This window comes from Carcharodon carcharias, chromosome 10, assembly GCF_017639515.1.
Source record: "Carcharodon carcharias isolate sCarCar2 chromosome 10, sCarCar2.pri, whole genome shotgun sequence".
Taxonomy (NCBI): domain Eukaryota; kingdom Metazoa; phylum Chordata; class Chondrichthyes; order Lamniformes; family Lamnidae; genus Carcharodon; species Carcharodon carcharias.
Genome location: NC_054476.1, coordinates 96160183 through 96230644, shown reverse-complemented (window position 1 = coordinate 96230644; position 70462 = coordinate 96160183). Strand labels below are relative to the sequence as shown.

Sequence of the window (70462 nt, the reverse complement as noted above, 5' to 3'; positions counted from 1 at the left end):
GAGAGAGAGAGTGGAAATAGAGAGAGAGAGAGAGAGTGGAAATAGAGAGAGAGAGAGTGGAAATAGAGAGAGAGAGAGAGTGCAAATAGAGAGAGAGAGAGTGGAAATAGAGAGAGAGTGCGGAAATAGAGAGAGAGAGAGAGGAAATAGAGAGAGAGGAGCGCGAAATAGAGGAGAGAGTGGAAATAGAGAGAGATGAGAGAGGCAATCGAGAGAGAGGCAGAGCTGGCAAATAGAGATGGAGAGAGAGCGGCAATAGAGAGAGAGAGATCGGAATAGAGAGAGAGAGTGGAATAGAGAGAGAGAGTCGGAAATAAGAATGAGAGAGTGCGAAATAGAGAGAGCGAGAGCGAATAGCGAGCAGAGAGCTGGAAAAGAGAGAGAGAGAGTGGAAATAGAGAGAGAGAGCGGACAATAGAGAGATGAGAGAGAGTGGAAATAGAGAGAGAGAGAGAGAGTGGAGACATAGAGAGAAGAGAGAGTGGCAATAGAGAGAGAGAGTGGAAATAGAGAGAGAGAGAGAGTGGAAATAGAGAGAGAGAGAGAGAGTGGAAATAGAGAGAGAGAGAGAGTGGAAATAGTGAGAGAGAGAGTGGAAATAGTGAGAGAGAGAGAGAGTGGAAATAGTGAGAGAGAGAGAGAGGGAGAGTGGAAATAGTGAGAGAGAGAGAGAGAGTGGAAATAGTGAGAGAGAGAGAGTGGAAATATTGGGAGAGAGAGAGAGTGGAAATAGTGAGAGGGAGAGAGAGTGGAAATAGAGAGAGAGAGAGTGCAGAAATAGAGAGAGAGTGGAAATAGCGAGAGAGAGTGGAAATAGACAGAGTGTGGAAATAGAGAGAGAGAGAGTGGAAATAGAGAGAGAGAGAGTGTGGAAATAGAGAGAGATAGAGTGTGGAAATAGAGAGAGAGAGAGTGGAAATAGAGAGAGAGAGAGTGGAAATAGAGAGAGAGAGTGGAAATAGAGAGAGAGGGAGTGGAAATAGAGAGAGGGAGAGTGGAAATAGAGAGGGAGCGAGTGGAAATAGAGAGAGAGAGATTGGAAATAGAGAGAGAGAGTGGAAATAGAGAGAGAGAGAGTGGAAATAGAGAGAGAGAGAGTGGAAATAGAGTGAGAGAGAGAGTGGAAATAGAGAGAGAGAGAGGAAATAGAGAGAGAGAGAGTGAGTGGAAATAGAGAGAGAGAGAGTGGAAATAGAGAGAGAGGGAGAGTGGAAATAGAGAGAGAGAGTGGAAATAGAGAGAGAGAGAGTGGAAATAGAGAGAGAGAGTGGAAATGGAGAGAGAGTGAGTGGAAATAGAGAGAGAGAGTGGAAATAGAGAGAGAGACTGGAAATAGAGAGAGAGAGACTAGAAATAGAGAGAGAGAGAGAGAGTGGAAATAGAGAGAGAGAGAGAGTGGAAATAGAGAGAGAGAGAGTGGAAATAGAGAGAGAGAGAGAGAGTGGAAATAGAGAGAGAGAGAGAGAGAGATTGGAAATAGAGAGAGAGAGAGAGTGGAAATAGTGAGAGAGAGCGAGAGTGGAAATAGTGAGAGAGAGCGAGAGTGGAAATAGTGAGAGAGAGAGAGAGTGGAAATAGTGAGAGAGAGAGAGAGTGGAAATAGTGAGAGAGAGTGGAAATAGAGAGTGAGAGAGAGTGGAAATAGAGAGAGAGAGAGAGTGGAAATAGAGAGAGAGAGAGAGTGGAAATAGAGAGAGAGAGAGAGTGGAAATAGAGAGAGAGAGAGAATGGAAATAGAGAGAGAGAGAGTGGAAATAGAGAGAGAGAGAGAGTGGAAATAGAGAGACAGAGTAGAAATAGAGAGACAGAGTAGAAATAGAGAGAGAGAGTGGAAATATAGAGAGAGAGAGTGGAAATAGAGAGAGAGAGTGGAAATAGAGAGAGAGAGTATAAATAGAGAGAGAGAGTGGAAATAGAGAGAGAGAGAGTGGAAATAGAGAGAGAGAGAGAGTGGAATTAGAGAGAGAGAGTGGAATTAGAGAGAGAGTGGAATTAGAGAGAGAGAGTGGAAATAGAGAGAGAGAGTGGAAATAGAGAGAGAGAGTGGAAATAGAGAGAGAGAGTGGAAATAGAGAGAGAGAGTGGAAATAGTGAGAGAGAGAGAGTGGAAATAGTGAGAGAGAGAGAGAGTGGAAATAGAGAGAGAGAGAGAGTGGAAATAGAGAGAGAGAGAGAGTGGAAATAGAGAGAGAGAGAGAGTGGAAATAGAGAGAGAGTGAGTGGAAATAGAGAGAGAGAGAGTGGAAATAGGGAGAGAGAGTGGTAATAGAGAGAGATAGTGAGTGGAAATAGAGAGAGAGAGAGAGTGGAAATAGAGAGAGTGGAAATAGAGAGAGAGAGAGTGCGGAAATAGAGAGAGAGTGCGGAAATAGAGAGAGAGTGCGGAAATAGAGAGAGAGAGAGAGTAGAAATTGCGAGAGAGAGAGAGAGAGAGAGAGACAGAGCCTAAATAGAGAGAGAGACAGAGTGGAAATGGAGAGACAGAGACAGAGACAGAGTGGAAATGGAGAGAGAGAGACTGAGACAGAGTGGAAATGGAGAGAGAGAGAGAGCGCGGAAATAGAGAGAGAGAGTGCGGAAATAGAGAGAGAGTGCGGGAATAGAGAGAGAGAGTGCGGGAATAGAGAGAGAGAGTGCGGGAATAGAGAGAGAGTGCGGAAATAGAGAGAGAGAGTGCGGAAATAGAGAGAGAGAGTGCGGAAATAGAGAGAGAGAGTGCGGAAATAGAGAGAGAGAGTGCGGAAATAGAGAGAGAGAGTGCGGAAATAGAGAGAGAGAGTGCGGAAATAGAGAGAGAGAGTGCGTGGAAATCGTGAGAGAGAGCGAGAGTGGAAATAGTGAGAGAGAGAGAGAGGGAGAGTGGAAATAGTGAGAGAGAGAGAGAGAGAGTGGAAATAGTGAGAGAGAGAGAGTGGAAATATTGGGAGAGAGAGAGAGTGGAAATAGTGAGAGGGAGAGAGAGTGGAAATAGAGAGAGAGAGAGTGCAGAAATAGAGAGAGAGTGGAAATAGCGAGAGAGAGTGGAAATAGACAGAGTGTGGAAATAGAGAGAGAGAGAGTGGAAATAGAGAGAGAGAGAGTGTGGAAATAGAGAGAGATAGAGTGTGGAAATAGAGAGAGAGAGAGTGGAAATAGAGAGAGAGAGAGTGGAAATAGAGAGAGAGAGTGGAAATAGAGAGAGAGGGAGTGGAAATAGAGAGAGGGAGAGTGGAAATAGAGAGAGAGCGAGTGGAAATAGAGAGAGAGAGATTGGAAATAGAGAGAGAGAGTGGAAATAGAGAGAGAGAGAGTGGAAATAGAGAGAGAGAGAGAGTGGAAATAGAGTGAGAGAGAGAGTGGAAATAGAGAGAGAGAGAGGAAATAGAGAGAGAGAGAGTGAGTGGAAATAGAGAGAGAGAGAGTGGAAATAGAGAGAGAGGGAGAGTGGAAATAGAGAGAGAGAGTGGAAATAGAGAGAGAGAGTGGAAATAGAGAGAGAGAGTGGAAATGGAGAGAGAGAGAGAGTGGAAATAGAGAGAGAGAGTGGAAATAGAGAGAGAGACTGGAAATAGAGAGAGAGAGACTAGAAATAGAGAGAGAGAGAGAGAGTGGAAATAGAGAGAGAGAGAGAGTGGAAATAGAGAGAGAGAGAGTGGAAATAGAGAGAGAGAGAGAGAGTGGAAATAGAGAGAGAGAGAGAGAGAGATTGGAAATAGAGAGAGAGAGAGAGTGGAAATAGTGAGAGAGAGAGAGTGGAAATAGTGAGAGAGAGAGAGAGTGGAAATAGTGAGAGAGAGAGAGAGTGGAAATAGTGAGAGAGAGAGAGAGTGGAAATAGTGAGAGAAAGAGAGAGTGGAAATAGTGAGAAAGAGAGAGAGTGGAAATAGTGAGAGAGAGAGAGAATGGAAATAGTGAGAGAGAGAGAGAGTGGAAATAGTGAGGGAGAGAGAGAGTGGAAATAGTGAGAGAGAGAGAGTGGAAATAGTGAGAGAGAGAGAGAGTGGAAATAGTGAGAGAGAGAGAGAGTGGAAATAGTGAGAGAGAGAGAGAGTGGAAATAGTGAGAGAGAGAGAGAGTGGAAATAGTGAGAGAGAGAGAGAGAGTGGAAATAGGGAGAGAGAGAGTGGAAATAGAGAGAGAGAGAGAGAGTGGAAATAGAGAGAGAGAGAGAGTGGAAATAGAGAGAGAGAGAGAGTGAAAATAGTGAGAGAGAGAGTGGAAATAGTGAGAGAGAGAGTGGAAATAGTGAGAGAGAGAGAGAGTGGAAATAGTGAGAGAGAGAGAAAGTGGAAATAGTGAGAGAGAGAGAGTGGAAATAGTGAGAGAGAGAGAGTGGAAATAGTGAGAGAGAGAGTGGAAATAGTGAGAGAGAGAGAGATTGGAAATAGAGAGAGAGAGAGTGGAAATGGAGAGAGAGAGAGAGTGGAAATAGAGAGAGAGAGAGAGTGGAATTAGAGAGAGAGAGTGGAAATAGAGAGAGAGAGAGTGGAAAGAGAGAGAGAGAGTGGAAAGAGAGAGAGAGAGTGGAAAGAGAGAGAGAGAGTGGAAAGAGAGAGAGAGAGTGGAAATGGAGAGAGAGAGAGTGGAAATGGAGAGAGAGAGAGTGGAAATGGAGAGAGAGAGAGTGGAAATGGAGAGAGAGAGAGTGGAAATAGTGTGAGAGAGAGAGTGGAAATAATGTGAGAGAGAGAGTGGAAATAGAGAGAGAGAGTGGAAATAGAGAGAGAGAGAGAGTGGAAATAGAGAGAGAGAGAGAGTGGAAATAGAGAGGGAGAGAGAGTGGAAATAGAGAGAGAGAGAGAGTGGAAATAGAGAGAGAGAGAGTGGAAATAGAGAGAGAGAGGGTGGAAATAGAGAGAGAGAGAGAGAGTGGAAATAGAGAGAGAGAGAGTGGAAATAGATAGAGAGTGAGTGGAAATAGAGAGAGAGAGAGTGGAAATAGGGAGAGAGAGAGTGGAAATAGGGAGAGAGACAGTGGAAATAGGGAGAGAGAGAGTGGAAATAGAGAGAGAGAGAGTGTGGAAATAGAGAGAGAGAGTGGAAATAGAGAGAGAGAGTGGAAATAGAGAGAGAGAGGGTGGAAATAGAGAGAGAGAGAGAGTGGAAATAGAGAGAGAGTGGAAATAGAGAGAGAGAGAGAGAGTGGAAATAGAGAGAGAGAGAGAGTGGAAATAGAGAGAGAGAGAGTGGAAATAGAGAGAGAGAGTGGAAATAGAGAGAGAGAGAGAGTGGAAATAGAGAGAGAGAGTGAAAATAGTGAGAGAGAGAGTGGAAATAGTGAGAGAGAGAGAGAGTGGAAATAGTGAGAGAGAGAGAGTGGAAATAGTGAGAGAGAGAGAGAGAGAGTGGAAATAGTGAGAGAGAGAGAGAGAGATTGGAAATAGAGAGAGAGAGAGAGTGGAAATAGTGAGAGAGAGCGAGAGTGGAAATAGTGAGAGAGAGCGAGAGTGGAAATAGTGAGAGAGAGAGAGTGGAAATAGTGAGAGAGAGAGAGAGTGGAAATAGTGAGAAAGAGAGAGAGTGGAAATAGTGAGAGAGAGAGAGAATGGAAATAGTGAGAGAGAGAGAGAGTGGAAATAGTGAGAGAGAGAGAGAGTGGAAATAGTGAGAGAGAGAGAGAGAGAGTGGAAATAGTGAGAGAGAGAGAGAGTGGAAATAGTGAGAGAGAGAGAGAGTGGAAATAGTGAGAGAGAGAGAGAGAGTGGAAATAGTGAGAGAGAGAGAGAGTGGAAATAGTGAGAGAGAGAGAGAGTGGAAATAGAGAGAGAGAGAGAGTGGAAATAGAGAGAGAGAGAGTGGAAATAGAGAGAGAGAGAGTGGAAATAGAGAGAGAGAGAGAGTGGAAATAGTGAGAGAGAGAGAGAGTGGAAATAGTGAGAGAGAGAGAGAGTGGAAATAGTGAGAGAGAGAGAGTGGAAATAGTGAGAGAGAGAGAGTGGAAATAGTGAGAGAGAGAGAGTGGAAATAGTGAGAGAGAGAGAGAGTGGAAATAGTGAGAGAGAGAGAGAGTGGAAATAGAGAGAGAGAGAGAGTGGAAATAGAGAGAGAGAGTGTGGAAATAGAGAGAGAGAGAGTGGAAATAGAGAGAGAGAGAGGAAATAGTGAGAGAGAGAGAGAGTGGAAATAGAGAGAGAGAGAGAGTGGAAATAGAGAGAGAGAGAGGAAATAGAGAGAGAGAGAGAGAGGAAATAGAGAGAGAGAGAGTGAGTGGAAATAGAGAGAGAGAGAGTGGAAATAGAGAGCGAGGGAGAGTGGAAATAGAGAGAGAGAGTGGAAATAGAGAGAGAGAGTGGAAATAGAGAGAGAGAGAGAGAGTGGAATTAGAGAGAGAGAGTGGAATTAGAGAGAGAGAGTGGAAATAGAGAGAGAGAGTGGAAATAGAGAGAGAGAGTGGAAATAGAGAGAGAGAGTGGAAATAGAGAGAGAGAGTGGAAATAGAGAGAGAGAGTGGAAATAGTGAGAGAGGGAGAGAGTGGAAATACTGAGAGAGAGAGTGGAAATAGAGAGAGAGAGAGAGTGGAAATAGAGAGAGAGAGAGAGTGGAAATAGAGAGAGAGAGAGAGTGGAAATAGAGAGAGAGTGAGTGGAAATAGAGAGAGAGAGAGAGAGAGAGAGAGTGGAAATAGGGAGAGAGAGTGGTAATAGAGAGAGATAGAGAGTGGAAATAGAGAGAGAGAGAGAGTGGAAATAGAGAGAGTGGAAATAGAGAGAGAGAGAGTGCGGAAATAGAGAGAGAGTGCGGAAATAGAGAGAGAGAGAGAGTAGAAATTGCGAGAGAGAGAGAGAGAGACAGAGCCTAAATAGAGAGAGAGACAGAGTGGAAATGGAGAGACAGAGACAGAGACAGAGTGGAAATGGAGAGAGAGAGACTGAGACAGAGTGGAAATGGAGAGAGAGAGAGAGCGCGGAAATAGAGAGAGTGCGGAAATAGAGAGAGAGTGCGGAAATAGAGAGAGAGAGTGCGGAAATAGAGAGAGAGTGCGGGAATAGAGAGAGAGAGTGCGGAAATAGAGAGAGAGAGTGCGGGAATAGAGAGAGAGAGTGCGGGAATAGAGAGAGAGAGTGCGGGAATAGAGAGAGAGAGTGCGGAAATAGAGAGAGAGAGTGCGGAAATAGAGAGAGAGAGTGCGTGGAAATCGTGAGAGAGAGCGAGAGTGGAAATAGTGAGAGAGAGAGAGGGAGAGTGGAAATAGTGAGAGAGAGAGAGAGGGAGAGTGGAAATAGTGAGAGAGAGAGAGAGAGTGGAAATAGTGAGAGAGAGAGAGTGGAAATATTGGGAGAGAGAGAGAGTGGAAATAGTGAGAGGGAGAGAGAGTGGAAATAGAGAGAGAGAGAGTGCAGAAATAGAGAGAGAGTGGAAATAGCGAGAGAGAGTGGAAATAGACAGAGTGTGGAAATAGAGAGAGAGAGAGTGGAAATAGAGAGAGAGAGAGTGTGGAAATAGAGAGAGATAGAGTGTGGAAATAGAGAGAGAGAGAGTGGAAATAGAGAGAGAGAGAGTGGAAATAGAGAGAGAGAGTGGAAATAGAGAGAGAGGGAGTGGAAATAGAGAGAGGGAGAGTGGAAATAGAGAGAGAGCGAGTGGAAATAGAGAGAGAGAGATTGGAAATAGAGAGAGAGAGTGGAAATAGAGAGAGAGAGAGTGGAAATAGAGAGAGAGAGAGTGGAAATAGAGTGGGAGAGAGAGTGGAAATAGAGAGAGAGAGAGAAAATAGAGAGAGAGAGAGAGTGGAAATAGAGAGAGAGAGAGTGGAAATAGAGTGGGAGAGAGAGTGGAAATAGAGAGAGAGAGTGGAAATAGAGAGAGAGAGTGGAAATAGAGAGAGAGAGTGGAAATGGAGAGAGAGAGAGAGTGGAAATAGAGAGAGAGAGTGGAAATAGAGAGAGAGAGTGGAAATAGAGAGAGAGAGACTAGAAATAGAGAGAGAGAGAGTGGAAATAGAGAGAGAGAGAGAGTGGAAATAGAGAGAGAGAGAGTGGAAATAGAGAGAGAGAGAGAGTGGAAATAGAGAGAGAGAGAGTGCAAATAGAGAGAGAGAGAGAGTGGAAATAGAGAGAGAGAGAGAGTGGAAATAGAGAGTGAGAGAGAGTGGAAATAGAGAGAGAGAGAGAGAGTGGAAATAGAGAGAGAGAGAGTGGAAATAGAGAGAGAGAGAGAGTGGAAATAGAGAGAGAGATAGAGTGGAAATAGAGAGAGAGAGAGAGTGGATATAGAGAGACAGAGTAGAAATAGAGAGACAGAGTAGAAATAGAGAGAGAGAGTGGAAATAGAGAGAGAGAGAGTGGAAATAGAGAGAGAGAGTGGAAATAGAGAGAGAGAGTGGAAATAGAGAGAGAGAGAGAGAGTGGAATTAGAGAGAGAGAGTGGAATTAGAGAGAGAGAGTGGAATTAGAGAGAGAGAGTGGAAATAGAGAGAGAGAGTGGAAATAGAGAGAGAGAGTGGAAATAGAGAGAGAGAGTGGAAATAGAGAGAGAGAGTGGAAATAGAGAGAGAGAGTGGAAATAGAGAGAGAGAGTGGAAATAGAGAGAGAGAGTGGAAATAGTGAGAGAGAGAGAGAGTGGAAATAGTGAGAGAGAGAGAGAGGGAGAGTGGAAATAGTGAGAGAGAGAGAGAGAGTGGAAATAGTGAGAGAGAGAGAGAGTGGAAATATTGGGAGAGAGAGAGAGTGGAAATAGTGAGAGGGAGAGAGAGTGGAAATAGAGAGAGAGAGAGAGTGCGGAAATAGAGAGAGAGTGGAAATAGAGAGAGAGAGTGGAAATAGAGAGAGAGAGTGGAAATAGAGAGAGAGAGTGGAAATAGTGAGAGAGAGCGAGAGTGGAAATAGTGAGAGAGAGAGAGAGAGAGGGAGAGTGGAAATAGTGAGAGAGAGAGAGAGAGTGGAAATAGTGAGAGAGAGAGAGAGTGGAAATAGTGAGAGAGAGAGAGAGTGGAAATATTGGGAGAGAGAGAGAGTGGAAATAGTGAGAGGGAGAGAGAGTGGAAATAGAGAGAGAGAGAGTGCGGAAATAGAGAGAGAGTGGAAATAGCGAGAGAGAGTGGAAATAGACAGAGTGTGGAAATAGAGAGAGAGAGAGTGGAAATAGAGAGAGAGAGAGTGTGGAAATAGAGAGAGAGAGAGTGTGGAAATAGAGAGAGAGAGAGTGTGGAAATAGAGAGAGAGAGAGAGAGTGGAAATAGAGAGAGAGAGAGTGGAAATAGAAAGAGAGAGTGGAAATAGAGAGAGAGGGAGTGGAAATAGAGAGAGGGAGAGTGGAAATAGAGAGAGAGCGAGTGGAAATAGAGAGAGAGAGATTGGAAATAGAGAGAGAGAGAGGAAATAGAGAGAGAGAGAGTGGAAATAGAGAGAGAGAGAGTGGAAATAGAGAGAGAGAGAGGAAATAGAGAGAGAGAGAGTGAGTGGAAATAGAGAGAGAGAGAGTGGAAATAGAGAGAGTGCGAGAGTGGAAATAGAGAGAGAGAGTGGAAATAGAGAGAGAGAGTGGAAATAGAGAGAGAGAGTGGAAATGGAGAGAGAGAGAGAGTGGAAATAGAGAGAGAGACTGGAAATAGAGAGAGAGAGACTAGAAATAGAGAGAGAGAGAGAGAGTGGAAATAGAGAGAGAGAGAGAGTGGAAATAGAGAGAGAGAGAGTGGAAATAGAGAGAGAGAGAGTGGAAATAGAGAGAGAGAGAGAGTGCAAATAGAGAGAGAGAGAGTGGAAATAGAGAGTGAGAGAGAGTGGAAATAGAGAGAGAGAGAGAGAGAGTGGAAATAGAGAGAGAGAGAGAGTGGAAATAGAGAGAGAGAGAGAGTGGAAATAGAGAGAGAGAGAGTGGAAATAGAGAGAGAGAGAGAGAGTGGAAATAGAGAGACAGAGTAGAAATAGAGAGACAGAGTAGAAATAGAGAGAGAGAGTGGAAATAGAGAGAGAGAGAGTGGAAATAGAGAGAGAGAGAGTGGAAATAGAGAGAGAGAGAGTGGAAATAGAGAGAGAGACTGGAAATAGAGAGAGAGAGACTAGAAATAGAGAGAGAGAGAGAGAGTGGAAATAGAGAGAGAGAGAGAGAGTGGAAATAGAGAGAGAGAGAGTGGAAATAGAGAGAGAGAGAGTGGAAATAGAGAGAGAGAGAGAGTGGAAATAGAGAGAGAGAGAGTGGAAATAGAGAGAGAGAGAGTGCAAATAGAGAGAGAGAGAGTGGAAATAGAGAGAGAGAGAGAGTGGAAATAGAGAGTGAGAGAGAGTGGAAATAGAGAGAGAGAGAGAGAGTGGAAATAGAGAGAGAGGGAGAGTGGAAATAGAGAGAGAGAGAGAGTGGAAATAGAGAGAGAGAGAGAGTGGAAATAGAGAGAGAGAGAGTGGAAATAGAGAGAGAGAGAGAGTGGAAATAGAGAGACAGAGTAGAAATAGAGAGACAGAGTAGAAATAGAGAGAGAGAGTGGAAATAGAGAGAGAGAGAGTGGAAATAGAGAGAGAGAGTATAAATAGAGAGAGAGAGTGGAAATAGAGAGAGAGAGAGAGTGGAAATAGAGAGAGAGAGAGAGAGTGGAATTAGAGAGAGAGAGTGGAATTAGAGAGAGAGAGTGGAATTAGAGAGAGAGAGTGGAAATAGAGAGAGAGAGTGGAAATAGAGAGAGAGAGAGTGGAAATAGAGAGAGAGAGTGGAAATAGAGAGAGAGAGTGGAAATAGAGAGAGAGAGTGGAAATAGAGAGAGAGAGTGGAAATAGTGAGAGAGAGAGAGAGTGGAAATAGTGAGAGAGAGAGTGGAAATAGTGAGAGAGAGAGTGGAAATAGAGAGAGAGAGAGAGTGGAAATAGAGAGAGAGAGAGTGGAAATAGAGAGAGAGTGAGTGGAAATAGAGAGAGAGAGAGAGAGAGAGAGTGGAAATAAGGAGAGAGAGTGGTAATAGAGAGAGATAGAGAGTGTAAATAGAGAGAGAGAGAGAGTGGAAATAGAGAGAGAGAGAGAGTGGAAATAGAGAGAGAGAGATAGTGGAAATAGAGAGAGAGAGATAGTGGAAATAGAGAGAGTGGAAATAGAGAGAGAGAGAGTGCGGAAATAGAGAGAGAGTGCGGAAATAGAGAGAGAGTGCGGAAATAGAGAGAGAGAGAGAGTAGAAATTGCGAGAGAGAGAGAGAGAGAGAGAGACAGAGCCTAGATAGAGAGAGAGACAGAGTGGAAATGGAGAGACAGAGACAGAGTGGAAATGGAGAGAGAGAGACTGAGACAGAGTGGAAATGGAGAGAGAGAGAGAGCGCGGAAATAGAGAGAGAGTGCGGAAATAGAGAGAGAGTGCGGGAATAGAGAGAGAGAGTGCGGGAATAGAGAGAGAGAGTGCGGGAATAGAGAGAGAGAGTGCGGGAATAGAGAGAGAGAGTGCGGAAATAGAGAGAGAGAGTGCGGAAATAGAGAGAGAGAGTGCGGAAATAGAGAGAGAGAGTGCGGAAATAGAGAGAGAGAGTGCGTGGAAATCGTGAGAGAGAGCGAGAGTGGAAATAGTGAGAGAGAGAGAGAGGGAGAGTGGAAATAGTGAGAGAGAGAGAGAGAGTGGAAATAGTGAGAGAGAGAGAGAGTGGAAATAGTGAGAGAGAGAGAGAGGGAGAGTGGAAATAGTGAGAGAGAGAGAGAGAGTGGAAATAGTGAGAGAGAGAGAGAGTCGAAATAGTGAGAGGGAGAGTGGAAATAATGAGAGAGAGCGAAAATAGAGAGAGAGAGTGGAAATAGAGAGAGAGACAGAGTGGAAATAGTGAGAGAGAGTGGAAATAGTGAGAGAGAGACAGAGAGTTGAAATAGAGAGAGAGAGTGGAAATAGAGAGAGAGGAGAGTGGAACTAGCGGGGAGGGTGGAACTAGCGGGGGAGAGTGGAACTAGAGGGGGAGAGTGTTGGGCGCGCGGAAATATCGAGAGAGATAGAGAATGGTAATTAGAGAGTGTGGAAATAGGGGGAGGGGGTGCGGGAAGAGGGGGAGGGAGCACGGAAAGAAGTGGTGAGGGCGCGGATAGAGGCGGAGGGTGCGCGGAAAGAGGGCGAGGGTGAGCTGAAAGAGAGGGAGGGGGTACGGAAATGAGGAGGGGTTGTGGAAATGGGGTGAGAGAGCTGGAGGGGGTCGTGGAAATGGAAAGGGGGCGTGAGTGTGGAAATAGAGTGAGAGAAAAAAAGGCAAGAGTGTGTGCAAAAGGCAACAGGGAGTGGCGAGAAAGCGAGGGTGCATGTTCAACTGGAGAGAGCCTGCGAATCACAGAATTGTTATGGTGTAGAAGGAGGCCTTTCAACCCATCGTGTCTGCACCGGTTCTCTGAGCATTTTAACTTAGTGCCAATCTCCTGCCTTTTCCCCATAACCCTGCACATTATTTCCATTTAATTATCCAATGCCCTCTTGAATGCTTCAATTGATCCTGCTCCACCACACTTCCAGGATGTGCATTCCAAACCCTAACTACACAGTGTGTGAAAAATCTCACCTCATATTTGCTTCTTTTGCGAAACACTTTAAAACTGTGCCCCCTGTTTTTCGATCCATTTATGAGCGGGAACAGTTTCTCCATATCTGCTCTGTCCTGGCCCAACATCATGTTGAAAATTTCTATCAAGTCTCCTCTTAGCCTTCTCCTCTCCAAGGAAAACAGTCCCAACTTCTCCAATTTTTCCTCGTAACTGAAGTGTCTCATCCCTGGAACCATTCTCATAAACCTCTTCTGCACGCTCTCCAGTGTGTTCACATCCTTCCTATAGTGTGGCGCCCAGAACTGTATGTAATATTCCAGCTGAGCTCTAACCAGTGTCTTATATAAGTTCGTCGTAACCTCCCTGCTCTTGTGCTATATGCCCCTATTAATGAAGCCTCGAATATTGTATGCTTTTGAAACAGCTATCTCTACCTGTCTTACCACCTTTAATGACTTATGTATAAAGATACCCAGGTCTCTCTGCTCCTGCACACCCTTTAGAATAGTAACCTTTATTTTATACTGTCTCTCCATGTTCTTTGTACCAAAGTGTATCACCTCACACTTCTCTGCATTGAACTTTATCTGCCACCTATCTGCCCACTCCACCAATGTGTCAATGTCCTTCTGAAGTTCTGCACTGTCCTCACAGTTTACAATTCTCCCAAGTTTTGTGTCATCCGCAAGATCTAGATCCATTTATACATATCCAGAAGAGCAGGGGTCCCAATACTGACCGCTGGGGAACTCCACTACAAACCTTCTTCCAGCCTGAAAAATACTCATTAACCATTGCTCTTTGTTTCCTATTCCTTAGCCAATTTTGTATCCATGTTCATACAGTCCCTTTTATTCTATGACTTATAACTTAACTCAAATTTGTTGTGCGGCACTGTATCAAACACCTTTTAGAAGTCCATATACATCACATCAACAGCCTCATTAACCATCTCTGATACCTCTTCAAAATACTCCAGCAAGTTAGTTAGACATGATCTTCCTTTAATAAATCCATGCTGACTCTTCCGAATCAATCCAAATTTTTCCGTGTGATTATTAATTCTATCCCAAATAATTGTTTCTGGAAGTTTCCCCACCACCAAAGTTAAACTGACTGGTTGTAATTGCAGGGCAGATCTTTACAATCTTTTTGAACAAGGGCGTAATGTTTGCAATTCCCCAGTCCTCCAGCACCTCCCCCGAATCCAGGGAACATTGAAAGATTATTGCCAGTGCCTCTGCAATTTCCATGCTCACTTCCTTCAATATTTAAGTACCTACAGCTTATCCAATACCTCCTGCTCATCAATGTTAAACCCTTCTAGTGACTGAGTTTCCTCCTCTGTCACCATGGCCTGGGCAGTATCTACCTCGTAGGTAAAGATCAATGCAAAGTATTCAATTAACACCTCAGCCTCTTGCCTCTGTGTGTAAATCCCCTTTTTGGCCCTTAATTGGCCCAACTCCTCCTTTCACCACCCTTTTACTATTGATGTGCTTATAGAATACTTTAGGATTTCTTTTTGTTAGCTGCCAGTCTTTTTTCATAACCCCTCTTTGCTTCTCGTATTTGCTTTCTCACATCCCTTCTGAACCTTCTATATTCAGCCTGGTTCTCAATTGTATTTGCGACCTGACACCTGTCGGAAGCACACTTTTTCTTCTTTAACTTAATTTCTATCTCCATTGTCATCCAGGGAGCTCTGGATTTGTTTGTTTGTCCTACTTTTCCCTTTTGAGGGGACATACCTTGACTGTGCCCAAGCCATCTCCTCTTTGAAGGTGGACCATTGTTCAGCTACTGTTTTTCCTGCCAACCTTTGGTTCCAGTCTATCCGGCCCAGTTCCGTTGCTGCCCCATTGAAGTCTGCTCTGTGCCAGTTGATTATTCATATTCTGGATTGACCAATGTAATTTTCCATCATCATCCTAAACCTTATGATACAATGATCACTGTCCCCGAAATATTTCCCTACTGTCAATTGATCTACTTGGCCCACCTCATTCCCAAGAACCAGATCTAGCAGTGCCTCCTTTCTTGTTGGACTGGACACATACTGCTGTAGGAAATTCTCCTGAATACAATCTAGGAACACTTGTCCTTCACTGCCCCTTACACTCCCACTATCCTGGTCTATATAGAGGTAATTTAAGTCCCCCATTATAAATACTCTGTTATTTGCACCTCTCTGTAATTTCCTTGCAGATTTGTTCCTCTATATCCTTCCCACTAGCTGGTGGTCTATACATTGCACCGAGCAATGTAATTGCAGCCTTCTTATTTCTTAGCTCCAGCCAAATCAATTCTGTCCTTGAATCCTCTGACACATACCCCTTTTCCAGTACTGCAATGCTCTCCTTAACCAACGACACCACCCCTCTGACTTTTTTCCCTTTCCTACTGTTTCTGAACACTTTGTAACCAAGAATATTTAACACCCAGACTTGCCCTTCCTTAAGCCAGGTTTCCATTATCCCACAAGGCAATCTGCGCCTGTAACTCCCCACTTTTATTAACTATACTCTGTGCATTCACATACATGCAGTGTAACCCTGAATTAGACTTCATTACTTGCTCCCTTACTCTGACTCCATCTATTAACTTACTATTCTCCATTTTAGTGCTAGCTGCCTCTCCCAGCATTCCGTGCACCCTGGTATTCCTCTCTAATATTCTCTCCTGGTTCCCACACCCCTGCTGAGTTAGTTTAAACCCTCCCCAACAGCACTAACAAAATGACCCACAAGGAGCTCAGCTCCGGCTCTGTTCAGATGCACCCCATCTGGCCTGTGCAGGTGCCATCTCCCCTAGAGCCAGTTCCAGTGGCTCAGGAATCTAATGCCCTCCCTCCTGCACCATCTTCCCAGCCATGCATTCATCTGTCTTACCTTCCTATTTCTGTACTCGCACGTGGCACTGGGAGTAATCCGGAGGTTACTACTTTAGAGGTCCTGCTTGCTAATTTTCTACCTAGCTCCCTAAATTCCAATTGCAGGGCCATATTCCCATTCCCTACCTATGTCGTTAGTACCAATGTGGACCACATTGTTTGCCCTCCCCCACAGCAATGTCCTATAGCTGTTCTGTGGCATCCTTGACCCTAGCACCAGGGAGGCAACAAGCCATCCTGGAGTCACGTTGACGGCTGCAGAAATGCCTGTCTGCTCCCCTATCAGAGAAATCAAAGAATCCCCTATCAGCACTGCCCTTCTGCTCTTCTTCCTCCCCTCCTGTACAGTTGGGCCACCCGTGATGCCAAGGGCTTGGCTCTTGCTGCACTCCAAGGATCCATCGCCCTCACCGATATCCAGAATGGAAAGCCGGTTAGTGAGCCTGGGGACTCCTATACCACCTGCCCATTTCACTTGGACTGCCTGGTGGTCATCCATTCCCTATCTGCCTGCTTGCCCCTAACTTGTGGTGTAACCGCCTCTCTGAACATGCTATCCGTGTAGCTCTCTGCCTCACGGATGCATCTCAGTGACTCCAGCCACTGCTCAAGCTCTGAAACGCAGGGCTCAAGCTTGTGCAGCCGGTGACACTTCCTGCACACGGGTTCATCTGGGTCACGAGAAGTGCCCACGACTCCCCACATGCCACAGGATGGGCATTCCATTTGGCTGAGCTGTCCTGCCATGCCTTAACCTTAAACTTTTAAATCATTTAATTTACTTAAACTTTAGTTACTTTTACTTACTTTAACCTTACTCTTGTACTATTAACTATAGCTTGGAGATTAGTAGAAAGTAGAAATTCTTCGTCCTTCCTGACAAATCAGTTCCCTCTCCTGTGCCTATAAATTCTTACTTGCCCTGTGCTTGTTTAAAAATGTATGTTTGTGTACCCGCGCTGTTTTCAACCTCCCGACTGTTTCTCCACTCGCCCTGTTTTATTTCCCAACCTCCCACTTTAACCACCGTCAACACCCCTTTGTCCTTTTGTCTATGACATCTTTGGCAATCTCTCCTTTGCCTCCACCTATCACTGGCCCTCTATCCAGCTCCACCTGTCCCACCCCCTTAAACAGCTTATATTTCACCACATTTCTATTTCTCTTTAGCTCTGATGAAGAGTCATACGGACTCGAAACGTTAACTCTGTCTTCCTCTCCACAAACGCTGTCAGACCTGCTGAGTTTTTCCAGCTATTTTGTTTTTATTTCCCACTTTAACCTCTCTCTTCTGAAGTTTCGCTGTCTTAACCTCTCTCTCATGAAGCCTCACCGTTTATCAAAATAGAGAGGGGGAGAAAGTGGGAGAGTGAAAATGGAGAGCGGGAGAATGAGTGTGTGAGAATAGAGAGTGAGTGAATAGAGAGAGAGAGAGAGAATGTGTCTGGCTCACTCTCAGTTTCAGGGTTATCACTCATCCTCGGCCCCATACATCAGCACCCACTCTCTGGGTGAGGGCAAGTGAGTAAGCACTCTGAGACTGGGAATGAACCGGTCACTCTCACACTGTCACCCACTCACACTTCAATGGTCATTTTTATTAATTACTCATTTAAAAAAAAAATCAATTTATTGCTTTGACATTGCTTTTTTTATTTGCTCTCGCTCTTTGCCCACGTCTCTCTCTCTCTCGCCCTACATCCACTTTTCCTCCGCTGATGGTCTGTTTTATTTTGCAGGATGGAATTGGTGAAGAGGTGCTTAAAATGTCCACTGAGGAGATTGTTCAGCGTACACGACTGCTGGACAGTGAGATTAAGGTAAATTCTGGTGTCTCGATCAGCATTGGATGAACCCAGTCCTAGTGGGGCTACAGGTTGGAATGCAGGGGCCTTTCTTCCATCCATGGTCTGTGCTGAGTAGCTGATCAAGGTGAAACATTTGGCTTCAGTGCCCCAGGATTTGAGGGGATTGGTCCTTTGACTTTCATGTGATACCTATTAAAAATTACATGCATGTTGCCTGAGGTGACAGTCAAATTAGGCTGTTGATGTTTTCCACTATTGAATAGCCTGCCAATCCAGGTTGACATATGGACAATGGCTACAGTTAGCTAAAGGTGGACGGTGTAATCTCAGGTGGGTGGGGATTCTGTGTAAAAAGACTCTGTGTTATGCAGGTTCATGGTAGCTCTGTGTTTGGTCCAGGGTCTGTTCCAATGTGATGGTCAGTCTGTGTGTACAGTGCTTTCACTGGTGTTGTCTGCATTTGACCCAAACTTTCTCTGATTGGCAGATCATGAAGAGTGAGGTGCTGAGAGTAACACATGAGCTTCAGGCCATGAAAGACAAAATCAAGGAAAACAGTGAGAAGATCAAAGTCAACAAGACGTTGCCTTACCTGGTATCCAATGTCATTGAGGTGAGTCAATGAGACATTTTGCTGAGTAGGTGTGTTCTGCCCTGCCCAAGGTTGTGGAAGGTGGCAGGGAGCATGACAGACCAGGGCTCACATCAGGATGCCGACAGTACGATACACTAATTCTATTACAGTGGTGGGGGGGCATTGAAGTATTTCTGAGGAGTGACAGTGCAGTATAAATCTTGGACCTTCTTACCACCCGTTACACTGGGGAAAAACACACGCCGCAACCAAACTCCCTTCTAGATAGATTTCATTGCACTGAGAGCAGACTTTCAATTAAAAGTCCATCCAAAAAGATGCTCCCCTTTTGATTGCAGGGGCGCCGCTCTCGTCCCAGCTCCCCGCGCACCCCCCCCCCCCCCCCCCCCCCCCCCCCCCCCCCCCACCCCCCTTTTGATTGCTCAGGCCCGTGCCCCAACTTGGGAAATAATCTAAGGATTTTCACTCATGTCTCTCCTTATTATTGTGTCCCAGTTACTGGATGTTGATCCGAATGACCAGGAGGAAGATGGAGCAAATGTTGACCTGGATTCCCAGAGGAAAGGGAAGTGCGCTGTGATTAAAACATCCACCCGTCAGGTGAGGGCTTTGATAAGATTGAGGAAGCATTAGCTGTGCTGATGCGGAGAATGATGTTGAATTACTGTCTGTGCTGAACAAGGCTTACTGTTTGCTTATGACACATACATGGTACGATACAAGAATGTATCGGTTTGAGAGAGTGAGGAGGGCTTTTGAAACACAACCCATGTCCTTTGCACCTGACTATTCTCTGCCATAGGCACACTGAGAACAAGTCAGTTAGATTTGAGCTTGTCTGCTGTATTTGGAGCTGTTGATTTTGTCAACCATCAGGCGAGAGGGAGGTGGACTGCTTCCTTATTCTCAGTTAGATTCAGCAGTTGAAGTCTGAGACTCCAATGAGCAGATCCCTCCTGGGCCAGTTCCCCACCCTGTTTGGTTAGGGTGTGCAGTTCCTGCTGCTGGGGACAGGCTTGGAAGAGCTAATTAAGGACAGTCAGCACGGATTTGTAAAAGGCAGATTGTGCTTGATTAATCCAATTTAATTATTTAATGAAGTAACGGAGAAGGTTGATGAAGGGAATGTGGTGGATGTTGTCTGTATGGATTTCAAGAAAATGTTTGACAGAGTAAAAAGGCTGGTTAATAAAACTGAAGCTTGTGGAACAGGAGGCTCGGGGTCCACTTGGATAAAATAATTGGCTTAAGGACAGAAAGCAGCCAATCGTGGTAGATAGTTGTTTTTTAGACTGGAGGGTGGTAGATAGTGATGTTCTCCAAGGGTTAGTGCTAGGACCACTGCTTTTTTTGCTTTATGTAAATGACTTGGATATTGGAATACAGAGTAAAATATCAAAATTTGCCAATGATGCCAAACTTGGAGGAGTGAAAAACAGCGAGAATGATACACATTATCAGAGAATAGGTAGATGAGCAGGATGGTCAGACAAGTGGCAGGTGGAATTTAAAACAGAGAAGTGTAAGGCGATGTATTTTGGCAGGAGGGATAGGGAAAGGCAATATAGACTAAATGCACACTCTGTAGAATTGTGCCAGAGACAAAGGGACCTGGGGGTTCACGTGCATCAATCTCTGAGGTTGACACGACATATTGAGAGAGTGGTTAGCGAAGCATGTGGGATCTTGGGTTTCATAGAGAGACATTATGTACAAAAACAGGGAAGTTACACTGAACCTTTATAAAAGTCTGGATAGGTCACCACTAGAGTAAAGAATCTAGTCACCACACTTTAGCAAGGATGTGAGGGTCCTTGAGAGGGTGGGGAAGAGATTTACCAGACGGTTCCAGGGATGAGGGATTTTAGCTACAAGGTTAGGTTGGAGAAGCTGGGGTTGTTCTCCTTGGAGCAAAGGAGATTGAGGGGAGATTTGATAGAGGGGTATAAGATTCTGACAGGTTTGGATCAGAAAGACAAGGAAAAACTCTTCTCGTTCACTGATGGTACAAGGACGAGGGGACACAGATATAAGGTTTTGGGTGCAGGGGTATGTGAGAAAGAACTTTTTACACAGCGAGTGGTAATGACTTGGAACTCACTGTCCACGAGAGGGGTGGAAGTGGAGACAATGAATGATATCAAAAGGAAATTGGATGGGCACTTGAAGGCAATAAATTTGCAGGGTTGCAGACATCGAGCAGGGAATGGGACTGACTAGATTGTTCTGCAGAGCACCAGCATGGTCTCAATAGGCCGAATGGCCTCGTGTGCTGTAAATTACTCTATGAATGTAAGCTGAGAATAGCCCCGTTTTGGTTGATGTGTGATTTAACCGTGCCTTACTGTATTTTGGACAGACGTACTTCCTGCCTGTGATTGGACTGGTCGATGCTGAGAAGCTGAAACCTGGTGATCTGGTGGTGAGTCCATTGCCCTTGCTTCTTTATCTGTGCTCCACCTTTCATCTGCTTTTTCTTCCTTCTCTCTTTGTCTGTTTTCATAGCGTGGGTTTAACTTTCAGTCTTGTCTTTCTGTATGAGTTAGCAAGTGAGTGCCCAGTCACACACCCTGAGGGTGACCCTGTGAGAGTCCCTCTATTTCTGTTTGTGAGGCCTGGTTGTGTAGTGCCTCTGGACCTCTGTGTCTGTCTGTGTAACCTCCAGCTTCCATTCCAGGGTGTGAACAAGGATTCCTACCTGATCCTGGAGACTCTGCCAACAGAGTATGACTCTCGAGTTAAGGCCATGGAGGTGGATGAGCGACCCACTGAGCAGTACAGTGATGTTGGCGGTCTGGACAAGCAGATTCAGGAGGTCAGTCAGTGCCCATACTGATGGCTGGGGTGGAGTGAAGTGCGTGTGTGTGTGTTCAAGCCAGGGAGAGGCTCCCCATGCAGTAGGAGTGTGATGGTGTCATATGTGGGAGTGGGATGCCCCACAGTATCCATGGGTCCCCAAGTTTCCATTTGATGAAAGGTTGGGGGCCGGGGTAAGCGGAGGGAGACAGCAAAAGAGCAGTGGCTTGCAGTGTGTGGTGCTGAGTGTGTGAGAATCTGCTGGGTGGCCCTTTCCTATAATAATGTGGACTTGTTTCTCTGCAGCTTGTTGAAGCTATTGTCCTTCCTATGAATCACAAGGAGAAGTTTGAGAATCTGGGCATCCAGCCTCCGAAGGGAGTTCTGATGTATGGACCGCCAGGAACAGGGAAGACTTTGCTGGCCAGAGCCTGCGCTGCACAGACCAAGGTTAGTGGCAGAGACAGCTGTCAGTCTGTGAGGGTAAGTACTGTTAAAGCAAGCATGTTTGCCTGGGCTCTACAATCCAATAAACAGTGTAGAGGGAGCTTTACTCTGTACCTGACCCCATGCTGTACCTGTGCTGGGGTTGTTTGATGGGGACAGTGTAGAGGGAGCTTTACTCCGTATCTAACCCTGTCCTGGAGTGTTTGATGGGACAGTGTAGAGGGAGATTTACTCTGTATCTAACTCTGTCCTATACCTGTCCTGCGAGTGTTTGATGGGACAGTGTAGAGGGAGCTTTTCTCTGTATGTGACCTTACACCCCTCTCCTCATTCCAGGCTACTTTTTTGAAACTGGCAGGGCCACAGCTGGTCCAAATGTTTATTGGCGATGGTGCGAAGCTGGTTCGTGATGCTTTTGCCTTGGCCAAAGAGAAGGCTCCATCCATCATCTTCATTGATGAGCTCGATGCCATCGGCACAAAACGGTGAGTCAGCTGACCAGCATTATGCATCAACTCCGTGTTAATGGTGGGGGAAACCAAATGTGTGTGCAGGTGGAGTGTCAGTGTGAGGATTACATTAGTACAATAGGAAGAGCTGACCTTAGCTCGAGCAACATATAAAATCAGTTTGAGTGAAGATAAGAGGTCACTTGTGGGAGTAGTTAATAGCCCCCCTAACAGAGTTACATGGTAGGACAGAGCATACGGAAGAAATAAATGGGGCATGTAAGAAATAATCATGGGTGACTTTAATCTTCTTGTAGATAGCCTCGAAAATTAGTTCATAGAGTGTATTCTAGATAATTTCTTAGAGCAGTATGTTCTGGAGCCAACCAGGGAGCAAGCTATTCTAAACCTGATAATGTGCAATGAGACAGGATTAATTCATAACCTCATGGTAAAAGAGCCTCTAAGCGACAGCAGTCATAACATGATCAAATTTCATGTTCAGTTTGAAGATGAGAAGTGTAGATGAATAGTGTTTTAAACCTGAATAAAGGTCAGGTATTATAACGATATGAAGACAAAGTTGACTAAAGTGAACTGGGAAACTAGGTTAAAAGTTAGGACAGTAGAGATGCAGTGGCAGACCCTTAAAGAGATAATTAATCAGCAAAGATTCATCCCAGTGAGAAAGAAAGGCTCTTTGAGTAGGATGCATCATCTGTGGCTAAATAACAAAGTTGAGGATAGTATCAAGTTGAAAGAAAGACAGTACAAAGCTGGGAAGTTTCATGGTAGACCTGAAGATTGGACAGAATTTAAGAACCAACAAAGAAAGGCTTAAAAATATTAGAGGGAGAAGGTAGATTGAGAGAAAACTCAGTAAAAATATTAAAAAATAGTAAGAGTTTCTACAAGTATTCAAAAAGGGAAAGTGTAACTAAAATGAGTGTTGGCCCTCTAGACAACGAATTTGGGAAATTGATAATGGAAAATAAGGAAATGGTGCAGCATTGAACAGGTATTTTGTGTCTTGACTTCACTATGGAAGACTTAGAAAACTCAAAGATTTTTGAAAATCCAGAAGTGAAAGGGAGGGGGCAACTTGGAACAATCGCCATCATTAGGGAAAAGGTGCTAGGAAACGGTTAGGCCTAAAGGCTGACAAGTCCCCAAGACCAAATGGAATGCATCCTAGGAGTGGCTGCAGAGATAGTGGATGCATTGGTTATAATCTTCCAAAATTCCTTAGGTTCTGGAAGTGTCTCAGTGGATTGGAAAATAGGTAATGTAACACCTTTATTCAAGAAAGGAGGGAGACAGAAAGCAGGAAACTATAGGCCAGTTAGTCTACTATCTGTCAGAAGGGAATTGTTGGAACCCATTATTAAGGAGGTTATAGCAGGATACTTAGAAAATCATAATGGGATCAGGCAGAGTCAGCATGATTTTGTGAAAGGGAAACCATGTTTAACTAATTTATTTGAGTTCTTTGGGGAAGGAATGAGCAACATGCTTAAAGGTGAACCTGTAGATGTAGTGCACTTGGATTTTCAAAAGGCATTTGACAAGGTGCCACATCAAAGGTTGCTACAGAAAATAAGAACTTGCTTGGAATACAATGTCCAACGTTAGATATGATTCCGCGATTGGGCAACACTTCCTAAACAATCCTGATTGTGCCAAGAATTACACTCTCAACAATTTAAGATTATCAGTCAAGCACGAAGTGTGGCTCACTTACGTGGTGTTAGAAGCTACATATATTCACACACAATCCTGTCCTTTGCAAACAAAGAGAATATGTCAACACATTGCGCCTTTTTCAACTAAACAAAACCTTGGGGGACAGCCATCATTTGGTTCATTCCCCATGCAATGTCTTGACTAATCAAAGTTGATATACCTGGTTTGAATTTAAACAAAAGCCTGGCAGTTAACTGTTCCCTGGTGTATTCTCCATGATAATATCTAAACCAATTAGAGTTCACTTAACAACCAATCAACATCCTCTTCTCATCAGTATAAATTATTGTGCCTTTTGAGATTTGGTATTCTTGTGAATCTGTCCTGACTCTACAAGATGAAAAGCTTCAACAACATGTTTCCTTTTTAGGATATAGATAGGTTAAGTGAATGGGCAATAATTTGGCAGATGGAGTATAATATGGGAAAATGTGAACTTGTCCACTTTGGCAGGAAGATTGGAAAAGCAGTATAATTTTTTTAAATGGAGAGAGATTGCAAAACTTGGTGCCACAGAGGGATCTGGGTATCCTGGTACATGAATTACAAAAAGTTCATATGCAGGTACAGCAAGTGATTAGGGAGGCAAATGGAATGTTTTTGTTTATTTCATGGAGGATGGAATATAAGAGTGGGGAAGTTTCACTGCAGCTGTACAGGGCATTGGTGAGACCACATCAAGAGTACTGTGTACAGTTTGAGTCTCCTTATTTGAAAAAGGGCATAATTGAGTTGGAAGCTGTTCAGAAAATTTTCACTTGACTAATTCTTGGGGTGAAAAACTTTCTTAGGAAGAGAGGTTGGACAGGTTAGGCCTGTACCCATTGGAGTTTAGAAGAATGAGAGGTGATCTTATTGAAACATGTAAGATCCTGAGGGGTTTTGATAGGGTGGATACCGGATGTTCCCTCTTGTGGGGGAGACTAGAACTGGGAGAACATAGCTTAAGAATAACAGGTCTCCCTTTTTAGGCAGAGATGAGGAGAAATGTTTTCTGAGGGTCGTTAATCTGTGGAATTCTCTACTCAAGAGAGCAGTGGAGGCTGAGTTATTGAATTTATGCAAGGATAAGTGAGATAGATTCTTGATTGACAAAAGAGTCAAGGGTTATGGGGGACAGAGAAGAATGGAGGCCGCAATCAGATCAGCCATGATCTTATTGAATGACAAAGAAGGCTCAAAAGGCCGAATGACCCACTCCTCCTAATTCCTGTGTGTGTGTGTGTGTAGTCCTGGTGATACAGTGGATGTTGGTGGGGCTTTGGTTCTTGTTGCCTGTTTTGAGCCGGAAGTGGGTACTCTGTGGCAGAACGAACATTACCTGGGGAGGTATTGGTGCCATATTATGAATGATGTGACTGTTGTGCAGTGGGCAGGAGGGTTGCAATGTCACTGCTGTATTACCTGAACAATATCTGTGGGGTTACACCTGGGTTCTGTCATGTGTTCCAGGTTTGACAGTGAAAAGGCTGGGGACCGTGAAGTTCAGCGAACAATGTTGGAACTTCTCAATCAGCTGGATGGCTTCCAACCAAATACCCTTGTCAAGGTGAATGCAGGGGAAGTAAATGTGCAACTGTGACTGTGTTTGCGGTAATATCCCTTTCAAATGTTGGCATACTTCTGGGGGCTCTCTGCAAATATCAGTACATTCTGGGGGTGGAGTGTGGCTTAAATATCGACACCCTCTGGGAGGGCCCTCACTAAATATTGGTGCTTTCCGTAGGTGCAGTTTCCTGGTTCTGCCTCCTCTGGTGTGTAGTTACAGAGCTCAGTATGAGCATTCAAATGAACAGAAAGAAGTAGGTCACATTCTGTTGTTAGTGATGGACTTCATCCTGTATTAAATGCACTAACTGCTTTGAATGATTAAGTGCGCAGGTCACTTTGCTGATGTGTTACAGTACATCAGGCCAATGTCTTGATGGTAATAGAAAGTAACCAGGGAAAACTAATGTTTCTACCCACCTGAAGTCTAATAATTCCACCCATTTGAAGTGGCCTATTTAATCACAGAAGATCAAAAGTGCTACAATAACATGATCCCTTGTCAAAAAATGTTCAGACCTTTTTGTTTTCAGCTACTCCTTTCCCTGATGCTATGAGTATGTATGTGATCCCTTTCTTGGGTGTTTGAACATAGTCTGAGAGGCCTTTTTCTCATTCCCCTACAGGTGATTGCAGCCACCAACAGAGTGGACATCCTGGATCCAGCCTTGCTGAGGTCTGGCAGACTTGATCGGAAGATTGAGTTCCCAATGCCCAATGAGGAGGCACGAGCAAGGATAATGCAGATTCACTCACGGAAGATGAATGTGAGGTGAGGACAGTCTGTGGTCAGACTAACCACACTAGCCCCACAAAATACTTATCGGCTCTCCCTGCACCTTGTGCCCGGTCATACTGGCCTATAAAGTCGAACTCTTAACTAACCAAATGTGTAAAGAAGAATTTATAGGCATTAGGCTCAGCTGTGTAACTGGGATAGATACACTGAGGGACATGGTTAATACTGTTACTGTGTACTGGGCTGTGTTACTGGGGTATGTACACCGAGGGATGTGGTTAATACTGTTACTCTGTACTGGGCTGTGTTACTGGGATATGTACACCGAAGGATGTGGTTAGTACTGTTACTGTGTACTGGGCTGGGTTGTGTAACTGGGTTTGGTAGACTGAGGGATTTTTAAGAAATTCATTCACAGTATAGGCTTTGCAGGCTGGGCCAGCATTTATTGCCCATCCCTAGTTGCCCTTGAGAAGGTGGTGGTGAGCTGCCTTCTTGAACCGCTGCAGTCCATGTGGTGTAGGTACACCCACAGTGCTGTTAGGAAGGGAGTTCCAGGATTTTGACCCAGCAACAGTGAAGGAACATATTTCCAAGTCAGGATGGTGAGTGACTTGGTGGGGAACTTCTAGGTGGTGGTGTTCCCATCCATTTGCTGTCCTTGTCCTTCTAGGTGGTAGTGGTCATGGGTTTGGAAGGTGCTAAGGAGCCTTGGTGAATCCCTGCAGTGCATCTTGTAGATGGTACACACTGCTGTTACTGTGCGTCGTTGGTGGAGGGAGTGAATGTTTGTGGATGTGGTGCCAATGGAGCGGGCTGCTTTGTCCTGGACGGTGTTCAGCTTCTTGAGTGTTGTGGGAGCTGTATTCATCCAGGCAAGTGGGGAGTATTCCATCACACTCCTGACTTGTGCCTTGTAGATGGTGGACAGGCTTTGGGGAGTCAGGAGGTGAGTTACTCGCTGCAGGATTCCTAGCCTCTGACCTGCTCTTGTAGCCACAGTATTTATATGGCCAGTCCAGTTCAGTTTCTGGTCAATGTTAACCCTCAGGATGTTGATAAGTGAGCTATTCAGAGATGGTAATGCCATTGAACATCAGGGGGCGATGGTTGGATTCTCTCATTGGCGATGGTCATTGCCTGGCACTTGTGTGGCGCGAATGATACTTACCAGCTGTCAGCCTAAGCCTGGATATTGTCCAGGTCTTGCTGCATTTAGACATGGACTGCTTCAGTATCTGAGGAGTCACGAATGGTGCTGAACATTGTGCAATCATCAGTGAACATCCCTACTTCTGACCTTATGATGGAAGGAAGGTCATTGATGAAGCAGCTGAAGATGGTTGGGCTGAGGACACTACCCTGAGGAACTCCTGCAGTGATGTCCTAGAGCTGAGATGACTGACCTCCAACAACCACAGCCATATTTCTTTGTGCTAGGTATGACTCCAACCAGTGGAGAGTTTTCCCCCGATTCCATTGACTCCAGTTTTGCTAGGGCTTCTTGATGCCACACTCGGTCAAATGCTGCCTTGATGTCAAGGGCAGTCACTCTCACCTCACCTCGGGAGTTCAGCTCTTTTGTCCATGTTTGAACCAAGGCTGTAGTGAGGTCAGGAGTTGAGTGGCCCTGGCGGAACTCAAACTGGGTTTCAGTGAGCAGGTTATTGCTAAGCAAATGCCGCTTGATAGCACTGTTGATGACCCTTTCCATTTCTGTACTGATGATGGAGAGTAGACTGATGAGGCAGTAATTGGCTAGGTTGGATTTGTCCTGCTTTTTGTGTTCAGGACATACCTGGGCAATTTTCCACATAGCCGGGTAGATGTCAGTGTTGTATCTGTACTGGAACAGCTTAGCTAGGGCCACGGCAAGTTCTGGAGCATAAGTCTTCAGTACTATTGCTGGAATATTGTCAGGGCCCATAGCCTTTGCAGTATCCAGTGCCTTCAGCCGTCTCTTGATTTCACATGGAATGAATCGAATTTAGCTGAAGACTGGCATCTTTGATGCTGGGGACCTCCGTAGGAGGCCGACATGGATCATCCACTCGGCACCTCTGGCTGAAGATTGTTGCGAATGCTTCAGCCTTATCTTTTACACAGATGTGCTAGGCTCCCCCATCATTGAGGATGGGGATATTTGTGGAGCCTCCTCCTCCAGTGAGTTGTTTAATTGTCCACCATCATTCATGACTGGATGTGGCAGAACTGTAGAGCTTAGATCTGAACCGCTGGTTGTGGGATCGCTTTGCTCTGTCTATCACTTGCTGCTTATGCTGTTTGACACACAAGCAGTCCTGTGTTGTAACTTCACCAGGTTGACACCTCATTTTTGGTATGCCTGGTACTGCTCCTGGCATGCTCTCCTGCGCTCTTCAGTGAACCAGGTTGATCTCCTGTCTTGATGGTAATGGTAGAGTGGGGGATGTGCTAGGCCATGAGGTTACAGATTGTGTTTGAATACAATTCTGCTGCTGCTGATGGCCCACAGCGTCTCGTGAATGCCCAGGCTTGAGTTGCTAGATCTGTTTGAAATCTATCCCATTTAGCATGGTGATAATGCCACACAACATGATGGAGGGTATCCTCAATGTGAAGGTGAGACTTTGTCTCTACAACGACTGTGCGGTGGTCACTCCTACCAATACTGTCATGGACAGATGCATCTGTAGCAGGCAGGTTGGTGAGGATGAGGTCAAGAATGTTTTTCCCTCTTGTTGGTTCCCTCACCACCTGCTGCAGACTCAGTCTAGCAGCCATGTCCTTTAGCACTCGGTCAGTAGAGCCACTCTTGGTGATGGACATTGAAGTCTCCCACCCAGAGTACAATTTGTGCCCTTGTCACCCTCAGTGCTTCCTCCAAGTGATGTTCGACATGGGGGAGCACTGATTCATCAGCTGAGGGAGGGCGGTACGTGGTAATCAACAGGAGGTTCCCTTGCCCATGTTTGACCTGATGCCATGAGACTTCATGGGGTCCAGAGTCAATGTTGAGAAGTCTCAAGGATGGTGATGGTGGTGCCTGGGACATTATCTGTAAGATATGATTTCGTGAGGATGACTATGTCAGGCTGTTGCAAGACTAGTCTGTGCGACAGTTCTCCCAATTTTGGCACTAGCTCCCAGATGTTAGTAAGGAGGACTTTGCAAGGTTGACAGGGCTGCGTTTGCCGTTGTCGTCATTTTCAGTGCCTAGGTCGATGCTGGGTGGTCTGCCCAGTTTCATTCCTTATGTGGTTAATGCTGTTACTGTGTACTGGGCTGTGTAACTGGAATAGGTACACCAAGGAATGTAGTTAGTATAGTTACTGGGTATTGGGCTGGGCTGTGTTACTGGGATAGGTACACCGAGGGATGTGGTTAATACTGTTACTGTGTACTGGGCTGTGTAACTGGGATAGTTACACCGAGGGATGTGGTTAATACTGTTGAGAGAAAGACAGTTAACATTTTGAGTCCGTATGACTCTTCAAGGTTCTGAAGGAGAGTCACATGGGCTCGAAATGTTAACTCTGTCTTTCTCTCGACGGATACTGTCAGACCTGTTGAGTTTTTCCAACAATTTTGGTTTTTGTTTCTGGTTTCCAGCATCTGCAGTATTTTGCTCTTATCTCCGGTTAATACTGTTACTGTGCACAGAGCTGTGTTACTGGGATAGGTACACTGAGGGATGTGGTTAGTACGGTTACTGTGTACTGGGCTGTGTAACTGGGATAGGTACACCGAGGGATGTGCTTAATACTATTACTGTGTACTGAGCTGTGTTACTGGGATATGTACACCAAGGGATGTACTTAATACTGTTACTGTGTACTGAGCTATGTTACTGGGATAGGTACACTGAGGGATGTGCTTAACACTGTTACTGTGTACTGGGCTGTGTAATGGGATAGATACACCAAGGGATGTGGTTAATACTGTCTGAGTACTGCGCTGGCATGTGTAACTGGGGTGGGTACACTTAGGGATTTAAAAAAATTCATTCACTGGATGTGAGCTTCGCTGGCTTGGCCAGCATTTATTACCCATCTCTAGTTGCCCTTGAGAAGGTGATGGTGAGCTGCCTCCTTGAACTGCTGCAGTCCATGAAGTGTAGGTATACCCACAGTGCTGTTAGGGAGGGAGTTCCAGGATTTTGACCCAGCGACAGTGGAGGAATGGTTTTATATTTCCAAGTCAGGATGGTGAGTTACTTGGTGGGGTACTTCCAGGTGGTGGTGTTTCCCATCTGTTTGCCCTTGTCCTTCTAGATGGTAGTGGCTGTGGGTTTGGAAGGTGCTGTCCATTGATAATACAGGTACTGTACTGGTCTGTGTAACTGCGATAGGTATACTGAGAGAACAAGTTAGTCCTGTTACCAAGTACTGGGCTGAGCTGTGTAACTGGGATAGGTACACTGAGGGATGTAGTTAATACTGTTACTGTACACTGGGCTGTGTAACTGGGATAGATACACTGAGGGAAGTGGTTAATGCTGATACCGTGTACTGGGCTTTGTAACTGGGATAGATACACAGAGGGATCTGGTTAATACTGTCACTATGTACTGGGCTGTGTAACTGGGATAGGTACACCAAGGGTAAAAGCAAAAACCTGCAGATGCTGGAAATCCAAAACAAAAATAAAAATACCTGGACAAACTCGGCAGGTCTGGCAGCATCTGCGGAGAGGAACACAGTTAACGAGTCTGTTGAAGAGTCATATGGACTCAAAACGTTAACTGTGTTCCTCCTGAGTTTTTCCAGGTGTTTTTATTTTTGTTTAGGTACACCAAAGGATCTGGTTAATGCTGTTGCTGTGTAACTGGGATAGTTACACCGAGGGATGTGGTTAATACTGTTGAGAGAGACAGTTAATGTTTCGAGTCCATATGACTCTTCAAGGTTCTGAAGAAGAGTCACATGGACTCGAAATGTTAACTCTGTCTTTCTCTCGACGGATGCTGTCAGACCTGTTGAGTTTTTCCAGCAATTTTGGTTGTTTCTGGCTTCCTGCATCCGCAGTGTTTTGCATTTATCTCTGGTTAATACTGTTACTGTGCACAGAGCTGTGTTACTGGTTTAGGTACACTGAAGGATGTGCTTATTACTGTGTACTGGGCTGTGTTACTGGGATAGGTACACTGAGGGATGTGGTTAATACAGTTACTGTGTATTGAGCTGTGTTACCGGGATAGGTACACCGAGGGATGTGGTTAATACAGTTACTGTGTACTGAGCTGTGTTACTGGGATAGGTACACCAAGGGATGTGGTTAATACAGTTACTGTGTACTGAGCTGTGTTACTTGGGATAGGTGCATAACCCTCTGGAGTTACCCAGTCAGTCCCACTTCCCCACTCGATCCCCTGTGCATGTTTATTCCCTCCCATGTCCATCCAGTGTCCCTTCAGAATCATTGACTGGCTGTGCTTCCACCACCCTTGTGGGCAGTGAGTTCCAGCTAATTAATTCATAAAGTCACCTTGTTAATGGCAACTCCTACATTTAAGGTGTATTGGTAAAGTAATGTAGTTAACTACTGGTTAATAGCTCCTATATGGTGTGGTCGTTGAGTTTCCTGTTTAATAACTGGTTAATATTAATTCCTTGTTATTCCTCTGCAGCCCTGATGTAAACTATGAGGAGTTGGCTCGATGTACCGATGACTTCAATGGAGCTCAGTGCAAGGCCGTGTGTGTGGAAGCGGTGAGTATAACTCCAAGATCACGGATGGAGTGTCGGGATAGGGAATTGGTGGAGATCAAGGACAGTGTGTCGAGATAGAGGATCCCTGGAGATCGGGATCAATGGGAACGTGGCAGTATTTCATCAGAAAACATTAGCTGTGAGGGGGTCTCTCTGAACTCCATTCTAGCAGGTGAAAGATGTGGCCACCTTCACACAGCTGTTTCCGACTGGTGACTATGGAGTTGGTTCCTCTAACTGTACAACATTCAGTAACCAGGAGGGCTGCTTTCCTGCCTCCAGCATGCAGGTGCCCCAATCGCCTCCACTAACACTATTACCTGCCTCCCTTGAAAGCCTATCCAAACTCTCACTCTGCTGTCCCTTCACGCTTTACCTTGGCTTGCCCTGGACTCGGTGCTGCCTGGAGACAGAGTTTACAATCAGTCTTCACCACTCTGTGACTGAGACCCTGACCTCCAGGTTCTTTAGCTGATTTTCTGATGTTTTGTTTTAATTTGACAGGGAATGATTGCTTTGCGTAGGAAGGCAATGGAGCTGACACATGAAGATTACATGGAGGGCATCTTGGAAGTGCAGGCCAAGAAGAAAGCAAACCTCCAATACTATGCATAGAAAACAGTCATCAAGACTGATCGGGCAGCAGACAGGCCTCTTGCTGCTCAAACTTACTTGGATCCTATACTGTTTAATTTTCACACCCATATTAAATAAAGTGGTTGTTTTTCTCACATTAATTGAAATGGCTTAGCCCAGTGTCTGGAGTACTGGTGGGTATCTGCACACGTCAGTGTATAGAGGAGGCACTATCAGCCCCCGGCCCTTTGATGGGGTGGGGTGACGGTATTAACCCCCATTAGTTTCCTGATCCATTGGTGGGGGCACCATTACCCCCTATTAGTTACCTGGTCCAGTTTGTGGTGACGAGGGGCTAGGGGGTGGTTTGTATCATTAACCGCTCCTTCGGTTTGTGTTCAATGGAGTACGGGTGGTTACAGTCTACGGTAAGCTGTCCATCTGGCAGGATTATTTAGGTTTGTTGGGGCCCCGACACCTGGTGTCTGCCTAGTGGTTTTGCAGGGCCCCGACAACCCGGTGTATACCTGGTGGTTTTGCAGGGCTCCGACACCCAGTATCTGATGGATTTGGGGTTTTGAGGCCTGGCGGTTTTGGAGTTTTCTGTTCCTCCTTTTTTCTTGACAACGATTGGTGAATCTTGACTCCTCTGTAGTTCCTTCGACCTGTTACATCTCCCTATTTAAATGCAGGCATAATGTTAGCTGTCCTCTGGCACTATACCTTTTTGAAGCAAATGATAAAATGTGTAATGCATCACCAGAGTTTATCCTCTTATTGAGTTTATTTAATATTTCTCCTTTTTAAAATAAATGTACTTATATTATTTCTGATCTCATCTTCCAACGTCGTTATCCTGATCTGTCATCCTGGTAAATACTGAAGTTAGAATAATTCTCTAATATCACTGCCGTTTCGCTGTCTTTCTCTCTCTCTGATTTTTTTTCTGATCCTCCCTTTATGGCCCAATCCCCATCCTGCTTTTTTATTGACCTGCCTGTGCAATCATTTACCATTATGTTTTATATTCCTTGATATTTTAAGTTTTTTGTTCCTCATTGCCTTCATAATTTAAAAAAATTCTTAATCTTTTGTCTTGCTCTCCCCTGCTGTCCATGTATTTTGAGTATAGCCCTTTATCTACCCACAGTTTTTCCCTTGTGTCTTCATGGTCTCATTAGAGTTGGTTTGTTTTTAATTTTTGCAGAATATATTTTTCCTGGACTCTCAACATCGTTTTAAACATTTCCCGTTGGTGGCCTGCATTGTTGTTTGCCAATATTGTCTTTTAATTTCCCAATTCTAGTCTCAACCCCTCAAAATCAGCTAATCTCTAATTGATTACCCTGGTCTTTGTCATGCTTTTCTTTCTCAATTGTTATCTTAAACTGTATTATGGTCTCTATTGCCTAGGTGTTCCCTACTTTTACTTATTTGCCCTGGTTCATTCCTCAACCCTAGACCCAATCTTCTCTTGTTCGGCTTTTCACATATTGAATGAGAAAGGAGAAATAACTCCATTCCCTTATCCCCTTTACCTACCTCTTCTGTCCAGTTAATATTGGATTGGTTGAAACCCTCTGTGATGATTATTCTAAGTTTGTTGCACAAAGAAATTAGGATATGAGTATTCCTCCCTCACCCTTGTTGGTAATCTACAGACTACACCTGTTGGGGAATGGATCCTTTTGTATACTTTATGTCTAGCCAAATGAGTTCCATTTCTGTCTTATTGGTGGTTGTGGCACTTTTCCCCTGCCATCATGTTTAATACTGTCTGATAGTTTTAGGATTCTGTATCATTGATATTTACTTGATGAGAAAAAAATTGTGGCATGGGATTAAATGCTTTTTCAAAGAGTTGGCACAGCCACAATGGGTGAATGGCCTCTTTCTGTGCTATAGGATTCAGTGCTGATAATGTGTAAAGGAACGTGACTGTCACTGGGTCAGGGAGACATGTTGACAAGGGTCTTGTACTGGGACAACGGAGGCAGAGACAGCTGTGACAGAATGGTTTCAGGTTTAGACACACTGTTCACACATGTTTATAACCACGATTAAAATCCCAACAAGCAGTGCCAATGCACCAGCTCACTTCCTGATCTCATTACCAAACAGAGTGGGATTTCACTTCAATCTCTGTAATACTCACACCCACCCCCAGCACACAGAATCTGCTGCTGTTCCTGCTTCTGTAACACCCCATCCCTCACAGAATTCAGAGTAGTCACTGATTGTCTCTGTAATAATCCAGTGCTGCTCCTGTCTCTAACCATCACTGTCCCCACACACAATTCTGCTGTGCAGGATCTCATTGCTCCAGTGTCCTGGCTTGTCAAGAGTGGCTGGGACAGGCTGATTGACTCAGTGATGCTTCACATTGTGTTGGCTGCAGTGTATTTAACTTACACCTAGGGTCACCAGATTAAAAAGCTGATACAGAAACTGCAGCTCCTTAACATTTTGATACTGAAGTTAACCAGGAGACAGGGAAGTTCTTTCACTACACACAGATGCACACCACCTGGTTCACAGAGTCCAGAACAGTTTCAGACTCTGCATCCAGTCCCCAGAAACACAAGTTTTCTGTATGCAAGCAGCAATGTCAAACAGAATAATTATACACTGGTGTTTTGTGGCTTTAATTTTTTTTAATTTATTGACCAACTGAATGCTCAAAGTGTCTATATTACAATCTCAAACACTCCCTGATCAGATCAATTTATGACTTAAAACTTTGTCAATCCTTGGCAATGAACAGTACATCAAAATGAACATCACAATATTTTACAGTTGTACCATACACATGTAGCACTGCACTTGAGTTTGATACAGTACACAGACTCGTACACCCCAGACCTGCATGCTTCCTTAGGAAATGATGTGGCACAATGAACACAGCACAGTGGGTAAAGGGGTCAGCAAATCTCATCAGAGTTGGTGACAGTGAGCTCTCACCTCAAGGTTAAAGCTCCCCTAACCTGATGGCAGGAAAGGGAAGTCAAGGTGGGCAGTTGGATCAATGGCTGAGAAGCTGGGGCTTTGGGGAGGGAGTGGCAGTTAAAGTGAGATGAGAGGAGTTCTTTTAGAGGATAGGGTGGGGTGATGGGACTGAGCCATTAGAATACACAAACTATGGATGGAGCGAGCGGCCAACTTCTATTCCTAATGTTATGGCCTTTACTTACACTGGGGCCCATGTTCTAACCTTATACCAATGCTCAGGGGGTGAGGGAAGAAGTGATTGTGTGAATGCTTTTCTCCCTGCTCACTCCTGTTTCAGAGCCCAGCCTAGACTCCATAGGGATCTTACAGAAGTAGTTTTGATTCAACTCCCAGGACAGAGAGATACTTCATTGTTTAGACATTGCTAAGTTGTTTCGAACCATATCAGACAGTCTCTAAAACTTTGGTAGTTCTTTGTCCTGCTTCATGGTTAAAGAAAATACAAAATTCTTTTTGTACCTAATGTGGGAAAGTTGTCAAATACTGAAAGAAGTTTTTTTTTTAATTTGAATCCATGTTAAAGCCCACAGGCTTCACAATTTAATCTGGGAAGTAAGCTATTCCTGAGTGAGATAGCACCCATCATTACTCAGTTTCAGCCCTCCCCCAGCACCTAGTTTAACTCTTCCCATACTTCTCCCACTGTTGACCAAACTTCAGCCTTTGACCCCAGTCCCACTCAGAAAGCATCTGCCCTGTTTTAGTATCCGCTAGTTTGTCCTGGTGGAGTTTGGTGATTTGAGAGGAGGTTTTCTTGCTGCTGTTGTCTCATTGATGGATACATTTTGAATCAGAGCACTGAGATAGATGGACATCCCTTTGCTGATGAGCTGCACTGCTACAGTGCAACCCACTGAGACAAGCAGCCTGGACAGTGCTGTACAGCCCTCAATGCCATTGTATTTATTCAAGTAGTAGGCAGGACTGAGCACAGCTCTTTGATCTGTTATTCAGAGAGCCAGTATTGTCTGACATATTAGCCACTAGCCACATGCGACTAACTGGGAATCTAGCTGTGCATTTCAGTTTAGTGAATAGAAAAGGAGGAATCGATTCCATCGTTAGACCTGTTTTGGCCCAACTCAAATCCACAACAAATGCCGTGAACTTAGTTTCTTGGTAAATTGCTAAGATGAAAAAGTGTGTGAGAGTGCATTTTGATTATTAAGTGTTTTAAGTAAATGGTGGGAAATGTTTGAATAGATATACACGTGACGTGCATTTTCCTCGAGTCATTTTCTAATAACCACCTTCAGTCAGTCAGCAATTTCCCTTGGACAACACTGGTATTCTGAGAGTGATGATTTTTCTCTGCCACCTAAATTAGTTGGCTGTTTGCCAGTGCAGTAACTGCTGCTCTTACCAGCAGCCCTAAGCAGTATGTAATGGTACAGAATTAAATATCAGCCACACCGGCTGGCACTAGAGTCAAATCTAGCCCATGACCTGGAACTGGACAGCTCCCCTTCCTGGGATCCTGCCCTGTAAAATTCCACTGTCATTTGGAACTTCTCTGATGTGATGGGGACAGGAAATGAGATATTGCCCCAGTACTCTGCAGCTCAGAAGGTTCTGGTGATTGGTTTATTTGTATCTTTTATCAGTTATATTATAAAATGCATTTCCAACAATAGGTTGTAGATAGTTGCTTGCACCTGTTTAAGATTTAACCAAAAAGAGGGAAAAAAAATCAATCACATTAAATGCAATTTATAGCAGTGAAATTCTGTACAATTGAAAAATGTTTTGTTATTTTATACACATGGATGCAGAGGCAATACACATCCAGTCACAGCCACTTTACAAAACAAAATCCTCAGCTGACAATCTAGGTGTTACAGCCTTCCCACATTCCTCATCTCAGCACTTTCCTTTGGAATCTGCTGCTGGTGGGAGGGGACATCATTCACTAAACATACAAGTAAGTCTTTTGTTTTTTAGTTTCTGGTAGTTGGCTGGGATGTTGAAATGGTAGGTAGTATCAAAATTGTATCCAATAAATTTGGGAAAAGAGATTTTAATGCATTGAAGGAAAATAAATGTTTTTGCAAGTTTTAAATTATTTTAAATTGACTTCAATGTACGAACACTGCATTACCACAAGTCATTCTATTAAATACATTCAACAAAACTGTTTTGTGTAGACTGGGTTTAAGTGTTTAAACAATTCGCACCACCCTGCCCAGGGTCATAATGCTGCTCATGGTGACTCTGCCACTTCATAGATTGGCTGACTTGTTCCCTCAGGCCTCTGATCTTCTCACCGAATCCAGGATTGTGAAACAGTAGTGTGGTGGCTGTCACATGGTCCCGTTCTCTGCCCGTGGTTTGTGTATGACTGTGTGAGGGGTGCTGAGGGAAGGGGCCAAGGTACAGAGGAAACCTGCCAACAGCGTGAGTCCCAGTCCACCCCAGGCACAGAACATAGACCAGCCGTAGCCATGACTGATATCCTCGGGCAGCCCGTACATGTGCCGAGGGAAACGTGAAAGTTCAAAATTAATTCCGGCTACACAAGTACAGAGGGAGATAATGCAACAGGTTCCTGATGGGAAGGAAAAATAGAGAATTGGTATTTCTCATCTGGATACTGCCCCTTAGCGACACCATTCATAAACACTTCAAATTCCATGTGTACATGGAAGACACCCAGTTCCACCTCACCACCTTGGGGCCCTTCCACCGTCTCTAGTTGGTCACGTTGCTTGTCTGACATCCAGCATTCAATGAGCAGAAATAATTGAGAAGACTGAAGCCACTGTCTACGTTTCCCTGCACACACACTTTACTCTTCAGCCACTGACTATATCCCCTCTTCCTGCCAACTGAAGTTGAACCAGACAAGTCACAACCCTGATGTTGTACTTGATGCTAGATAAAGCTTATCTATCTGTGCAACACTTTCTGTCCCTGCCTCCACCTCAGCTCATCTGCTGCTGAATCCCTCGTTCACATCTTTGTTACCTCTTGACTGGGCTAGAAAGAAAAGACTCATTTATACAGGGTCTTTCAACACCAAAGTGCTTTAATGAATTCCTTTCTTTGAAGTAGAGTTACTGTTGCAATCGGGGCAATCAATTTACACACAGCAAGATCCTGCAAACAGCAATGGCCAGGAATCTTTCAGGTCCAGAAGAAAGGGTATTCAGAGCCTCTGATTTCAGCGCAACTCCAAATGGGCCCATGGCTAGCCTCCAACCTTCCACCCAAAATAAACTCCATCCAAAATTCTGTTACTGGACCTGAACCGGGATCAAGCCCCATTTGCCCATCTGATGTCCACTGGCCTACACTGACTTCTGCTCCAGCAACAACTCAATTTTAAAATACTAATCTTTACTTCAAAATCTGACCATGCCTTCGCCTCTCAAGTAATCTCCGCCAGCCCTCAGCAACTGAGACACCTGTCAGTGTACAGATATCTCCTTGGGAGAGAGAGGGGACTGAGAGACACCAGTCAGTGTACAGATATCTCCTTGGGAGAGAGAGGGGACTGAGAGACACCAGTCAGTGTACAGATATCTTCTTGGGAGAGAGAGGGGACTGAGAGACACCAGTCAGTGTACAGATATATCCCTGAGAGAGAGGGGACTGAGAAACACCAGTCAGTATACAGATAGTCTCCCCCTCTCTCAGGGGGAGACTGAGAGACACCAGTCAGTATACAGATAGTCTCCCCCTCTCTCAGGGGGAGACTGAGAGACACCAGTCATTCTGCAGATACCTCCCTGACTGAGCGGGATTGAGAGACACCAGTCAGTGTACAGATATACCCCTGAGAGAGAGAGAGAGAGAGAGGGGGATTGAAAGACACCAGTCAGTGTACAGATATATCACTGAGAGAGGAGAGGGACTGAGATGCTAGTCAATATATACATATCTCCATGAAAGGGGGGCTGAGAGACACTAGTCAGTGTACAGATATCCCCTTGAGAGAGAGGGACTGAGAGACACCTGTCAGTGTACAGATATACCTCTGAGAGAGAGAGAGAGGGATTGAAAGACACAAGTCAGTGTATAGATATCTTCCTGAGAGACAGGGGGACTGAAAGACATCAGTCAGTGTACAGATATCTTCCTGAGAGAGTGGGGGACTGAGAGACACCAGTCAGTGTACAGATATCTCCCTGAGAGAGAGAGGGACTGAGAGATGCTAGTCAACGTACAGATATCTCACTAAGAGAGGAGAGGGACTGAGAGATGCTAGTCAATGTATACATATCTCCCTGAGAAGGGGACTGAGAGACACCATTCAGTGTACAGACATCTCCCTGAGAGAGATGGGACTGAGATACAGCAGTCAGTGTACAGATATCTCCCTGAGAGAGAGAGGGACTGAGAGACACCAGTCAGTATACAGATATCTCCCTGAGAGAGAGGAACTGGGAACGGACACAATAATCTGAGTTCAAGTACCTTCCTCAGTTTGAAAGACTGGTTAAAGCAATCAGCACTTCTTTCTGTAAGTCGACTGTAACATGTATTGATTTGCTGTTTGTAGATGAATACCATTGCTTCACTTACCTCCCATGAGAAAGAGCAGGCCAGCGACATACTGCATCAGGTCATGGTCCTTACAGCAGCCCAGCATACCAATAATCCAGCCAAAGAGAATGATGGACACCGCCATTCCGATAAACCCTGCTGTCATCCTGCGGAGATCTGTCAACAGGAGACAGCAGAACATTAGTCAGAGAGGAAAAAAATGCAAGATACCAGCCCCAAACTGATTAACACAGAGCATCAGCATTGAAATACCGTTAGTAACACCATACAGCTCCCTCTACACTGTCCCCATCAAACACTCCCGGAGAGAGAAAGCGCAAGAGAGAAAGCGCGCGAAAGAGAGAAAGCGCGCGAAAGAGAGAAAGCGCGCGAAAGAGAGAAAGCGCGCGAAAGAGAGAACGCGCGAAAGAGAGAAAGCGCGCGAGAGAGAGAGCGCACCAGAGACAGAAAGCGCACCAGAGACAGAAAGCGCACCAGAGACAGAAAGCGCACCAGAGACAGAAAGCGCACCTGAGACAGAAAGCGCACCAGAGAGAGAAAGCGCGCGAGAGAGAGAAAGCGCGCGAGAGAGAGAGAAAGTGAAAGTGAGAGAGAGAAAGAGAGAGAGAGAGAGAGAAAGAGAAAGCGAGAGAGAGAAAGCAAGAAAGAAAGGGAAAGAGAGAGGAGTGAGGGAGAAAGAGCAGGAAAGGCTCTGAGGTTTATTTCATGCTGTCTGCATGCTGCCTTCATGCTGAGAGCAGACAAAGGCTGCTATTCTCAGTGCCTATGAACAGGTACCAGAGGAGTACTGCCAACTATTCCAGAACTCCTGTAAAGAGCCCACACAGGCTTTCCTGGAATTTGAGAGAACTAAACAGTTAGCATTTGACAGGTGGGTCAGAGAATTAAAAATTGACTGCACCTATGAAGGGTTAAGAGAAATAGTACTGTAAGAGAAGTTCAAAAACTGACTCCCATACATCTTTAAAACTCACATAGAGGAACAAAGGGTTTCAAAAATCAGAGATGCAGCCATCATGGCGGATGACTTGAATTAACCCATTAACCTCTAAACCCAAACAAATTTGGATCCAGTACCTCCTACCAGCAAGGGAGAGGTAAGAAGCAGGTGGATGAAACAGAGACTGAAGAGGAAAGGAGAATAGAGAAAACATAGGTCAATCCCCAAATTTAAAAAGAAGGAACCGGGAAGGTAGGCCAGCCAGTGCAGAAAGCTCCACTCTGCTGTCATGCCCACATGTCTGTCCTTGGCCTGCTGCATTGTTCCAGTGAAGCTCAACGCAAACTGGAGGAACAGCACCTCATCTTCTGACTAGGCACTTTACAGCCTTCCGGACTGAATATTGAGTTCAACAATTTTAGATCATGAACTCTCTCCTCCATCCCCACCCCCTTTCCGATCCCCCCTTTTTTTTCCAATGATTTATATAGATTTTTCTTTTCCCACCTATTTCCATTATTTTAAAATGTATTTCCATCCATTGTTTTATCTCTACCTTTTAGCCTTTTTTGATTCCTTCACCCCACTCCACCCCCTCTAGGGCTATCAGTACCTTGCTTGTCCTGCTTTCTACCCTTAATTAGCACATTCCTTAGATAATATCACCACCTTCAACACCTCTTTGTCCTTTTGTCTGTGACATCTTAAGGTTATCTCCACCTATCACTGGCCCTCTATCCAGCTCTACTTGTCCCACCACCCCCCCCTTAAACCAGTTTATATTTCACCTCTCTTCTATTTTTACTTAGTTCTGTTGAAGGGTCATTCGGACTCGAAACGTTAACTGTGTTCCTCTCCGCAGATGCTGCCAGACCTGCTGAGTTTTTCCAGGTATTTTTGTTTTTGTTTTAGATTTCCAGCATCCACAGTTTTTTGCTTTTAAATAAAACCTTTGGTTCACCAAAAGGCCAACAGGGGGAGCTGCAGGCAGCACCATATCTATACCCTGCAAGGTACCAAGCCCAGACTCAAAAGTAGTGGGGTCAGACAGGATACCTGCCAAGGTTTCTTGAACAAATGGAGAATGAATGAATTATATCACAAGTTCCAAGAAGAGAAATAACCATTTTTAGAGACACATGGTGTTTTCAAACACCGTTTGTAGCAAAGGTTGCTGAAATGCCACCCAAAAGCAGGACAAACACTACCATGCTGGTAAAAGGGCTTATAGGAAGATGTTTAAAGTTTCCTCTAGTAAACATTCAGCCACAGAGCAAGTGGGTGACCGGTGTAGTGATGGTCGGGATTGTTCCTAGTTTACCCATACAGAGAGTGGACCCATACAGGGAAATTACTTGGTGGAGTGCCAAGTACTGTGCCCAGAGAGTCAAAAGCAGCCCAAGGAGACTGGGGAAATAGATGGGAACTGGCACAATTCTGCTCAGCTGCCGAGAGCTGAGGAAATCTCTAAAATCCAAAAGGGGGTGATAAAGCCAATAAAGGAGTTCTGGAAAAAATACAGTCAAACTGACTCGAAACATTAATTCCGTTTCTCTCTTCACAGATGCTGCCAGACCTGCTGAGCTTTTCCAGCATTTTCTGTTTTTATTTCAGATTTTCAGCAACCGCAGCATTTTGCTTTTATATTAGTAATTAACAGCAATGCCTTGTAAGCAATGAGAATGACTCCCCCAACCTGTTACAACTTCCAACAACTGCTTATAAATTCAACTATGAGAAACCTCACAACCGTTAATGTGGGGTAAATGTGGGAGAATAAATAACCTTCTTTGTGGCTAAACTCACAAATGCTTGCTGCTGGATATATTTAATTGGGACCCACACCCCGATGGTAAGAAAACACACCTTCTTGATCACAAAACATACTTAAAATGGGCATGGGAACACAAACATTCCGTTTGTGATGATACGAACATTCGACAGATATCTGGCAAAGTTACACGTAACAGATTGTCAAATAGAGACAGAGAGTATAAAATGCAGGGCGTTATGTTAAACATGCATATAACACCAGTTCAGCGCTAGCTGCAGCATTGCATTCAATTCTGGACACCAAACTCTAGGAAGAAATTCAACGCTTTGGAGAAGGTACAAAAGAAATTGATGAGAATGGTTCCAGCAATAAGGGAGTTACATGGATTGACTGGAAAAAACAAAGAGGAGATTAAGGTGTTACTAAATCATGAAGGGTTTAGATAGAAAAAATAAAGAGAAATAACTTCCAATGGCTGGATGGTCAAGACACACAATGAGTGCTTAAGATTTGAAATGCAGTTTGTGATGGCCGTGTGGATTCAGTTTCAATACCTTCAAAGGAGAACTGGATAAATACTTACAGGAGAATAAATTGCATGAATATGGAGAAAGGACAGACACAGTTGGGCTAATTGGATTGTTATTTGAAAGTGCTGTCATATGTTCAATGGGGCAAATGGCATCCTTCTGTGCTATACTGTTCTATAAGATAATCCTTTTCCTGACAAAGGGAAAAGCCAGAGTATAAGCTGTATGGAAAAAATCGAGATAGGAATTCAAAAATAATGTTGGAGGGGGCATACTGATGGGAAACACATACATGTTTTTTGTCTTGTTCAATTCCTAATTTTTACTATTGAAACCCACTTGAAGATCGTTTTCATTGTACTTTTGATTTTTGATCCAATTTCCAGTGCCTTTAGTTAACACTTACTGTTTTAGGAACATAGGAATGGGAGGAAGCCATTTAGCCCCTTGAGCTTGTTCTACCTTTCCATGAAATCTTGGCTGATCTGAGTATCTCAGTCATCATTTAGTATCTCTGTCTTTTGTTTTAGTGGTCAGGGTTTCAGTAACTTAAGAGACCAGCAATGGATTGACTACCATGTTAGGCTAGTAGGATTTTTTTGCATGTGCATTCTGTTCCACGTGGGAACTTCAGGAGCTTCATGTTTAAGCTCCAAGTTTCAGAACCTGAGGAGAAGCTAGTGATGTTGCTGGGCATCCTGAGTCTGACTGTTTCCTCTGACCGACTTTCCAGGAGGTAGACGCCACACAGCAACAGAAGGTGCAGGAGGTGAGTGAGGTCAGGGAGGTCAGGGAATGAGTGACCACAAGACAGGGTAGGAGGAAGATACTGGTTGTGCAGGTATCATCCCAAGCCAATGACACTCACTAACTAGTTTTCACTTTGAATAGCAGGGAGGGTGATGATTCCTTGTGTACAGAGAAAAAGAATAGAAATGCTATGATCATAGGGGATCCAAATGTCAGAGGCAGAGAGATGTTTCTGTAATTGCAAACTTAATTCCCAACTGGTATGTTGCCTCCCTAGTGTCAGGGTAAAGAATATCACCAACAGATAATCTCAGGATTACTCCCAGTGCCATTTGTCAGAGAGAGTATAGAAACAGGAAGATAGTGCAGGTAAATACATGGATGGGGAAGTGATGCTGGAGGGAGAGGGTCTGATTTCTGAGGCATGGGGTTGGTTCTGGGAGAAGGGGTATCTGTACGAGATAGTTGGGTAGAATCTAAATAAAGCCAAGGGCAATGCTCTTGCTGAGAGTTTAACTAGAATCATTGAAGAGGGTTTAAACAAATTTGGAGGAGGGTTGGGGAAGGAGAAATTAAATCAGAAGACGGAGAGACATAAATGGCAGTCAAATTAACAATATGCCAAAAATTGCAGGGACCAGAGTTAGGAAAATAGCAGAAGTGAAGGAGGTATGAAATTGTACGTGTATAAATGAGGTTGGTGAGCTGAAGGCATAAATTATTAGATGGGTTTACAACGTGGTCACAGTAGCAGACATGACTCAAACAATGAATCAATTCTTAATATTCCCCATTACCAAGTATTCAGGAATAACAGAGAAGGAAAAAGAGGAAGGTTTTTGCTGTCTGGACTAAGGATGATACCAGATGGTTGCAGGGCTGAATTTATTTGGCTTGGATTGATGAACAGAGCTGGAGTTATGTTGTTGGGAGTTATTATTTATAGAGCTCCAAACAGTGAGAATGAGATAGATGAGCACATTTGTCAGCCAATTTCAAAGGTGTGCAACAAAAATAGAGTAGCAATATCAAAAGGCTTTTAACTTAATATTGACAGGGAAAACCTTAATGCTAAGCTTAGGGAAGGAGAGGAATTTCTGATCAGCATCTAAGAACTTCATGAATATGCGTGCTGTCCAACAAGGCATCTCATTGGATCTCATTCTGAGAAATGAAGTAGTGACAGCAGGAGGTCATAGAGATGCTTACAGCACAGGAGGCCATTCAGCCCATTGAATCCATGCCAGCTGTCCATGGAGCAATCCAGTCAGTCCCATTCCCTGCTCGGTGTCTGCAACCCTGCAAGTTTATTTCCTTCAAATGCCCATCCAATTTCCTTTTGATATCATTCTTTGTCTCCACTTCCACCCCTCTCGTGGACAGTGAGTTCCAGGTCATTACCACTCGCTGTGTAAAAAGTTCTTTCGCACATACCCCTGCATCTCTTACCCAAGACCTTAAATCTGTGTGTCCTTTACCATCAGCTAATGGGAAGAGTTTTTCCTTGTCTTTCTGATCCAAATCTGTCATAAACTTATACCCCTCTATCAAATCTCCCCTCAATCTCCTTTGCTCCAAGGAGAACAACCCCAGCTTCTCCAACCTAACCTTGTAACTAAAATCCTTCATCCCTGGAACTATTCTGGTGAATCTCCTCTCCACCCATCTTCACATCCTTCCTAAAGTATGGTGACCAGAACAGGATGTAATACTCAAGCTATGACCTAACCGGAGCTGTTGAAAGTTTCAGCATAGCTTCCCTGCTTTTGTACTCAATATCTCGATTTATGAAGCCTGAGATCCTATATGCTTTCCTAACCACTCTCTCAATATGTCCTGCCACCTTCATAGATCTATATACATGCACCCCCAGGCCCCTCTGTTCCTGCACACTCTTTAGATTTGTTCCATTAAGTCCATATTACCTCTCCCTATCCCTTCTGCCAAAACACCATTTACCCCAGCTGGTTGTTTTCTGTCCTTAAGCTAATCTTTCATCCAAGTTGACCTCCTATTCCATCAGTCTTGATTTTATTATGGTCAAACACTTCCTTAAAATCCATACAGACAGCATCCATTGCTTTCCCTTCATCAATCTCAGTTACTTCATCAAAAAATTCAATTTGATTAGTCAAACATGATCTGCCTTTCACAAGTCCATGCTGGCTTGACTTTATTCACCGAAATCTCTCCGTGCCTGTTGATATCTGCACTGATCTTTCCTTCTAAAACCATGCCCACGACTAATGTTAAGCTGACCGGCCTGTAGTTACTAAGAATTTCCTTACACCCTTGCTTCAGTAAGTGTGTCACATTTATGTCATGCTTAGGAGACATGAAAAATGATCTAAAAGAAATTCATTTCTTTTCCATATTCTCTTGTTTAAATTCATTTTTTAAAATGGACTTCTGGATTGATAAGATGGCCACAGCTAGTCACATGCTGGTAGTTCTGGAAGATTCTGAGCCATTACAATGGACAAACTCAACAACCTCCTAGAATGTGACTTGTATGAATATTCCAGCCAAGCTAAAACAAAAGATTAGTAGACAAAATATCCGCACACAACTCTGGACAAAGGCAGAACTATTGGTGACTCATCTCCAACATTGTGCTAATTATGTCACACAATACAACGGGTTTTAACAAGGCTCCTTAAAAAGTGCATCATTAGCTGATTAGCTCAACCTGAAACCACCCTGTCACATGACCAAGGCTTGAGCTGTCTGAATAATGTCAGAAGAGAAAACCGGACTCTAGGCTAGCAGCCTGCCTCCGCCTGCCATCTTCCATCAACCAAACAGCAGCAGAAACAGAGCTCTGTCCAGATTTAAGTTGCTTGGCCCTCATCTACACTGTTTCTATGGGAAGATCTAAAATTCTGTACCAGTGCCTACTACAAGATTAATTCATCTATACGTGCTTCTTTCATTATGGTGGTCAGTGCTACTAGAAAAGTGGATTGCCCAGCATCAGCTTCAGCCTGCTAACCTCTCTGAAGGAATACACCATTAGATATTGATTCTGGACTCTGGACTCACATGAAACAAATTCTTATTTTGTCTGTGGTCTTTGCCCTACACCTCTTGCGTTCCCTTATCCCCCTTTTATTGTGTGAATGTACCGAGGTTACCTAGTGACACCCCCACCCCTCGTTTTGAGTGTGTGTAAAATAAAACAACCCTCTGAGTTTACCCTATCTCGAGTTTGCTGTGGTTACTAATAGAAATCGGATCACACCAAAACTGAGTGCTTGGGAAAATACGCCACAGCTTACAAAGGGGAAAAAAATCAAAAACCACAAACACATTTCTTTTTACAGATGTGTGGTGAGAGGAGAAATCAGGGCTGTTTTAAATTAAACCCCCTCCAGTCCGTTCTTCAATCTTTTGGCATCTCCCCCATATCTAGGGAAGATTATGACACATCCTTCCACTATCTCCACTCCAACTTTCTTTATTTACTTGGGATGCAAGCCATCCGGAACAGGTGACTTATCAATCCTAAACATTTCCAATATATCTTTGTTATCAATCTTCACCCTATCCATTACCTCCATCATTTCCACTTCTACTGATATTTCGACAACCTCCTCTCCTCAGGAAATACGATGCAAAGTACTCATTAAGCATTCTAGCCTTGTCCTACGCCTCAAAGCATAAATCACCATCTTTGTGCATAATAGGGCCCCCTGCCCCACAACTCTTACTACCTGCTTACGTGCCACAAGAATAGTTTTGGGTTCCCTTTTACATTGACTGCCATTCAATTCTCACGCTCTCTTTGCCAGTCTTATTTTCCTCTTCGCCTCCCCTTATATTTGACTGGTTTTCACTTGAAGAACTCATCGGACATGCATCATGCGCCCTCCTTTTTTGTTTCATCATCTTCTCTCTCTCCCTTGTCAAGGAGCCCTGTTTTTGGCTCCTTTATCTTTTGCCCTTGTTGGAATGTACCATCTTGGACCTGGAACATTTCTTCCTTAAAGATCATTGTTCTGTTAAGTTCTATATGAGATCGTTCCTTGTTTGTCTCCATTACTAATCTAAACTTAATGATGTGATGATCACTCTTACCCAAATGTCACCCTCAGACACTTCGTCCACTTGACCCACCTCATTCTCCAATCCTGATCCAACAATGCCTCCTTTGTAGTTGGGCCAATAATATACTAGTCAAGGAAGTTCTACTGAACACATTTCAGAAATTCCTTCCCTCCTTGCCCTTTATTCTAACATTATCCCAATCAATATTTGGGTAATTAAAGTTCCCCAGCATCACCACACCATAGTTCTTGCACATCTATGACTACCCTTGAAGCTCCCACTATTTGGGGAACTGTGGAATACCACAAGTAGCGTGATCACATCCTTTTTGCTTCTCAAGTCTAACCAATAGTTTCTGTCTTTGTCCCTGCCAATTTTATTTAAACCCTCCCCAACCACACTAGTGAATTTCTCCATGAGGGCAATGGTCCCAATCCTGTTGAGATACAGCCCATCCCTTATGAATAGGTGTCTTCTGTCCCAGAACTGGCCCTAAAGCCCTAAGAATCTGAAGCCCTCCTTCCTGCATCACGCTTCAAGCCATGCATTGATCCTCCCTACCTTCCTATTTCTACACTGGAGGGTGCCTGGTACTGGGAGTAATCCAGAGATTGCTACCCATGAGGTCCTACTTTTTAAACTTCTCCCTAGCTCTTGTAAATCTGACCTCAGGACCTGCCCTCTCTATGTCGTTGGTGGCAACAAGTACCACACAGCTTCTAGCTCACTTCCCCCCCCAACTATTCTGCGCCCTCTCCATGATGCCCTTTACCCTGGCACCAGGGACGAAATAAAGCATGCACAATAACAGTTACAGAAATGCCCGAATGGAACTGTGGGATCTTCCAAACGACTGCATTCCTAAACTTTGCTGTTCCCCCCCGTGCAGTCCCTTGCCAATTGGTGTCATGGTCATCTAGGTAACAGTGGCCACAAATTAACTCTGTTTAAAGTAGTTATGGAAAAAGACCAGAAAATAGCAAAAGTAATAGTGCTCAACTGGAGAAGATCTAATGTCAGTGATTTAAGAAGGGGCTTAGCACAGGTAAATTAGAAAAGGTGATTTTAGAATAAAGCAGTAATGGAACAATGAAGGGCATTCAAGGAAGAGATGGTTCATGATCACTTGGATATGCACTTGAGGTGCTTCCACCCACAGGTCTAGGCCCAAGAACTGGAAGGTGAGATTAGACTGGATAACTCTTTTTCAGTTGGCTGGGATACAAAGGGCCAAATGGTCTCCTTCTGTTAAGTATTTTTCTATAATAAAAGTAAAATACTGCGGATGCTGGTTTTGAATTAGGGAAAATGTAGAGAATCCAAAGCTAATCTGCCCTGGATGACAAAGGAAGTAAAAATTAAAGTAAAACAGGAAAAAGAGGCTTATGACAAATATCAGGAGCAAGACTTAGTGAAGAACTGTAAAGATTTTGGAAAATACCAGAGGGAATTAATACAGGAAACAGAGAGGGGTTGCAAGAAAAAGGTTAGCAGACAACATTAAAGTGAATCCTAAAACATTATATAAACAGTTGGGCCTAGTAAGGACTCAAACGTAAATCTCTTTGTGTAGAGATAGAGAACATGGTTATAGCATTAGATGAATACTTTAAATTTGTCTTCATAAGAGAAGCAAATTATGTGAATGTCAGATTAAAACAGGAGAAGGAATTTGTAGAATAGTGATAGAGATCAGAGAGATTAGATTCCTTGAAGGTTGGTCAGTCATCCTGGTCCAGATAGAATGCATCCTAGGTTGCTGAAAGAAGCAAAGGTAAAAATAGCAGAGGCATTGGTCACAATCTTTCAATCCTCACTGGATACAGAAGAAATACCAGAGGCTGGAGAGTTACTCATATTGTACTAATATTCAAGAAACGAGAGATGAATAAACCAGGAAACTACAGATCAGTCAGCCTAGTGCTTGGAAAATTATTGGAAATAATCATCGGGAACAAAATGAAATTTCATTTGGAATCACGGATTTATTAAAGGAAAGCTGTGTCTGGCTGGTTTGAATGAATTCTTTGATGAGATAACAGAGAAGATTGAGCAAGGTAGTGCAGGAGATGTTGTACATATGGACTTTCAGAAGGCACTTGATAAAGTACCACACAAGAGGCTTGCTAAGAAGCTGGAAGCCCATGGAATTAAGGAGAAGGTGACAGTATAGATACAGAATTGGCTCAGTGACAATGGTGGCATTGGATGGAGATTTGTCAGACCAGGGGTAGTTTGCAGTGGTGTTCCCCAAGGGTCAGTTTTGGATCCATTTCTCTTTGCAGTTTTTATAAATAATCTAGATTCAGGTGTAGGAGGCAGCATTATAATATTTACAGATAGTACATAACTTGGTAAAGTAGCAGACAGTGATAGGCTCCAGGGTGACAGACAGGATGGTGAAATGGACAGAAACTCAGCAGATGGAGATGAAACATGACGGAAAAGTGGGAAGTGATGCACTTTGGGAGGACTGACATGGAAAGACTTGCCTTTACCATTTCTCATCTCTACCCAAACTGCTTCAACATCCTGGTTTACTGAACTTAGGTCATCCTTTTCTATTATGCTCATACCATCATTAATTAACAGAGCCACCCCTCCACATTTTCCTAACTGCTTGTCCTTCCTAAATGTCATGTACGCTTCAACATTCAGGTCCCAATCTTTGTCATCCTGCAGCCATGTCTGTATAATGGCTGTCAGATCATACTTATTTCTATTTGCACTGTCAGTTCATCTGTTTTGGTTTGAATGCTATTGTATTTAAATACAGAGCCTTTAGTAGTGTCCTTGGCCCAATCATCTTCAGCTTCTTCATCAATGACCTTTCCTCCTTCATAAGGTCAGGAGTGGGGATGTTCGCTGTTGATTGCACAATGTTCAGCACCATTCACGGCTCCTCAGATACTGAAGCAGTCCATTCAGACTTCGGCTGATAAAAGGCAAATAACATCTGTACCAAAGAGGAGCCAGGCAAAGGTAAGATAGAATCTAACCGTCACCCCTTGATATTCAATGACATTACCATCACTGAAACCCCCACCATCAACATCCTGGGGGTTACCACTGACCAGAAACTGAACTGGGCTAGCCATATAAATACTGTGGCTACAAGAGCAGGTCAGAGGCTAGGAATCGTGCGATGAGTAACTCACCTCCTGACTCCCCAAAGCCTGTCCACCATCTACAACGCACAAGTCAGGAGTGTGATGGAATATTCTCCACTTGCCTGGATGAGTGCAGTTCCCACAACACTCAAGAAGCTTGACACCATCCAGGACAAAGCAGCACATCCAAAAACATTCAATCCCTCCAGCACTGACACACAGTAGCAGCCGTGTGTACCATCTACAAGATGCACTGCAGGGATTCACCAAGGGTCCCTCGACAGCACCTTCCAAACCCACAACCACTACCACCTAGAATGTCAAAGACACCAAGTGTATGGGAACACGAAGTTGACGTGGAAATTATTGCCTTTTCTTCATTGCCACTGGCTCCTGGAACCTCCTACCTTATAGCACACATTCTGCAGAGGTTCAAAAAAACAGCACCAACTTCTCAAGAACCACCAGGGGTAGGCAAGACATGCTGTTTGGCCAGCCGTGCCCACTTCCTGTGAATTAATACATCTAATAACCCTCCCCTTATTCTTACACACCCCCCCTTCCTTCACCCCAAACAATTCCTCCTCCTCCACTCAGGCCCTTACTCTTCTCCCTGTAGCCAAGCCCATCTCCTACCCTTCTCCCCACCCCATCCCATACTCAGCTGCTCTGGGGCTCAGTTCCTGTTACTCTAGTACACAGAAGCTCAGCTCTTCTTGCACAATAGTTATAGCACAGGAGGCGGCCAATCAGCCAATTGAGTCTGTGCTGGCTCTCCAAATGAGCAATGCACCGAGTGCCATTCCCCACCTTCTCCCTGTAACCCTGTACAGTCTTCCTTTTCAGATAAGAATCCCATTCCCTCTCGAACACCTCGATTGACCCTGCCATCCACCACCACCACCACCACCATTATTACTTTGTTACACTGAGGATCAGCCCCAATTCCATGTATTACTCAGAGGCTCAGGCCCAGTTTGTTTCTTTATTACTCTGATGATTAATTCCTGGTCATTTATATTAATCTGAGGCTCGATCACTGTTACTCTGAGGCTGAATCCCTGTTGTATTCTACTGCTCTGGGGTGTAGAACCTCACAGCTCCAATCCCTGCTCACACTTCAGTCTGTGGTACTTTGTATGACTGCAAAGCTCAGTCCTGGCTCTCTCTTCCCAGTACTTACGTAAAGCATGCCATTCATCCTGCCGAATGGTCATGGTTAAATTGACTGGAAGATTCCGTGGGACTGTTGAAGAGGAGTAGTGATACTTCACAGGAATACAGCGCTGTACGACCCCTGTAACACAAACACACTCTTTCAGATCCAGCACTAGTGATCAGCCTCGAACACAACTCATGCCACCCAGCTTGCACCTACTGCTGCCAATTCCACCCACCTCTCCACAGGGCACTGACCTATGTTGCTTAAGTGAAGGCAAACAGCAAATCCACAGTCAGGTACCCACACTCCCAGCACATTGATTCAGCGTCCCAGTACAAAACCCAACTGCAAAATACTCCCGCTGTTCTCAGCACCCAAGGCATTGCTTCAGTAAAACAAGAGACCTGAATGGGGATACACTATTCTGATGTCATGTACTGATGGACTTACATACCATTCTAGCACGGAAGACTGTACTTGAAACTCTGGTTTTGTCTATTTCCACACCCCTGATCTGTCCTCATTTCCCTGTGTCTAATTGTCTCTACCTGAAGAAATGCCTTTCTTCCCATCTGGTACTTGACTTCACTCAGTCTCACTGGGTCTGTCAGGGCTGGAGTCTAAGTGCTGGCTTTGTACTACCACTTAGCAGCACTCAGGCAGGACTCTCAGTCTTTGATTCCAGTCTCTCATCCAGTCCCTGTCACCAGGCTCATTGTACACACACAGGGGAGGTTAGTAAACACATCGAGTGATTTGAATAATTCGATAAGCATCGCCATGCTGACACTGCATATTTGAGAAATGTCTTTGGCTCACCACTCACTACATACCTCATCTACTGGTTTCACCTCTCCTTTGATGCCATAAAGTTGAGGTTTCTGAACGTTGGATGTTTCCAGTCCGGATATCCATATTCCCAACTCAGCTACAGCACAGAATGGATATAGATGTAAAGTGCCCTCTAAGCTGCACGATCCTCCCGGTGCAGTTTCAAAGAAGAATAAAGCTCCTTCTACTCTAGCATTCAACATTCCTGGCTTAGCCAGCGCACAGGGAATGTAGGGGGTGATGGTCAGACTACACAGTGCAATCAAGCACTCCCAAAGCACGTACAGAATACAGAGTAAAGCTCCCTCTACACTGTCCTCAGTAAACACTGCCAGGGTAGGTACAGCACAGGGTTAGATTTTTAAAAATTAATTCACATTATAGGCTTCACTGGCTGGGCCAGCATTTATTGCCTATCCTTAATTGCCCTTGAGAAGGTGGTGGTGAGCTGCCTTCTTGAACCACTGCAGTCCATGTGGTGTAGGTACATCCACAGTGCTGTTAGGAAGGGAGTTCCAGGATTTTGACCCAGTAACAGTGAAGGAACGGCGATATATTTCCAAGTCAGGATGGTGAGTGACTTGGAGGGGAGCTACCAGGTGGTGCAGTTCCCATCTATCTGCTGCCCTTGTCCTTCTAGATGGTGGTGATCGTGGGTTTGGAAGGTGCTGTTGAAGGAGCCTTGGTGAATTCCTGCAGTGCATCTTGTAGATGGTACACACTGTTGCTACTGTGCATCGGCGGTAGAAGGAGTGAATGTTTGTGGATGTGGTGCTAATCAAATGGGCTGCTTTGTCCTATATGGTGTTGAGCTTCTTGAGTGTTGTGGGAGCTGCACTCATCCAGGCAAGTGAGGAGTATTCCATCACACCCCTGGGAGTCAGGAGGTGAGTTACTCATTGCACGATTCCTAAAAAACTCCGGATGCTGGAAATCCAAAACAAAATCAGAGACAGAAATACCTGGAAAAACTCAGCAGGTCTGGCAGCATCAGCGGAGAAGAGTACAGTTGACATTTCGAGTCCTCGTGACCCTTCAACAGAACTGTTTTAATTAAAAATAGGAGAGGGCTGAAATATAAGCTGGTTTAAAGGGAGGGGGTAGAGGGGGGGGGGGGGGGGTGGTTGTTGGGACAAGCAAGCAGAGATAGGAGGAGATAACCAAAAGATGTCACAGACAAAAGAACAAAGAGGTGTTGAAGGTGGTGATATTATCTAAAAGAATGTGCTAAATAAGTGTGGATAGCAAGACAAGCAAGGTACAGATAGCTCTAGTGGGGGTGGGGGTGAAACAAGACTAAAGACTAAAAGGGCATAAAAGGTACAGATAAATGATCGGTGGAATACATTTTAAAATAATGGAAATAGGTGGGAAAAGAAAAATCTATATAAATTATTGGAAAAAACAAAAAGGAGGGGGAAGAAACGGAAAGGGGGTGGGGATGGAGGAGGGAGTTTATGATCTAAAATTGTTGAACTCAATATTCAGTCCAGAAGGCTGTAAAGTACCTAGTCGGAAGATGAGGTGCTGTTCCTCCAGTTTGCGTTGAGCTTCACTGGAACAATGCAGCAAGCCAAGGACAGACATGTGGATAAGAGAGCAGGGTGGAGTGTTAAAATGGCAAGCGACAGGGAGGTCTGGCTAATGCAGGTGTTCTGCAAAGCGGTCACCCAGTCTGCGTTTGGTCTCTCCAATGTAGAGGAAACCGCATTGGGAGCAACGAATGCAGTAGGCTAAGTTGAAGGAAGTGCAAGTGAAATGCTGCTTCACTTGAAAGGAGTGTTTGGCCCTTGGACGGTGAGGAGAGAGGAAGTGAAGGGGCAGGTGTTGCATATCTTGCGTTCGCATGGAGGTGGCGTAGGAGGGGGTTGAGGAGTAGGGGGTGATGGAGGAGTGGACCAGGGTGTCACGGAGGGAACGATCCCTACGGAATGCCGCCAGGGGCTGAAGGGAAGATGTGTTTGGTGCTGGCATCATGCTGGAGTTGGCGGAAATGGTGGAGGATGATCCTTTGAATGTGGAGGCTGGTGGGGTGATAAGTGAGGACAAGGGGTACCCTATCACGTCTCTGGGAGGGAGGAGAAGGCATGAGGGCAAATGTGTGGGAGATGGGCCAGACACGGTTGAGGGCCCTGTCAACTACCATTTGTGGAAAACCTCAGTTAAGAAAGAAGGAGGACATGTCAGAGGAACTGTTTTTGAAGGTAGCATCATCAGAACAGATGCGATGGAGGCGAAGAAACTGAGAGAATGGAATGTAGTCCTTACAGGAAGTGGGGTGTGAGGAGCTGTAGTCGAGGTAGCTGTGGGAGTCGGTAGGCTTGTAATGGATATTGGTGGATCGTCTATCACCAGAAATTGAGACAGAGAGGTCAAGGAAGGGAAGGGAGTGTCAGAGATGGATCATGTGAAAATGATGGAGGGGTGGAGATTGGAAGCAAAATTAATAAATTTTTCCAGGTCCCGACGAGAGCAGGAAGCAGCACCGAAGTAATCATCGATGTACTGGAGAAAGAGTTGTGGAAGGGGGCCAGAGTAGGATTGGAACAAGGAATGTTCCACATACCCCATAAAGAGACAGGCATAGATGGGGCCCATGCGGGTACCCACAGCCACACCTTTTATTTGGAGAAAGTGAGAGGAGTTAAAGGAGAAATTGTTCAGTATGAGAACAAGTTCAGCCAGACGGAGGAGAGTAGTGGTAGATGGGGATTGTTCGGGCCTCTGTTCGAGGAAGAAGCTAAGGGCCCTCAGACCATCCCGGTGGGGGATGGAGGTGTAGAGGGATTGGACGTCCATGGTGAAGAGGAGGCGGTTGGGGCCAGGGAATTGGAAATTGTTGATGTGACGTAAGGTGTCAGAGGAATCACGGATGTAGGTGGGAAGGGACTGGACAAGGGGGGAGAGAAGGGAGTCAAGATAGCAAGAAATTAGTTCCATGGAGCAGGAACAGGCTGACACGATCGGTCTACCAGGACAGTCCTGTTTGTGGATTTTGGGTAGGAGGTAGAAGCGGGCTGTCCGAGGTTGGGCGACTATCAGGTTGGAAGCTGTGGAAGGAAGGTCAGTGACAGTCCTGGAAACAATGGCTTGATGTTCAGTGGTGGGGTCATGGTCCAGGGAGAGGTAGGAGGAAGTGTCTGCGAGTTGACGCTCAGCCTCCAAGAGGTAGAGGTCAGTGCGCCAGACAACAAGAGCACCACCCTCGTCAGCAGGTTTGATGACAATGTTAGGGTTGGACCTGAGAGAACCGAGTGCAGTAAGTTCAGAGAGAGACAGGTTAGAATGAATGAGAGGAGCAGAGAAATTGAGACGACTAATGTCACGCCGACAGTTCTCAATGAAAAGACCATGAGAAGGAAAGAATCCAGAGAGAGGGGTCCAGGTGGAGGGAGAATATTGGAGGTGGGTAAAAGGATCTGTTGAACGGGGAGAGGACTCCTGCCCAAAGAAGTGAGCACGGAGATGGAGGCGACAGAAGAAGAGTTCAGCATTGTGCCGAGCCCGAAATTCATTGAGATGAGGGCTTAAAGGTCTGAAACTAAGTCCTTTGCTGAGCACTGAACGTTCAGCGTCGGAGAGGGGAAGGTCAGGGGGTACAGTGAATACCCTTCCGGGGCTGGGATTGGAAGATGGGGAGGGACAGGCAGGGGTGGAGGGTCCTGGATGGGTGTCTGTGTCGATGAGTTGTTGGAGCATGCGTTCCTTAGCACTTGAGAGAAAGAGAAAAAGTTTCTTGTTGAGGCGTTGGTTGAGACGAAGAATAAAATCAAACTGGGGGCATGCGCAGCTTTGAAAAAGGGTACGGCGGTGCTGCTGGAGGGAGAGGTCGAGTGTGTTCATATGGTGGCGCATGACACTGGGTGTGGATCTCAGAACGCGACGGGAATAGCAATCCGAGGAACGTTGTATGTCCCGGAGGTACCTGTAATCCTGGGTGGATTCGAAACATGAGGGGTGGAATTTCAGTTGAAATCCACGTGGGGTAAGTCAGAGACGGAGACAGTCACTGAGAAAGGAGATATGGCTGTGAAAGCGGGTTTTAGTAAACACCTTGTCAAACACCAGGAGAAAAATGGAAAGCAATGAAGGTGAACAAGGCAAAAGAGAGATTCGAAAATCCTGACGGAGAGTAGAACGAAACTTCTTCAAGGTAGGCATTTCTTGAAGAGAAGTGGCAGTCAATTAAACACAGAGATAAAAACAAAAAGCTGCGGATGCTGGAAATCCAAAACAAAAACAGAGACAGAAATACCTGGAAAAACTCAGCAGGTCTGGCAGCATCGGCGGAGAAGAGTACAGCTGACGTTTCGAGTCCTCATGACCCTTCAACAGAAATATCTGTACCTTGCTTGTCCTGCTATCCACTCTTAATTAGCATATTCTTTTAGATAATATCACCACCTTCAACACCTCTTTGTTTTTTTGTCTGTGACATCTTTTGGTTATCTCCTCCTATCACTGCTTGCTTGGCCCAACAACCATCCCCCCTTCTCCTACCCCCCACCCTGCCTAAACCAGCTTATATTTCACCCCTCTCCTATTTTTAATTAGAACAAAAACAGAGACAGAAATACCTGGAAAAACTCAGCAGGTCTGGCAGCATCGGCGGAGAAGAGTACAGTTGATGTTTCAAGTTCTCATGACCCTTCAACAGAACTCAGAATGTTCTGTTGAAGGGTCATGAGAACTCAAAACGTCAACTGTACTCTTCTCCGCCAATGCTGCCAGACCTGCTGAGTTTTTCCAGGTATTTCTGCCTCTGTTTTTGTTGTGCACAATTCCTAGATCTGACCTGTTCTTGTAGCCACAGTATTTATATGGCTAGTCCAGTTCAGTTTCTGGTCAATGGTAACCCCCCAGGATGTTGATAGTGGGGGATTCAGTGATGATAATGCCATTGAACATCAAGGGGCAATGGTTAGATTCTCTCTTGTTGGAGGTGGTCATTGACTGGCACTTCTGTGGCCTGAATATTACTTGCCACTTGTCAGCCCAAGCCTGGATATTGTCCAGGTCTTGTTGCATTTGGACATGGACTGTTGCAGTATCTGAGGAGTCACAAATGGTGCTGAACATTGTGCAATCATCAGCGAACATCCCCACTTCTGACCTTATGATGGAAGGAAGGTCATTGATGAAGCAGCTGAAGATGGCTTGGCCGAGGACACTGCCCTGAGGAACTCCTGCAGTGATACCCTGGGACTGAGATGATTGACCTCCAACAACCACAACCATCTTCCTTTGTGCTAGGTATGACTCCAATCAGTGGAGAGCTTTCCCCCTGATACCCATTGACTCCAGTTTTGCTAGGGCTCCTTGATGCCACACTTGGTCAAGTGCTGCCTTGATGTCAAGGGCAGTCACTCTCACCTCACCTTAGGAGTTCAGCTCTTACGTCCATGTTTGAACCAAGGCTGTAATGAGGTGAGGCGCTGAGTGGGCCTGGCAAAACCCAAACTGGGCATCAGTGAGCTGGTTTTGTTAAGCAAATGCCGCTTGATCGCACTGTTGATGATCCCTTCCATTTCTTTACTGATGGAGAGTAGACTAATTGGTCGGTAATTGGCCAGGTTGGATTTGTCCTGCTTTTTGTGCACAGGACATGTCTGGACAATTTTCCACATAGCTGGGTAGATGCCAGTGTTGTAGCTATACTGGATACAGATACAGAGTAATGCACCCCCTACACTATCCCCATCAAACACTCCCAGGGCAGGTACAGCACAGCGTTAGATACAGAGTAAAGCTCCCTCGACACTGTCCCCATCAAATACTCCCAGGACAGGTACAGCACAGGGTTAGATACAGAGTAAAGCTCCCTTTTCACTATCTCATCCAAGGCTCTAAGGGCCAAGTACATTTTTTTAAATTCATTCATAGGATCTGAGCATTGTTGGCTACGCCTGCACTTGATGCACATCCCAAGTTACCATTGTGAAGCTGGGGCAGAGATGCTGTCCTGACCACAGCAGTCCATGTGGTGTAGGTACACCCATTGTGCTGTTCGGAAGGGAGTTCCAGGATTTTGACCCAGCGACAGTGAAGGAACTGCGATATATTTCCAAGTCAGGATGGTGAGTGACTTGGAGGGGAACTTCCAGGTGGTGGAGTTCCCGTTTATCTGCTGCCCTTGTCCTTCTCGGTGGTAGTGGTCCTGGGGTTTGGATGGTGCTGTCGAAGGACCCTTGGTGAGATGATGAAGTGCATCTTGCTGCCACTGTGCATCAGTGGTGGAGGGACTGGGTGGTAAAGGAGGAAGATGGGTTGCCAATCAAGTGGGCTGCTTTGTCCTGGAAGGTGGAGAGTTCCAGTGTTCAGGGAGCTGCAGTCATCCAGGCAAATGGAGAGTATTCCATCACACCCACATGAAATCATCACCTTCCGTTAATGAATAAAAGATTACTCACCTTACACTGCACCCAAATGGCCCCAGTAACCCCATCGACTCCAATTCCACTGCCCCATGTATCCCCAACCAATCCACCTGCATGGCCCACTGTATCCCCATACACTCCCCTTACACTGCCCCCTTTGTCCCCTTCCACTCCATCCACACTGCCCACTGTATCCCCATCCACTCCCTGTACACTGCCCCGTATATCCATCCTCCCTGCTACACTTACCCCATATCCTTAGCTACTCCCCTTACACTGCCCCCTGTATATCCATCCACTCCCCCTACACTGCCCCCTGTATATCCATCCACTCCCCCGACACTGCCCCGTCTATCCATTCACTCCCCCTACACTGCCCCCTGTATATCCATCCACGCTCCCTACACTGCCTCCTGTATATCCATCTACTCCCCCTACACTGCCCCCGTATATCCATCCACTCCCCCTACACTGCCCCCGTATATCCATCCACTCCCCCTACACTGCCCCCTGTCTATCCATTCACTCCCCCTACACTGCCCCTTGTATATCCAGCCACTCCCTGTAAACCACACCCTGTATCCCCCTCCATTCCACCTGTACGGTCTCCTCTATCCCCATCCACTCCCCCTATATTCCTATTCCACCAAATACTGTACCCGTATATTCATCCAATTTCTCGACATTGCCCCATGTATATCCATCCACTCCGCTAAACTACCAAGATATCCCCATTCACTCTGCCTAGTGACCCCTCTATCCCCATTCACTACCCCTACATTGCCCCCTTTATGTCCATCCACTTCCCCTTCACTGCCCCCTGTATCCCCCATCCAACTCCCACAACACTGCCCCTGTATCCCCAGCCACTCTCCCTACACTGGCCCCTGTATCCCCATCCACTCCTCCTATCCTGGCCCCAGTATCCCCATCCACTCCCCCTACATGGCTCCCTGTAACCCATCCATTCCCCCTACACGGCCCCCTGAATCCCCATCCCCACCAGCTACACTGCCTCCTGTAAATCCATCCACATTCCCCTGCACTTACCCCTGTATCCCCACCCACTCACACTACCCACTGTATATCCATCCACTCCCCCTATGCTACCCCCCTGTATCCCCATCCATTCCCCCCTTCACTGCCCTCTGTATTCATCCACTCCCATCATACTGTCCCCCACTACCCCATGCACACTACCTACAATGCCCCCTGTATATCCATCCACTCCCACTAAACTACAATCTGTATTCCTGTCCACTCCACCTATACTGTCTCCTGCTTCCCCATCCGTTCCCTCTTCACTGCCCTCTATATTCATCCACTCCGCCTACATTGTCCCCTGTATATTCATCCACTCCCCTAAACTACCCCCTCTATCCTCATCCACTCCCCCTTCACTGTTCTCCGTATATTCATCCAATACCCTACACTGCCCCCCCAGCCCCATCCACTACACCTACATTGCCCCCTCTATCCACATCCACTCCCACTACACTGTCCCCTTTATGTCCATCCACTCCCCCTATTCAGCCCCCAGGATCCCCATCCACTCCCCCTACATGCCCCCTGTATATCATTCCACTCACCCATCACTGCCCCCTATATCCCCATCCACTCACCCTACACTGCCCCATTTATCCATCCACTCCCCCTACGCTGTCCCCTGTATCCCCATCCACTCTGCCTATAGTATCCTCTATATATAAATACACTCCATCTACACTGCCCCCCAAACCCCCATCCACTGCCCCTACATTGCCCTCAGTATATTCATGTACTCCCCCTACATGGTCCCCTGTATCCCCATCCACTCCCCCTATACTACCCCCTGTAGATCCATTCCCTCTCCCTAAACTACCCCCTGTATTGCCATCCACTCCCCATACACTGCCCCTTGTATCTGCATCCACTCCCCCTACATTGCCCCCAGTATATCTATCCACTCCCCTAAATTACCCCGAGTACACATCCATTCCACCTACAGTGCCTTCTCTATCCACATCCACTCCCGCAACACTGTGCCCTGTATCCCTATCCCCCCCAACTACATTGCTCCCATATATCCATCCACTCCCCCTACACTACCCCCATGTATATCTATCCACTCCCCCTACATTACCCCCATGTATATCTATCCACTTCCCCTACATTGCCCCCTGTATGTCCATCCACCTCTCTAAACTACACCCTGTATCCCCATCCGTTCTCCCTTCACTGTCCTCTATATTTATCCACTCCCCCTATACTGCCCCGTCAACCCCAACCACACCGCCTACACTGCCACCTGTACCCCCATCCATTGCCCTCCATATATTCATCCACTCCCCCTGCACTGACCCCTTTACTGCCAAACTCTCCCCCAAACTGCCCTTGTATATCCATCCAATCCGCCTATACTGCCCAATGTACCCCCATCCACTCCTCTTTCACTGCCTCCTGTATATCCATCCACTCCCCCTACACTGCCCCCATATCTGCATCCGCTATCCCTACACTGCTCCCTGTATATCAATCCACTTCCCCTACACTGCCCCGTGTATCATTCCACTCCCCTAACACTGACCCCCTGTGTATCCCCACCACACCACCTATACTGCCCCCTGTATATCCATCCACTCCACCTATACTGTCTCCTGCTTCCCCATCCATTCTCTCTTCACTGCCCTCTATATTCATACACTCCCCATACATTTCCCCCTGTATCCCCAACCCCCTATACTGCCCCAGTCTTTCCATTCACTCCCCCTACATTGCCCCCTGTATATCCATCCACTCCCCTAAACTACCCCCTGCATGCACATCTACTCCACATACATTGCCCCCTCTATCCACATCCACTACACTGCCCCTTTATATCCTTCCATTCCCCCGACACTGCCACCTGCACTGCCCCCTGTATCACCATCCACTAACCTGACACTGCCCCCTGTATATCATTCCACTCCCGCAACATTGCCCCCTGTATCCCCATCCCCTCAACTACATTGTCCCCGTATATCCATCCACTCCCCCTACACTGCCCCATTTATTCATCCATTTGCTCTACAACGTCCCCGAATACCCATCCGCTCATCCTACATTGCCCCATGTATATCCATCCACTCCCCCTACATTCTCCCCTGTATATCCATTCACCTCTCTAAACTACACTCTGTATCCCCATCTATTCCCTCTTCACTGCCCTCTATCTTCATCCACTCCCCCTATACTGCCCCCTGCAACCCCAAGCACACCAGCTACATTGCCCCCTGTATATCCATCCACTCCCCCTACATTGCCCCCTGTAAATCCATCCACTCCACTTAAACTACACCCTGTAGCCCCGTCCATTCCCCACTGTTTATCCATCCACTCCTTCTACACTGCCCCCTGTAGCCCCACCCACTCACCTATACTGCCCCAGTATATCCATCCACTCCCCCTTCACTGCCCTCCGTATATTCATGCACTCCCCCTCTCATAGAAACCTATAAAAATTCTAACAGGACTAGACAGGGTAGATGCAGGAAGAATGTTCCCGATGGTGGGGGAGTCTAGAACCAGGGGTCACAGTCTGAGGATATAGGGTAGACTATTTAGGGCTGAGATAAGGAGAAATTTCTTCACTCAGAGAGTGGTGAGCCTGTGGGATTCGCTACCACAGAAAGTAGTTGAGGCCAAAACTTTGTATGTTTTCGAGAAAGAATTAGATATAGCTCTTGGGGTGAAAGGGATTAAAGGATATAGGGAGAAAGCAGGAGCAGGCTATTGAGTTCAATGATCAGCAATGATCATGATGATTGGTGGAGCAGGCTCGAAGGGCTGAATGGCCTACTCCTGCTCCTATATTCTATGTTTCTATGTTATACTGCCCCCTCTATCGCCAAACTCTCCCCTTAAACTGTCCCCTGTATATCCATCCACTCCCCCTACACTGCCCCCTGTATCCCTATCCACTCCTCCTTCACTGCCCCCGTATCTGCATCCACTCCCCTTACACTGCCTTCTGTATCCCTATCCACTCCTCCTTCACTGCCCCCTGTATCTGCATCCACTCTCCCTATACTGCCTCTTCTATCTGCATCCACTCCCCCGTATCTGCATCCACTCCCCCTACACTGCCCCCTTGTATCCCCATGCACTCACCCTACACTGCCCCTACATATCCATCCACTCCCTCTACACTGAACCCGTATCCACATCCACTTCCCTTACACTGACCCCTGCATCGACATCCATTCACCCCCACTACACTGCCTCCTGCATATCCATCCATGCCTCTAAATTCTCCCCTGTATATTCACTGACTGAACACCTCAGTTCTGTGCATGAGTGCTTTTTTCCTGCATATTTACATCCCACCCGTGTGGTTGTAATCCTTGTGTCGTGTCACACATACATATACACAGGCATGGATTGATACTCCCTCACAACTATGTAGTAACACAGGAATATAATATTACACATAGTCACAGACAAACAGACACACACATCCGGCAATGATCCAGATGTAAAGAGGTACACCTCCACATCTCGTGTGTCTAGCTGGAGTGCATTTTCACTGCAATTCCTTTGGAAAATAATCATTACTGAAATTGGAAAGCAGGTTATCTGACTGCTCAGCCCCTCCCAACTCAGAACCTTTAACCACTTCTCAGACACTTTCCTTCCGCTCCATTAAGATTTACAATTCACTCACTCATCTCCAGTGAACGGAAGCTAGCCCCATCTTGCTAAGATTGTTCCCACCTCAATGTTCATTGTGTGAGGCCGGTTATATTCCGATAAACAGATTTAACTGGAACAGGAGAGAGCATAACTGACTGCACACTCCCTGCTCCTGTCTCTGATATCCACACCCAGCTACAGTTTTGATGGATTGATTGATATTTGCTGAATGGTTTGAACTCTCGCAGCCTCTAAGTGTCTCTCTCTCGTTCCCTCCATTCCCCGGATATAATTCTGTAATCTACTACTGCTGTCTCTCTCTTCATTAAGCTGGCTGATAGGAGCCTAACTCAGGATAATTCTTTATTTCACTGCATACTCTGTAACACAAGGTTAAAGCACAGCTTATATATCACAACCCCAGGAGCTACTGTTCCCTAACTTCACAGCATTCTTCTACAGTTTGTGCAACATGATGGGTTCGGCACCTTGGAGAGCGCAGAGCCTGGAAATTCAGTTCTCCACAAGAAAAACCTCAACCAGGGCACAAGATCCAGCCAGATCCAACACAACCCACAACCAAAGCCACCCACCCACCAACCACAACCGTCCTCAACTAGACTCCTACGTACATACAGCCCACACAAACAGGACCTCCAACACAGCAGGACACAAACAGATCAAAGTCCACACCCAGACTCTAATCCATTGTCTCCTAACAAGCAGATGTCAAACCCACCTGTACAGAACATCAGACTCCCAAATCCTGAACAGCTTTAAGCTCCATCAAGCTCTCCAAACTTATGACCCCCACCCCACACCCCCCCGCAGATGGACATCCCTTCCATTCTGAGACCCTCCCCAGTCCTCCTTCTCCCCCATTCCACCTCCCCTAGTCCTCCCTCTCTTCACACATTCCCCCTCTCTCCCGCTAGCCCTCTCATTTCTCTCATTCCCCCTTCTCTCCCCCATTCCCCCTCTCCCCAGTCCCCCCGATTTACCCCCTCACTCCCCATTCCCCCATTTATCCCCCCCACCCCCAATTCATCCCGTCTCTCTCCCATTCCTCCTTCTGGGAGACCCCCTCCCCCCGCAGTCCCCCTCACCCTTGAAGATGAGCTCCTCGGTGTCCTGGTCGAATCCCTGGCGGTGACATTTTCTCCAAAGGCCGAGGATGGTGGAGTTGAAGTGCCGGCTGCAATGTGAATCGACGGAGGCCGATCCCAGGAAGTACCTGCGGGCTCTGTGGCCCAGAAGCCGGGGCTGGCGGAGGGGCAGGTTCTGGTTTGGTATGTAGATGAAGCCGGGATCATTCCTCTTGTTAGCGTAATTCTTACAGCGGTCCCGGTGCCGCCGGGCGTCTGTCTCATACCAGTAATCAGTACAGATAGCCATGGCGAGCAGGCCGAGAGCACAGACTGCCAACAACAAACCCGCTCCTGTCAGCAGCTTCATCGCCGCCATTTCACACAGGGACAGGGAGAGAGGTTCAGAGAAACTCCATCCTCAAATAAACCCCAGAGAGAGACAGAGGGAGAGAGGGAGCAGGGACTGGGAGAGGGGGGTGGAGCCCAGAGAGGAACCTGCATTAAAATAGAGAAAGAGGAAAGAGAGGAAGGGAGAGTGAGAAGAAGGGGAAGATAGGGAGAAAGGGAGAGGGAAAGGAGGGATGGAGAGAGGGGGAGAAAGAGAAGGGAGGAGGCGGGGGGGGAGGAGGAGGCGGGGGGGGAGAGAAGAGGGAGGGGGGGAGAGGGAGGGGGAGGGGGGAGGGGAGGGGGGAGAGGGAGGGGGAGGGGGGAGGGGAGGGGAGAGGAGAGGGAGGGGGAGGGGGGAGGGGAGGGGGGAGAGGGAGAGGGAGGGGGAGGGGGGAGGGGAGGGGGGAGGGGAGGGGAGGGGGGAGAGAGAGGGAGAGAGGGGAGGGGGAGAGAGGGAGAGAGGGGAGGGGGGAGAGAGGGAGAGAGGGGAGGGGGAGAGAGGGGAGGGAGGAGGGAGAGGGGGAGAGGGAGGAGGGAGAGGGAGGAGGGAGAGGGAGAGGAGGGAGGGGGGAGAGGGAGGAGGGAGAGGGGGAGAGGGAGAGGAGGGAGGGGGGAGAGGGAGAGGAGGGAGGGGGGAGAGGGAGAGGAGGGAGGGGGGAGAGGGAGGGGGGAGAGAGGGGAGAGGGGGGAGAGGGGGAGAGAGGGGGAGAGAGGGGAGGGGGAGAGAGGGGGAGGGAGGAGGGAGAGGGGGAGAGGGAGGAGGGAGAGGGAGAGGAGGGAGAGAGGGAGAGGGAGGAGGGAGAGGAGGGAGGGGGGAGAGGGAGGAGGGAGAGGGGGAGAGGGAGAGGAGGGAGGGGGGAGAGGGAGAGGAGGGAGGGGGGAGAGGGGAGAGGGAGGGGGGAGGAGAGGGGAGAGAGAGGGGGGAGGAGAGGGGAGAGAGGGGGGGAGGAGGGGAGAGAGGGGGGAGGAGAGGGGAGAGAGAGAGGGAGAGAGGGGGAGGGGAGGAGAGGGGGGGAGGAAGAGGAGAGAGGGGCGAGGGGAGGGGCGGAGGGGGGAGAGGGGGGGAGGAGGGGGGAGAGGGGGGGAGGAGGGGGGAGAGGGGGAGAGGGAGAGAGAGGGGAGGGAGGGAGAGGAGGGAGGGGGGGAGGGAGAGGAGGGGGGAGGGAGGGAGGGGGAGGGGAGAGGAGAGACGGAGAGGGGGGGGGAGGGGAGAGGAGAGACGGGGAGGAGAGGGGGGAGGGGAGAGGAGAGAGGGGAGGGTAGAGAGGGGAGGGGAGGGGGGGAGAGGGGGAGGGGGAGGTGCGGAGGGGGGAGAGGGGGAGAGGAGAGAGGGGGAGAGAAGAGAGGGGGAGAGGAGAGAGGGGGAGAGGAGAGAGGGGAAGGGGAGGAGAGAGGGGGGAGAGGGGGAGGGAGGGGAGAGAGGGGGAGGGAGGAGAGAGGGGAGAGAGGGGGAGGGGAGGAGAGGGGGGGAGGAAGAGGAGAGAGGGGCGAGGGGAGGGGCGGAGGGGAGAGAGGGGGAAAGGAGAGAGGGGGAGGGGAGAGAGGGGGAGGAGAGGGGGAGAGGAGAGAGGGGGAGGGGAGGGGGGAGGGGAGAGAGAGGGAGGGGAGGGGGGAGGGGAGAGAGGGGGAGGGAGGGGAGAGAGGAGGGGAGAGAGGGGAGGGGAGGGGGGAGGGGAGAGAGAGGGAGGGGAGGGGGGAGGGGAGAGAGGGGGAGGGAGGGGAGAGAGGAGGGGAGAGAGGGGGTGGGAGGGGAGGGGGAGGGGGAGGTGGGAGGAGAGGGGGGAGGTGGGAGGAGAGGGGGGGGAGGAAGAGAGGGGAGAGAGGGGAGGAAGAGAGGGGAGAGAGGGGATTGGAGGGGAGAGGGGGTGGGGGATTGAGGGAGAGGGGTAGAGGGAGGAGGGAGGGGGGGAGAGGGAGGAGGAGGGGGAGGAGGGAGAGGGAGGAGGAGGGGGAGGGGAGGGGGAGGGAGAGAGGAGAGGGGGAGGGGGAGGGGGAGAGAGAGAGGAGAGAGGAGAGGGGAGAGAGGGGAGGGGAGGAGGGGGAGATGGGGAGAGAGGAGAGGGGAGAGAGGGGAGGGGAGGAGGGGGAGATGGGAGAGAGGGGGAGGGGAGAGAGGGGGAGGGGAGAGAGGGGGAGGGGAGGGGGGAGAGGGAGGGGGAGAGGGGAGAGGGGGAGGGGGGAGAGAGGGGGAGGGGGGAGGGGGGAGGTGGGAGGAGAGGGGGGAGGAAGAGAGGGGAGAGAGGGGAGAGGGGAGAGGCGGAGGGGGATTGGGGGGGAGGGGGATTGGGGGAGAGAGGGAGAGGGGAGAGAGGGAGAGGGGGGAGAGGGAGGAGGGAGAGGAGGGAGGAGGAGGGGAGGAGGGGGGAGGGGGAGGGAGGGGGGAGGGGAGAGGAGAGACGGAGAGGAGAGGGGGGAGGGTAGAGGAGAGACGGGGAGGAGAGGGGGGGAGGGGAGAGGAGAGACGGGGAGGAGAGGGGGGAGGGGAGAGGAGAGACGGGGAGGAGAGGGGGCAGGGGAGAGGAGAGACGGGGAGGGGGAGGGGAGAGAGGGGAGAGAGGAGAGGGGGGAGGAGAGGGGGGAGGGGAGGGGGGAGGGGAGAGAGGGGGAGGGGAGGGGGAAGGGGAGAGAGAGGGAGGGGAGGGTGGAGGGGAGAGAGGGGGAGGGGGATTGGGGGGGAGGGGGATTGGGGGAGAGAGGGAGAGGGGAGAGAGGGAGAGGGGAGAGGGGAGAGGAGAGAGGGGGAGGGTGATTGGGGGGGAGGGGGATTGGGGGGAGGGGATTGGGGGAGAGAGGGAGAGGGGAGAGAGGGAGAGGGGGAGAGGGAGGAGGGAGAGGAGGGAGGAGGAGGGGGGAGGGAGGGAGGAGGGAGAGGGAGGGGGAGGGGGAGGCAGGGGGGAGGGAGAGGGGGGAGGGGAGGGGGGAGGGGAGAGGAGAGACGGAGAGGAGAGGGGGGAGAGGAGAGACGGAGAAGAGAGGGGGGAGGGGAGAGGAGAGACGGGGAGGAGGAGGGGAGGGGAGAGGAGAGACGGGGAGGAGGAGGGGAGGGGAGAGGAGAGACGGGGAGGGGGAGGGGAGAGAGGGGAGAGGAGAGAGGGGGAGGGGAGGGGGGAGAGGAGAGACGGGGAGGAGGAGGGGAAGGGAGAGGAGAGACGGGGAGGGGGAGGGGAGTGAGGGGAGAGGAGAGAGGGGGAGGGGGGAGGGGAGGGGGAAGGGGGCAGGAGAGGGGGGAGGTGGGAGAAGAGGGGGGGAGGAAGAGAGGGGAGAGAGGGGAGGGGAGAGGGCAGAAGAGAGAAGGGGAGGGGGATTGGGGGAGGGGGGAGGTAGGAAGAGCGGGGGAGGGGGAGGAAGAGAGGGGGAGGGGGAGGAAGAGAGGGGAGGGGGAGGAGGAAGAGGGGTAGGGGTGAGGAGGAGAGGAAGAGAGGAGGAGGGGAGGAGGAGAGGAAGAGAGGAGGAGGGGGAGGGGGAGAGGGGGAGGGGGAGGAGGAAGAGGGGAAGGGGGAGGGGGGAGGAAGAGAGGGGAGGGGGAGGAGGAAGAGAGGAAGGGGGAGGGGGGAGGAAGAGAGGGGAGGGGGAGGAGGAAGAGGGGAAGGGGGAGGGGGGAGGAAGAGAGGGGAGGGGGAGGAGGAAGAGGGGAGGAAGAGAGGAGGAGGGGGAGGTGGAGAGGAAGAGGGGAAGGGGGGAGGAGGAGAGTAAGAGAGGGGGAGGGGGAGAGGGGGAGGGGGAGGGGGAGGGGGAGAGGGGGAGGGGGAGAGAGGGGTAGGGGAGGGGGAAGGGGCGGGGGAGGAGGAAGAGGGGAAGGGGAGAGGGGAGGAGGAGAGGAAGAGAGGGGGAGGGGGAGAGGAAGAGAGGGGGAGGGGGGAGGGGGAGAGGAAGAGAGGGGGAGGGGGGAGGGGGAGAGGAAGAGAGGGGGAGGGGGAGGGTGAGGTGGAGAGGAAGAGAGGGGGAGGAAGAGAGGGGAAGGGGGAGGGGGAGGAAGAGAGGGGAAGGGGGAGGGTGGAGGAAGAGAGGGGGAGGGTGGAGGAAGAGAGGGGGAGGGGGAGGAAGAGAGGGGGAGGGGGAGGGGGGAGGAAGAGAGGGGGAGGGGGAGGGGGAGGAAGAGAGGGGAAGGGGGAGGAAGGGAGGGGGAGGAAGAGAGGGGAAGGGGGAGGGGGGAGGAAGAGAGGAGGAGGGGGGAGGAAGAGAGGGGAAGGGGGGAGGGGGAAGAAGAGAGGGGAGGAGGAGAGGGGGAGGAAGAGAGGGGGAGGGGAGAGGAAGAGAGGGGGAGGGGGAGGAAGAGAGGGGGAGGGGGGAGGAAGAGAGGGGGAGGAGGAGAGGGGAGGGGGGAGGAGGAGAGGGGAGGGGGGAGGAGGAGAGAGGGGGGAGGGGGAGAGGAGAGAGGGGGAGAGGAGGGGGGAGGAGGAGGGGGGAGGGGGAAAGGAGGGGGAGGGGGAGAGGAGGGGGAGGGGTGGAGAGGAGGGGGAGGGGGAGAGAGGAGGGGGAGAGGGGAGGGGAGAGGGGAGAGGAGGGGGAGGGGGAGAGTGGAGAGGAGGGGGGAGGGGGAGAGGGGAGGGGGAGAGGGGAGAGGGGGAGAGGAGAGAGGGGGAGAGGAGAGAGGAGAGAGGGGGAGGGGGAGAGGAGAGAGGGGGTGAGGGGCGGAGAGGAGGGGGGAGGGGGAGAGGAGAGAGGAGGTGAGGGGGAGAGGAGGGGGGAGGGGGAGAGGAGAGAGGAGGTGAGGGGGAGAGGAGGCGGGAGAGGGAGACGAGAGAGGAGAGAGGTGTAGAGTAGAGAGTGGGGAGGGGGAGAGGAGAGAGGAGGGAAGGGGAGAGGTGAGGAGGGCGGAGGGGGGAGAGGAGAGAGGAGGAAGTGGGGAGAGGAGAGGGAGAGGAGAGAGGGAGTGGGGGGAGAGGAGGGAGGGGAGAGAGGAGAGCGGGGGGAGAGAGAGGAGAGCGGGAGGGGGGAGAGGAGAGCGGGAGGGGGGAGAGGAGAGGAGAGGGGGAGGAGGAGAGGGGAGTGGGGGAGGGCGAGAGGAGAGTGGGGGGGGAGGGGGGAGAGGAGAGAGGGGGGAGAGGAGAGAGGGGGGAGGGGGAGAGGAGAGAGGGGGAGAGGAGAGAGGGGGGAGGGGAGAGGAGAGAGGGGGGAGGGGAGAGGAGAGAGGGGGGAGGGCAGAGGAGAGAGGAGAGAGGGGGAGAGGAGAGAGGAGCGAGGGGGAGAGGGGGCGGGGGAGAGGAGAGAGGGGGTGAGGGGAGAGGGGAAGAGGAGAGAGGGGGGAGGGGAAGAGGAGAGAGGGGGAGAGGAGAGAGGGGGAGAGGAGAGAGGGGGAGGGGGGAGAGGAGAGAGGGGGGAGAGGAGAGCGGAGAGAGGGGGAGAGGAGAGAGGGGGAGAGGAGAGAGGAGAGAGGAGAGAGGAGAGAGGGGGAGAGGAGAGAGGAGAGAGGAGAGAGAGGGAGAGGAGAGAGGAGAGTGGGGGAGAGGAGAGAGGGGGAGAGGAGAGAGGGGGAGAGGAGAGAGGGGGAGAGGAGAGAGGAGAGAGGCGGGAGGAGAGGGGGAGAGGGAGAGAGGGAGAGAGGAGAGAGTGGGTGAGGAGAGAGGGGGAGAGGAGAGAGGAGAGAGGGGAGAGGAGAGAGGGGAGAGG

At 47.4% G+C, this 70462-nt stretch overlaps 2 protein-coding genes across 2 annotated transcripts; one reads left to right on the top strand and one right to left on the bottom strand.

The window, feature by feature from the left end:
• The first annotated feature begins 17042 nt into the window (after positions 1-17042).
• On the top strand, positions 17043-33564 carry psmc3 (proteasome 26S subunit, ATPase 3). Its single transcript, XM_041197131.1, has 11 exons — positions 17043-17120; positions 17596-17721; positions 18199-18303; positions 20063-20125; positions 20381-20518; positions 20806-20949; positions 21283-21431; positions 24591-24687; positions 25313-25458; positions 31034-31115; positions 31620-33564. The coding sequence occupies exons 1-11, from the start codon at positions 17067-17069 to the stop codon at positions 31728-31730; spliced, it is 1215 nt and encodes a 404-aa protein (XP_041053065.1). The 5' UTR covers positions 17043-17066; the 3' UTR covers positions 31731-33564.
• Positions 33565-36976: 3412 nt separating this feature from the next.
• On the bottom strand, positions 36977-64841 carry tmem276b (transmembrane protein 276b). The gene is made up of 4 exons (XM_041198146.1): positions 64484-64841; positions 51541-51654; positions 39225-39362; positions 36977-37245 (listed from the first exon to the last, which is right to left on the bottom strand). Exons 1-4 carry the CDS (start codon positions 64839-64841, stop codon positions 37001-37003), a joined length of 855 nt encoding a protein of 284 aa, XP_041054080.1. The 3' UTR covers positions 36977-37000.
• Positions 64842-70462: the final 5621 nt, after the last annotated feature.

Bases quoted from the DNA above. Each gene is read 5' to 3' on its own strand.
- psmc3 (XM_041197131.1), top strand. From the start codon at position 17,067: ATGTCCACTGAGGAGATTGTTCAGCGTACACGACTGCTGGACAGTGAG. The intron at 18,304-20,062 runs GTGAGGGCTTTG...TATTTTGGACAG, and splicing joins TTAAAACATCCACCCGTCAG to ACGTACTTCCTGCCTGTGAT. The intron at 24,688-25,312 runs GTGAATGCAGGG...ATTCCCCTACAG, and splicing joins AACCAAATACCCTTGTCAAG to GTGATTGCAGCCACCAACAG.
- tmem276b (XM_041198146.1), bottom strand. From the start codon at position 64,841: ATGGCGGCGATGAAGCTGCTGACAGGAGCGGGTTTGTTGTTGGCAGTC. The intron at 51,655-64,483 runs GTGAGGGGGACT...TTTGTGTTACAG, and splicing joins CGAGGAGCTCATCTTCAAGG to GGGTCGTACAGCGCTGTATT. The intron at 39,363-51,540 runs GTAAGTACTGGG...TCCTGTTGACAG, and splicing joins GGATGAATGGCATGCTTTAC to ATCTCCGCAGGATGACAGCA.